This window comes from Populus alba, chromosome 13 (genome assembly GCF_005239225.2).
Source record: "Populus alba chromosome 13, ASM523922v2, whole genome shotgun sequence".
Classification (NCBI taxonomy): Eukaryota; Viridiplantae; Streptophyta; class Magnoliopsida; order Malpighiales; family Salicaceae; genus Populus; species Populus alba.
The window spans coordinates 11388586-11453591 of NC_133296.1; the positions used below are offsets into that span (position 1 = coordinate 11388586).

Genomic DNA, 65006 nt, shown 5'->3' on the forward strand with positions numbered 1-65006 from the left:
CTTTCCCCTTTGTTTTCGGAAAGGAAAAAAAAAGCATGTATCCCTTAGCACTTCTTAGCCGTGATTCTTTGTTAAACTTCAAGTTTTATTCAGAAAACAACTACAAAAATAATGGCCTACCTTCCATTAGATAAACAAGAAGAGAAAAGGAAACCAAAAAAAAATTGCTACATGAAACAAGGGAGTGTAGCAATTAGAGGGAACGAAAAAAAACATAAGAATATAACTCTTCCCTACTAAACATTATCTATATTAAGCTCTAAAGAGCTAAAATCAAGCCTCGATCACAAAGCAATACTTTGGCACACCTTGGAGAAATAAATTTGGAGGTTAGGAGCAATGTCATTAAAAATGACATCATTTCGATGAAGTCAAGAATTTCATACAATGTATGAGAAAAGAAACTATCAAGAGAGATTCTGCTACTTACCTTTAACTATGGAAAACCACTGGTAGCATATTTTGTCATTAAATTTTGAAAAAATATTGTAAAAGCCTTAATTAGAAAACAGTTTCATTCATATATTTCAATTGAAATGGTAGTGAATAAAAAGGTAGCTTGAAGATTTCAACTTTTTTTTCGTAGAAAATGCATTTTGATTCCTAAAAGATGAGGTAGCCATGTTAAAATAAAATATCTGTTATGATTACTTTTTCTTGATCAAGGAGTGAAAGAAAAAGTTGCAACTTTTACCTTTTCGATGATATTGAAAAACCATTATATTGTAGAAACCCATTGATTATTAAGTGAATACATTAAAGCATAAGTTGCAAATTTCTTCCTTTTTTCTCTTTTCCTTTTTCTTACTTCGGTAATTAATAGAGAACCACTCATCCAGGACTTGAGAAGGTAGCTCAAGATCATATAGTAGAAAAAAGAAAAAAGAAAAAAGAAAAAAGAAACCTAGTGATCACGAATGAGTGAAAAAGAATGAAAATGCAGATTCTCGATACATACAACAATCCACCAGCATCCATGTGGAGAGCCTCTAGTAAAACAAGAAAATTATTTTCTTTTCCTTTTGGCTTCCACTATCGACAATGCAACCTCTTTGCTTTTTGAGCACCAATTTCGGAGCACCGATCAGCCATCAAAGAGCCGGCGGCTTCTTTGCAGGAGAGGCTCACAACTTCGAGCCTTCTTGCTATTTGGTATTATAATAATATTTGTTTAGTAAAGTATTTTTTATTTTAAAATATATTAAAATAATAATTTTTATTTTTTAAAAAAATTATTTTTAATATTAATACATTAAACAATCTAAAAGATCAAAAATATTAATTTAAAGTAAAGAAAAAAAAATATGTTTTTTTTTTTCAAAATCACTTTTAAAATGCAAAAACAAATAAGTTCTAAAGAATAAATCATCTGATTTTATTAAATATTAAATGATATTTATTAGATATTTTTAAATAAGAATAGATTGAAATTTAATTTTTTTTAAAAAAGCCTCAACCTGCAGCTATTTTTTTTTTGTTGAAAACTTAATAAAAAATTAACACATGATTTTATTTTTTTAAAAAAATAATAGATAAATAATCAAGCAAAAAAAAACAATGAAAAGGCCAAGTGTGTAGGCCTCCAAGTGGTTTTTTTATGGGTCACCAAGGCGTAGATGCATGGCTTATTTTTGGCTTTTAATATTTTCTCTTTTAATTTAAATTTAAATTCATTAAAATAAATAAATTAAAAGTATATTTAGGATATTATTTTTCATAACTCATTTTTTACCCCCAATTGTTTCATGTATTTTCAACAATAAAATTCTTGAAAAAATATGTTTTCAATAAAGTTCAATCAGTTTTTTGTTAGTTTATGAATTGTTATTTATTTTGTCAATAGAAAATTTAATTAATTAGTAATCCTATATATATATATATATATATATATATATATATATATATATATATATATATATATATATATATATAAAGAGAAACCCTTGCAAGGAGAGAATTCATCCAACTAAAACAAAAGTAAAAGGCAAGCAAAAGAAGCCGAAAAATAAAAAAAAAAGACAAAAAAACCGTAGCCCCAAAAATGTAATTCTCCATAATAGTCCAGCTACAGCCCACTAGAATCAGATTTCGACCATTATCACCAGCACCGCAGCGCTGGCCATCCACTGCCCTGCTCTTCCCCACACAACGTTGCTTGATCATTAGCAGGAATGCCAACAGTAGCGACAACACAACCCAGAAAAAATCAGCAGGGTATCATTAGCAGTGAAGAAAACAACAATAGAAATTTCTTCACCAGCGATCACTCTTGATCGAAGGAGATGGATTGCACCGACCATATAGTGTGGAAAGAGAAGACGAGAAGTAGATGATCAGTAGGTCCACACGCCACCCAGACGCGTTAGCGCAAGAAATGAAGCATCGCTACCCAACTCGTCCTTTCGCGTGTAAACACCATTTGGTCCAGTTCCAACCAACCCCAATAACTCGCAGAAGTCAATTTTGAATCCTAATGTGTGATTTCCTTGTTGTCAGAACTATTCGCAATATATATTGGATTTTGATTCTCGAATACATGTTTGATTGTTGGCCATTCTTTATCTTGTTTTGAGTAATTTGTGGTTTATGTTTTATATTTATGTATATGGGCGCTTGTGGGGTTGCTGTGTAACTTGTGTTTATATGGACTTTGTTGTGAGATGTTGAATTTTGTCGTCCAAAGGATGTGATTTCATTTTCCTAAATGATGCGAGAATAATTTGTTTTTCTCCATTGAATCAGCTTCTGAATGGTATAATACCTAAAAGGTTTTGTCAACAAGTTGATTTTTTGTCATTAAAAAACATAATCTTGTTTTCCCCTGAAAAAAACTGTAATTTTCTCTAAAAATAGTTTTTTTAATATTTGAATTTTTTTTCTTCGAAATTGATTTTTTTTTTTCTGAAGATTATTTATTTAATAAGTATTATTTAAATTATTTTTAAATTTTCAATCCATTATCATGCATGCGTTTGATTGTAAATGTAATGCAAAATATATATGAAATATTTACACATTTCCTCGCATAACTTGCAGAAAAAATGATTTCTCTTTAGCCAGTTGGCCTGAAAGCAGTACTGCCTCCTGAAATGCGTTGAACTCTGTCTGCTTAAAGTTATAAGAAGAGACTCCAAATTATGCATATTCATTTAATAAGTATGACAAATGTCCTTAGAATTCACCAAGGAGCTTAAATACAATGCAAATATCAAATTTTGTAATGACTGAGCAATTTAAGATCCAATTTTAATCTGCGAGAGAACTAAGCAGTGGATTCAAGAAAGGGATAATCAGTATAACCAATGACAGGATCTGTTGTATAGAATGTGCTGCGATCGTACTGGTTTAGCGGTGCATCAAGCTCAAATCTTCTCGGTAAATCTGGATTGGCCAAGAACACACGGCCATAAGCAACAAGATCTGAATAGTTCTCTGCAACAGCTTTGTTTCCTTCTTCCCTATCATAGCCTCCAGCAACAATGAAAGTGCCATTGAAAGCCTTTCTCATGGGTAGAAGACTGTGCGGGGATTCTACTCTTTCCCCCACCGTCTTCATTCTTGGCTCAACCATATGGCAGAAGAGAATCCCATATTTATTCAAGGATTCAACCATGTACAGACCCAAAGCTCCTGGATTCGAGTCTCCTGCTTGTCCGTAATTTGCATAGGGAGAGAGTCTTATTCCAACTCTATCAGCTCCTATCTCATCGACTACAGCTCCAACCACTTCTAAGGCAAATCGGCAGCGGTTCTCTAGGGATCCACCATATTGGTCAGTTCGATCGTTTACTTGATCCTTCATGAACTGGTCAATTAAGTAACCATGAGCCCCATGGATCTCAACTCCATCAAAACCTAAAAAGCCAGTTCGTTTATCATGTTACCAAAGAATTTAAATAACCACTTCGAATACAAACGTTTAAAATCCTGAAACTTGAATAGAAGAAGAAAGATTGATTTGAACCAGTATCAAATTTATATGACCAGGAGATGGATGATTCATGATCAATTCCAGATTTCTAAGAAGCAGTAAAGTGGTGGTTTTCAAATGAAGCAGCTTGGCTAGAAACAGGGCAATTGCTTACACCTGTTACTTTCCCCAAACAAAGAATATTGGCAAACATTCATTTTTAAATGGTTCTCAAACACAGCGAGATGTATTATGATGAAATAGCAATCCTTAATTGCACAAAAATATGAACTGCAGTATTCTTTTATTTTCATCTTCTTGTTTTTTATTCTGTTGTTCATAGAACTACTTCTGCAAGTTTTCTAACTGAATTTCTCGAGTGAAAAGCCTAGAGAGTTAAGTATTCTTATATGATTTATCTTGTTGAAAGTAAAGATAAATTTCACATTCTGACTTCCACTTTGGAAAATAAAGCTTACCAGCTTCCATAGCATTCCTTGCAGCAATTCTATAGTCATTGACAACATGAGGAATTTCGTCTGTTCTTAGTCGCCTTGGAGTGGTGAACTCTACAGCATCAATTCCATTAGCTCGAAGTTGAGGGGCTAGTGGCTTGTCTGTGCATGAGATTGGAGCTTGCCCATTTGGCTGGAAATCTGAATAGGCAAATAAGAGACAAAAAAAAAAGTTATATTTATTAATATAAGACTACACTTTTGAGGAAAATCTCCTGCATCATATACGCTTAATGCTTTTGACTAACACACAGTTATAACGTGCTGCTTTTAGTGAATTCAACAGCAGTAGAACTAGAATTTAACTCTGTATTCCAATTTAACTCTCTTCAAACAAAGCAATTTCTGTCAACTCATCTAAGAAAAAAGTTAGACGCGTCACTATTACAAAAGAACCAGACACACTGGCTTAGGCTGAAGCAATGGTAGAAACCTTCTCATATCAAGTTCATCCAAAGGCAACAAAACCATAACTATAACTCAAATATCTCAGCAGCATCTATAACAGTAATTAACAAGAATGACATCCATGGTTTCATTTACCCTTTATCTACACAAGTGGTCTATCTAAATAGTAAGCCTTAACAGCCTGGTCCATTTCAACATGCACAGGTTGGATCATGGCATCCACTTTGAACCAAACTCATGAGCCCTTTATTCGAGCCAGAGAGGGGGATTTACTTAGGAGCATTGCATCAATCATGAAAAGTTTTGAAAAGGGAAAATAACTGCTCTGCTTGAGAGACATATCATATTCTTTTCAACTCAATGCAAGTTCAGGTTATTCTGGATAGAAGATAATCCATATGGGAGATTCAATTCAACTCACCTCGATTTGAAACCCTTCCAACATGCCAAATTTGACAAAAGAATATGCCACCTTTGGCATGAACAGCATCTACAATGGGTTTCCATGCCTCCACTTGCTCTTTAGTCCAAATACCAGGAGTATGTGGATACCTGTAATTTAACAAGAAATCATAATTTCAAATCAAAATATCATTGAAATTATGAAACATAAAAATAGATAGATAGATAGATAGATAGATAGGCTACTGACGATAAAAAAAAAAAAAAAAAAAATACCCTTGAGCTGTGTCGGAAATTCCGGTAGCTTCAGCTATGAGAAGACCTCCTTCGGTGGTTCTCTGAGAATAATACAAGATTGCATGCGGCTGGGGAACATTGTTATATGATCTCTGCCTAGTCAATGGTGCCAGTACTATCCTGCAAATGGACAGCAGATCATAATTTAATTTTACCAAGCTTCACTGGTAAATTCATTCATCTATTTACACATTTGAAAACATACCAAAACTTAATTTTTATTTCTCAATAACACATTTTTAAATTGAAAAAAGAAAAAAGCAACAACGTTGAAAATAGACATTTCTTGAATTTGACGATTTATTGCTCAAAAGAAGTGTTCAGACTGGAAAAGAAAAAATGCCAACTGGGTTTTTCTACAAACACCTGTCCCTTCTAGATTTTTTGTCCATTCAAGCTAAAAAGGAAAAGAAAAATGCAAAGAGTGTGGTATATACACACGTACCTATTGAGAAAGATTGAACTTTCCCATTTTGTAAGGGGTGAGAAGAGGAGCAGCCAGTGCATGATTGTTGGACTTCTCTTCTTCTTGATGCATTTTGGTTTCCATATCCGGTGTCAGCTACGCATTAGACTACTGTTTAGACAAGAATCAGAAGATTGAAGAACTAATTGATTTGTTGATGAACACCTCTATTTATAGACTGGATATTTGTACTCCCTGAAGTCTCAAAATATGACAAGAAGGTGGTTCGATATGGGAAAATTCTGATATCATTCATGACGTCTATAAAAGGATGTGTTTCAGGTGTTTGGTGTAGTAATTTAGGTTATTTTTTAAAATATTCTTATTTAAAAATATATTAAAATAATGTATTTTTATTTTAAAAAAATTACTTTAATTTTAATATATTAAAATAATTTAAAAATACTAAAAAATATTAATTAAAAATTAAAAATAATAATTTTTTAAAACATAAAAACATGCCGGTCGAATAAATAAAGGGAAACACTGCTTTGATCTTTATAAAGCTGCAATATTTCCTAAGACAATGATTTTAGCTCGGTTTGTTTTTGTGATATATAAGTATTTTAAATTCAAATTATTTTTTTTATATTTTAAATTATTTTATTGTAATGATATTAAAAATAAATAAATATTTTAATATATTTTAAAATTAAAAATATTCTTAAAAACAACTATTATTATATTTCAAATAACTTGAGTTTATTTGGAAGTATGGTTGCGGTTTCTTTTCAAATAATTTTTCATATCAAAATGCATGTCAATGATGTTTTTTATTTTTAAAAAATTATTTTTGATATTCGCACATTAAAATGATTTGAAAACATTAAAAAATATTAATTTAAAGTTAATAAAAAAATAAAAAAAATTATTTTTTTCAAAAAACACAAAAATAAATAGATCTAGCTAGTATAATATATGGAATATTATTCAAAATTCCAAGTTTTTTAAGAGGCTGCAGGAGAGAATTTTCTGGAAAAATACAAAAGCTACAAATTAGTTTCCTACTTTGACATTAAGGAACATGGTTTCCAATTTTGCATCTACGAGATACGTCATTGACCAGGGATCTTTATAAAGCAGCAATATTTCCTAAGACAATAATTAGCTCGGTTTGTTTTTGTGATATATAAGTATTTTAAATTCAAATTATTTTTTTTATATTTTAAACTATTTTTTTGTAATGATATTAAAAATAAATAAATAAATATTTTAATACATTTTAAAATTAAAAATATTTGTAAAAACAACCACTATTATAATTTAAAATAACTTAAGCTTATTTGACAGTGTGGTTGCGGTTGTTTTTCAAATAACTTTTCATGTCAAAATAAATTCCAATGATTTTTTTTTATTTTTAAAAAATTATTTTTGACATCAACACATCAAAATAATTTGAAAACACTAAAAATATATTAATTTGAAGTTAATAAAAAAAATTTAAATTTTTTTTTAAAAATATTTTTAAAATATAAAAATAAACACACAGCTAGTATAATACATGGAATATTATTCAAAATTCCTAGTTTTTGAAGAGCCTGCAGGAGAGAATTTTCTGGAAAAATACAAAAGCTACAAATTAGTCTCCTACTTTGACATCAAGGAACATGGTTTCCAATTTTGCATCTACGAGTTATGTTATTAGTCGGTTGCATTTTGAAGTGAGGTTTTTTAAAAATATATTTTATTAGAAAATATATTAAAATAATATATATATATATATATATATTTAAATTTATTTTGATATTAACATTTTAAAACGGTATGAAAACATTAAAAAAATTAATTTAAATAAAAAAATAATATTTTTAAAAAATATTTTTAAAATAAAAAAAATGTATTGTACTTTAATTATGAGATAAATATCTTGGGTGCAGTCGTTATCATTTAGAGCCCGTTTGGCTCTGTGGCTGCGGCTGCGTTTCATGGAAAACACAGCGCGCAGCCGTTTGGTTAAAGAAAAAAACATTTTACTGTTCACTGGGCCCCACTTAAATTTTGCGTTTTTAACGCAGTTCATGCTTTTTTTACTGTTCAATAAACAGTGCAATTAACATGAACAGTATATAGTGTATACTGTTCATGTGAACAGTGTAGGAGAACTGCACTGTTCACTCAAAAACCAGTGAACACTGCACTTCTCTTGCACTGTTCACTTGCCTGCGTTTTTTTTTTTTTTTTTTTTAGTGTGTGTTATTTTTTTTAGTGTGTTATTTTTTTAACATTTTAAAAAAATAAATTAGTTTAAAGTGAAATTTATACCTGATAATATTTTATCTAATTTTATTACATGCTAAAATATTTATAAAAAATATAGTTTTTTTTATGTATTTCGTATATAATAAAATTATAAATGGTTTTATGGAATAATAAAAAAATTTTTATATAAAGTATGATTTATTTCATGATAAAATAGCAATAGTTAAATCTACAATATTTAAATTAAAAATCATAAGTACTAATATATATTTTTAAAATTATTTTATAACCTCAATTTTAAAATCATTTTTAACCAAACACATTAAACTATTTTTTCTTCAACTTCAATTTCAACCACAGTTTTAACCAAACACCTATTTTTTCAAACCAAACTCAACTAAAAGTACTTTTTATAAAACAACTTTTTTTAAACCACAACCACAACAGCTACCGCAATGCCAAACACACTCTTAGTTTGAAATTATTGCTTCCGACTCTTGTACTTTAGTTCAACTTGTGGTTTCAAATTTGGCACATTTTTAGCGTTTTGATAATTTTTTTTAATGATTTTTATAAGTCAAAATTTTCATTTTTTATTTAAATCCATATCCTTTGTATCCTTAACCATTACCAAAATTATTAAATAAATGTTAAACGAAGATTTGAATATTTATTTACATATTGAATATATTTGGATGAATGTGAGAGTAGTGGTAGTTTTTTTTTTTTTTTTTTTCAGTTCTTAAAGAAATAGATATCATAATTTTAAAACCCGATCTGACCTGACGGGTCGACCCGAGAGCCGACTAGCCCGAAACTAAAACCTGACTGAGTTAAAGAATAAATAAATAAATAAAACATGGAATTTAACACAAGCATGAGGATAAATATAAGAATTTTATGAATAAAGAAATTTTTTGAGTTCTAAGAAACAAAAAATAAAATCTAGTGCTAACAAATAAAAATCACAAAATTCTTAAATGAGAATGAAGAATAAAGAAGTTTATTATATATTAAAATTTTTAAAGATAAAAACATCATAACTTCATAGAGGGACAACTAAAACATTCAATATTCTTCATTTATGTAACAAATTAAAAAAAAAGTTATTATAACCTTTTATTTTTAAAAAATAAACTAGAAAACCATAACAATGCATAATAGAAAAAATAAATTAGGAGGAAACCTTTTATTATATATATCATTACATTTTATAAAATAAACTATATACATGAAATATTAATTTCTTCTCCTTCTCCTCCTCCCCTATCTTCACCTATCCTTCTTTCAATTTTAGTTATTAAATTCGGATAGGCCCGACAAGTCAACCTGGGACTCGATCAACTCGGTGGTTGGACCGGTCCGGATAAGGCAAAAGATCAGGATACGTAAAAAACCTGAAAAACCAAGTTAACCTGTGACCCGAGCGACCTGATAAAACTTAGTTGAGACCCGATTTGTTTTTTTTCAAATGTATTTTCTCTCTTAGATTGAGACTCCTTTTAATATATTGTAGTTGATATTAACCATTTTAAAAGTTCACTATATAAACACTAGAAAAATTTTTTATTTTTTAAATGTGGGATTTGAAACCCTTTAATAGATATATTTTATTTTCACAAGAAAAAACTATTTTTTCAATATGAAATTCGAAGCCTTTTAGTATATATACTCTATATTCATATGAAAAAAATTATGTTTTTTCAATGTAAGATAAAAAATCCTTTTGGTTTAAATATTTCAACTTAAAAGGATAACATGTTAACTTATTATTTTTTTTCAATGTGAGATATTTTTTTTTTTGAAATAATATCTTTAACTTCATTATTTTATAACATATATAATCTATATTCATATGGATTATTTCTTAATCTTTCATATAAAATATTAAAATTTTAATTATTTTTTTATTTTTCTGGATTGATTCAAGTTAATTTATATAATTTGAGACCTTTTCTTAACTGGTTAATCCGAGTCAAATCAATAACTATGCATTTAATTTCTCTATATGTTATCATAATATCTCTAAATCTTGACATCAAATCAATCACAATAATGTCAAAATCCCTAATAAATCCTAAAGAACAATATCTTTATATACCCACGTGAATCTATGTTTATTTACACAATAGGTAATCAAATCAAAATCTTCACATTAGTTAAATAAAAGTCCTGAGCTAATAGCTTTTATAGAAATTATAGAGGTAGAGATTGATTTTAAAACATACAAAATTTAATCATACATGAGTCACTTTCCCTTACGCTTTTCTACTAGAGCTATATACCTTAGATTTCTTCTCTTTTCCATCAACCTTCAAGCCTAACTTTTTCTTTTGGATTTTTTTTAAAAATTTCCTTTTCATACACCAATAATTAAATAGATGAATCTTGAACATCATTTTGATGTCACAAATGTTAAAATGGTTATATATAGTAGCTGCTAATTGAAAAAGAATACAAAATAAAATTCCATCTAAATTAAACATTATAAATAGGTGTGAAAAAAAAATCATCTCTTTTTATTAGATTCTAATTTAATCAAGTTTTAAAATGTATAGATTCGAACACAGAAACTCACAAGTTTTGTAACCTTTATTTCTTTTACTTTATCCTTCAAATTTTATGTATTAACTTGAAATAACCAAATTTATTTCCTAATGATTTGTCATGAAATTTAGGATAGAGATTAAAATAAATTAACATCATTACATTATTTTTTTATCTAATAAAAAGGTTATGGGAAAGTAACTTTATCATGGAAAGTTAAAAATTTTACTTCTTATTTATAATTTATCTTTTTTGAATTTAGACATGTTATTTTTGGATTTTTGTTATTATTGAATCCACTTAACTCCATTTCATCACAAGGTAGTTATCATCTACAAATAGGTTTTACCTTAAGTATAACTTCATATAAAATATTTTATCAACAACAAAAAGATAGCTTCTTTTTTTCACACCTATTTATAATGTTGCTCTTTAAATCTTGAAACCCTAGCATTAAATTCCCTTATTATTATTATTTTTTCAATTTTGAAACTTTTTTTTTATTTTGAAACTTAAATTTCAAATCTTTTTAATTTTGGAACTTAAATTTTAAAGCTTTTTTATTTTAAAATTTAAATCTTTAAAACATCTAATTCACCTCGTAGATATTATTGTTATCTTAATCTTATAAAAACAAGTTAAATATTTAATAAAAATATTAAAGTTCTTGTATTGGTTTCTTTATTGTATTTTGAAGTTATAAGTTATAATCAAATGTTATACAACATTTATTATGATGATAGACAATGGAAAACAACTCTAAACGTCAACTATTTTTTTTTATAAGCACAATGTGTGTGTATCCAATAATTATAATTGTTTTTGGGCTGAAATTTATGATCAACATTTATAATAATTGGAATGAATATATTCTTATTAGTGTTGATATGTATTTTTAGTGTTATTTTATTGTAATTCTAGTTTTTATCTTTTAGTTATATATATATTAATTAATTAGTATGTTAGTTGTTTTGACATTTTTAAATAATGTTAACTTTTTTTAGACGATTCTATGCTTTTAAACACAAAATTTCAACAATAACTAAATAGTTTATTTTATTTTAAAATTACTTTTTTAAATTTATATGCCTCTCGCCCTTCTCTCTATCTCTTTGGAAAAAAAAAATTAAAACCTAGTTTTTTCTAAAGCAGTTATTTAGTAAATCACTAGCGATAACATCATTTTTCCCCCCTTATTCATGGTTTTAAATTATATGGTTTTTTATTATTATTTCATGTTTATAGATCTAGACTTTGTATTTAGATCTAATTTTAAATTGAAGTACAACGGTTGTTTCTAGCTTGATAAAGAAGATTCATAATATTTAATGAGCGGCCCATTTCCCCCTTTAATTTACAAAGACTTGGACTTATCTATATGTTTGAGATGTAATCAACTCCTATAAAGACAACTGAAATTAAAAAAAAAAAAATTAGAGGGTTTTATTTGTCTTCCAAATTATTGAAAAGTGTAACTTTTCATTATTATTATTATCATCATCATTCTCATCATCAAAACAAGTTATAATTCTTTGAATACGCTATTATAAAATTAGCAAATATATACAGACATGGCGACAAATATTTTTGTCGGTTTACCATGACAAATTTTTCAAATTGAATATGCCCTCGTTGTATTCATCGGTAAATATCAACATAAATATTTTATTTGCATATACCAAGAGAATTACAATGAAAAACAATACTAACAAGTACGATGACATGTTTTTCTTTAGATAAAATTACCAACGAATTTAAGTTTGTCGATAAATGAGGGTTTGAGCTAATAAAAAAGAATTTAATCTAAGCCAAATGATATTAAAGGAAAAATAAGAAGAAGAAAATAGAGAGAAGAGAAACCTTAAACTTGAAGAGAGAGAGAGAAGGAGAAAGAGTTTTGGGTTGAAAATAAAGATAAACAAAAAAAAAAAGGCAAAACCTAAGAGAAATAGAAACCCGAAGTAGAAAGAGAAAACCACTCGAGAACCATACCATTGCTGACACACCTCTATTATTGTCACCAAAGAAACTCCTTCCTCATTTAGAACGAGCCTCAATGTAAGTCAAATCAACAGATACAAATAATATACATGTTATTTTATTTTATCTTGCCAACCATTTAACGGTAGTGCTAATTGCAGAAGGTCAGCCTCTCTTGACCTTTACTTTCTAAATGAGGCCAAACAAGTATGAAATAAAATTACTGCTTTCTACTTCTTGAAAAGCTACCCTACCCTGATTATCGCCTTCCTATGTGGGAGGAGATGAGCAATATTACTATTGATGCTGAGACCCATAAGGAGACATATGGATTTATTCTTTTTTAGATATAACAATTTTTATTGGTTGGATCTTTACCAACATAGGTAGAAATAAGAAAGGAGATGTAGTGGTCAAGGGACGAAACGAGATAGACCACACCGATTGACAAGCCCTATGGACTAATGAATTCGGTTAGCCGAGAATATTAGGTAGCGGAGGGTTAGATCCCCGGAGGAAACTTTCAAAAAGAGAGGACGAAGCGGATTAGCTTTCTTGTCTTTTTTTATTATTTTTTTTTCACGTTAATGTTATTTAATTTTATAAAATTGCTTTTTTTTCTACGTATATATGAGCATATAAATATTTGTTAAAAAAATAAAAATAATTTTGATGAGTAAAGTCATTATTAAATTTGACTCCTAAAAGCCAAATCGATAACGTGTCTTCTAGTTTTTAGAGACTAACATAGACCTAACACGATATTTTTAACCTTAAAACGAGTCTAATAATGGGTTGATGAGTTTTGGTCAAGTTAGCGTCAAGTTTTTATTAAGCTTAAATTTGAATTTTAATGGTTATGTTGACATGTCTTCAAGTTTTAGGGTCGAGGTGGGCCTATCATAATGTTTTAAACGTAAGTCCACAAGTATCCTTTGAGTAAGGTCTAACGCATAATAAACATAGTATTCTTTTCAACTTCGTTTTGTAATAAAATAAATAATAAATAATGATGATAACAAAAGTAAAGAAATATATATAAATAAAAAGAACTAAAAAAATCATGAAGTTGCAAAGACTTATGATTTATGGTCTAACATTAACTTGATGAGCATCTATAAAAACTAAATGATTTATGAATAAGCTGAGAATATAATTCAGACAGTAAATGACATGTAAAATTAATATAGAAAAAAACACATAATTAAGGTAACATCTCATCAGAAATGATGCGATAAGGGTGATTTTTATCTTTCCTTAAATATAATCAATCTCTTTCTTACATCTTTGGAACCAATCTATATTTTAATATTCTTAGTTTTCTTAAAGAACTAGATTGTAATCCATGTTTTATAATTTTCATTAATTTTCAAAGATCTCATTTTTTATCAGATGAAACAAAATTGTTCAACTATTATATAACTAAGTCAATTGTAATGTGGATTTCTCTATTCAATCCAAGTTGCGATTTTTAATCGAGCATCGCTAAATTTTTTTTCTCCATTTATCTAGTTCATGTAGTTTCGAGAGTTTGCATCTTGGTCTTGAAACATTATTTTCCTTATATTTTTAATTACTAAATGTTAAGAAATGAGAGAGAAATTCACTTAACAAAAAGGAGAAGAGAGACACTTTTCACTTACCCACATTCTAGTTACTAATAAGACTTATCTTTAATGTCAATAGATTCACTTTGGAGAGAAAAATTTGATGAAAGTTGTTTTTTTCTTTAAATAAATTATAAAAAGTTTATTGATGATCATAAAAGTTTTTTATTTGCATTGATTTTTTATTCTAAATTGATTAAAGGGTATTTTGTGGTTGAATATGGGTTTACTAAAAATCTTTTAATGTTTTTGGGGTGTTTTGAGATTAAAATAAATTTAAAATTGAATTTTTAAAATTTAAAATTTTAAACCTTAATTTTCTGATTATAGGAAACATAAAAGTAAATAGTTGACAACACATTGTTTGCTCAATTGTATGATGTGCTTTTCATTCTATTAATATATATATATATATATATATTATATATATATATATATATATATATAATGACATGTTTTTTTTTTTCATTAAAAAACAAACAAAGAAAAAAATCCAAGCCCAGCTGGACTTTTTTCTTTTTCTTTTAGGCTAGTCAAGTGGATTTATCCTTTTAAGCTCAAGACCTTAGCCTCTTTTTAAATGGCTCTTTAACATTCTTTGTAATTATTTATTTTAATTTAGTATAAAGTTCACTACAAAAACATTTATTAAAATTGTATTTTTTTTTTTTACGTGGGTGTTCGGGCCAGCTTGCGCGCACCACGACTAATCCCACGGCTCACTGAACATCCTGCAAACCCAGTGAGCATGTAAGGCACCACGAGGGTGACAGGCGTACACGGTGAGATTTGAACCCAGGATGCAGAGAAAGGGAACAAGTCCCTTCAACCACTGGGCAAAGACCTCAAATACAAAATTGTATTTAAAAAAGCTATACAACTGTCATATTTTTCAAATAAAATTAGATCTTTTAGGGTAATATAAAATTATTATATATGAAGCAAATTGTTTTTAATATACTCAGGGATATTTAAAAGGGATAAAATATTTATTTTTTATTGTAAATATTTATATAATTTCATCACATTAATTACTCTATTAGTTTTATGCATGTATAAAAATTATTGAGTCATCATTGTTTTTTTGTTTTTTTAATGAAATATGATTTTTAAATCATGACGATTTTAATTTTTTTAAAAAAGCTATACCTCTAATAAAAAAACACATTTTTGTAAAAAAACAAATACATTTTTTCCAAAATAGTAAGAGTTTTGATTGAAATGATACCCTTTTTTTTTTTCTCAATTTAAATTATTAAGATTTTTTATACATTTTTATTTTAATTGCCTTTAATCTTTATTTATAAAAACATAGTACTAATAAAAAAAGATTTATTTTTTTTTCAAAATAAAAAAAACACATGAATCAAAAAGGAAAATTTGGATAAAAAATACAATTTTTTTCTTTGTAACTTAAATTTTTATCTTTCTTACAAATATCTATTGTAATTGAAAACTGAATTACTTCATAGTATCTACTTCAATCTGAAATGTGTATTGCTGACCAGATGCTGGTCTACAATCTACTTTTATTATTGAATTACTTCATAGTATCTACTTTATTATTTTAATGGTTTGCAAAACATTTAAACTCATAGAAACAATAATTGCAAGCAATTAGACGGCAACAACAAAAATACTAAGAGAATACAAGTTTCGACTACGGTGACTGAAAACCCTACGCAGAGTCTTCAAGGAAAGGATAATCAGTGTAACCAACAACAGGATCATGTGTGTAAAATGTTTCTCTGTTGTACTTGTTGAGAGGAGCATCAAGTTCAAATCTCCTCGGCAAATCTGGATTTGCCAAGAACAAGCGACCATAAGCGACAAGGTCTGCACGGTTCTCTTCAAGAGCTTGGTTTCCATCTTCCCTGTCATAACCACCAGCAACAATGAATGTATTGTTGAAAGCCTTCCTCATAGGCAGCAGACTTTCAGAGAATTTTGTATTCCCTGCGCCTATCTTCATTCTTGGCTCAACCATGTGGCAGTAAGCAACACCGTATTTATTCAAGGATTTAACCATGTAGAGCCCTAGTGCTTCAGGATCTGAGTCTTCTGATTCCATATAGTTTACATGAGGAGACAGTCTTATTCCAACTTTATCTGATCCTATCTCATTCGCTATAGCCTCAACTATCTCCAAAGGGAATCGGCAGCGGTTCTCCAGTGATCCACCATATTGGTCTGTTCTGTTGTTTACTTGATCTTTCATAAACTGGTCAATTAGATATCCGTGAGCCCCATGGATCTCAACTCCATCAAAACCTATAAAAAGCGCAGAACAAGCTTGTTAAAATGCTGTGCAATCGTGTGTTGTTCAGCTTGTTAAAATCCTGTAAGAAAATTCAGAGTTTCCAGAATATCTGAGATAGAAAGTTTACCAGCTTCTATTGCGTTCCTCGCAGCAATTCTGAAATCATTGACTATTTGAGGGATTTCATCTGTCCTTAGACGCCTCGGAGGTGTGAACTCCATGCCTTCAACTTGAGAAGATATTGGCTTGTCTGTAGAAGAGACCGGAGCTTGCCCATCTGGCTGGAAACCTGCAAATGCCATTAATATAGAAAAATTATTTAGTAACCATTTTAATCTTTTCATTTTTTGAAAATGACTTTGCTAATCATGTTAGCTAACAAGAAAGTATAGCCCATGAACACAAAGCAGCATTAATCATTGTTACAGATACTGGAAACAGAACTTTAACATACCAAATTAAAATTTATGCATCAAAGAGATTGAAGGCAATAACTCACCGCTATTTGACACCCTCCCAACATGCCAAATTTGACAGAAGAAAATACGTCCTTTGGCATGGACAGCATCCACAATGGGTTTCCATGCTTCGACTTGCTCTCTGGTCCAAATACCTGGAGCATGTAGGTACCTATATATATCCATATGTAAGATTATGAGCACACTGAAGTGTCAGTGTAACAAGATCAAATTAATATTGAATTTGATTGAGTATGGCATCAGGCATGGCTGTTGGAATTACCCTTGTGCTGTGTCAGAAACTCCAGTGGCTTCAGATATCAGAAGACCCCCCTTCGTGGCTCTCTGGGAGTAGTATAGAACGGCATGCGGCTGAGGAACATTATCGTAAGATCTCTGTCTAGTCAATGGTGCCAGGACAATTCTGAAAAAAACATGAAATCACCGAAGTAGTTATAATTAAAATGATTTTCAAAGAAAGCAGTATATCCACTGCATTAACTATTTATTTAGCCTGGGAATTTACATGATTATATTTCCCGGCCATGAGTTGGTGATGAAAAGGGTAAATTACCTAAAGCTTGACCCAATCGCCAAAAAGTTTTGGATGATCTTATAACTAATTCATTACCCAACATATCAAATGAAACAGAAAATCAAGAAGAAAGAAAAAGGAAAGGTCATATACTAATTTCTTCGTGTCATACATATCGATATTTAATGATCAACAAGACTTCACAGAAGAATTCTGAATACAAAAGCAGCATTTTGCTGCTGAAAACAGAAAAGCAAACTGAGATCACAGCGTGTCATCAACATCAAACCATGCAAACTCAAGGAAATGGATATACACGAAATCATACTGTACATTAAAGAAATGAGTAATCAAGTACCTGTGAGAAAGATTAAACCTGCCCATCTTGTATGGGGTGAGAAGAGGCATCGTGGGAGTCCCAGCAACCATTCTTTCTTGCAGTTGATTAATTGTTATTGTGGTGATTCACTAAGAAATTGTAGGAGTAGGTATGAGAGAACCAGGTAAGCGTAGGGGGCTATTTATAGCTTTAAATGCTTCTTTTGACTTGGGAAAAACAAAAGTGATGACGTTTGAAGGTATGTAATATTACAGAGGAGGGAACAAATTTGAAAGGTAGAATCCATCTTTATTATAATTATTTTGAACCTGGACGCCGAAATAGAAGAATTCAGATTGTCGTCATTCAGCCCACGGATGAGTTGCTACTGTTCTAATACAAATCACATGTGGTCCTTGTACTGTTTCAGTTTGATTAATTGAGTCCCCCAGCTGATAATTTCATGCATTGTCTGTCCCTCTACTATCTATTCCAATTCCAATTTGGGTCTTCCGTTTGAGATACCATTAGCTAGTTGAGAATGGTACAAATGAAAATTGAAATGATTACGAGGTAAAAATATTTTCATTTGTACGTATCTTCTATTTTTTATTGAAAAGAACTAGTTTTAGTTTTTAATTAACATTTTTAATTTTTTTATTTATCAATTAATATATTTTTAATTTATTATATTAAAAGCAGACATCAGCTTTTCATTTCTCTGTTAAAAAATATTTATTATATAAAAAAAAAAGTTATAATATTAATTTTTTTTAACATTCAAGATTAATTTGAGATCTTTCTCGCTACACAACTTTGATACATTTACTAATATATGAGATGACTGCACTTTTTTTTTTCATCTATTGTATAGTTTTTATTTTTATTTTTTATAAAACATTAAATTTATTTGAGTTTGTCACATGAAATTATAGCAATAATTACTATATCAAAATATAATTTCAAATCCTCTAAATCATTTGTAATTTTTTTAATTCATGCCTTTTCTTCAATCCTTTAGAAAATAATAGATATTTTGGGGTTGGATTAAAAAAAAACAAAAATTGTAACGTAAAAAATTTTAATGTTTTTTTAGTTGAAAAAAAAAATTAAACGTGTGAGGATTGACATGATGTGTGATTCAATTAACTCGGTGGATTTAAAGGCAAACTAAATGGCTAGTAAAAAATATAGTTTGACTAAAAACAAATATTCAATATAAGATTTTGTTTTTAAATATTGAGATTAAAACATTTAGGATCGATTCGAATCAACTTGGGTTAACCTATTAATCCGCATGTAGGGTCAAGAGACCATAATAATCTTATAAAAAAAAATCAAAACAAATTATGAAGCTCAATTCTTAATAAATTCAATGTTGAAAGATGAAATTGAAAAAACAAATCAATTAAAAAAAAATAACTCAAGTCAACTCAAGCTAACCAACCAATTTTATTTTATAATATTTGGTTGGTTGATAATTAAATTTAATAATTTGCTTTTTATTAGGTTATTTGGTCTCATAACCTAGGTTATGAGTTTACTTAACATTTATCATGAAAAGTTAAAAAATTTACTTATTATTCATAATTTTATCTTTTTTGAATTTCAAAATACTACTAATATTCTATTTGGATTCTAGTAATTATTGAATCTACTTAACTCTATTTCATCACAAGATAGTTATCATCTACACATAGGTTTTACCTTAAGTATAACTTCATATAAAATATTTTATCAACAACAAAAAGATAGCTTCTTTTTTTAACACCTATTTATAATGTTGCTCCTTAAATCTTGAAACCCTAAGCATTAAATTCCCATTTATTATTTTTTTTATTTAAATTTTTGAAACTTTTTTATTTTATTTTGATACTCAAATTTCAAATCTTTTTAATTTTGCAAATTAAATTTTAAAGCTTTTTTATTTTAAAATTTAAAATTTAAATTTTAGAACACCTAATTCACCTTCTAAGTGTTATTGTTGCTTTAATTTTAAAAACAACAAGTTAAATATTTAATCAAAATATTAAAGTTTTTGTATTGATTTATTTATTGTATTTTGAAGTTATAAGGTATAATCAAATGTTATATAACACTTGTTGTTATGACTATAGACAATGGAAAACAACTCTAAACCTCAAAAAAAAAAAAAATATAAAAACAATGTATATATATCCCACTATAATTGTTTTTGGGCTAATGTTTTGATATTTTTAAATAATTTCAACTCTTTTAGACGATTCTATACTATATATATAAAAAAAAAACTTTCAACAATAACTAAATATTTTATTTTATTTTTAAAATACTTTTTAAATTTATATGCCTCTCGCCCTTGTCTCTATCTCTTGAAAAAACAAATCTTAAAACCTGGTTTTTTCTAAAGCTGTCATTTAGTAAATCACTAGCAATAACATCATTTTTTTTTTATTTATTCATGGTTTTAAATTATGTGGTTTTTTTTTATTATTATTTTGTGTTTATAGATCTAGACTTTGTATTTAGATCTAATTTTAAATTAAAGTCCAATGATTGTTTCTAGCTTGATAGAGAAGATTCATAATATTTAATGATTTTGTATTTTTCATCAACGATTCTGGTAGTGCGGCTCATTTCCCCTTTAATTTACAAAGACTTGGACTTATCTATATGTTTGAGATGTAATCAACTTCTATATAGACAACTCAAATTAAAAAAAAATATATGAGGGTTTTATTTTGAATCATGGAAAGGTGTAGTTTTTCATTATCATCATCAAAACAAGTTATATAATTCTTTGAATACACTATTAGAAAATTATCAAATACATACGGACACATTAATGAAATATTTGTGTCGGTATACCGCAAATTTTTTTACAATTGAATATGCCCTCGTTGTATCCATTAGTAAACATCGACATAAATATTTCCTTGGTATATATAGAGAGAATTACAATGAAAACAAAAACTAACAAGTAATATGACATGTCATTTTTATAGATAGAATTACCGACAAATTTAAGTCCATTGATAAATGAGAGTTTGAGCTAACAAAAAAGAATTTAATATAAGCCAAATGGTATTAGAGGAAAAAGAAAAAGAAGAAAATAGAGAGAATAGAAAGCTTAAACCTAAAGAGAGGGAGAGGGAGAGGGAGAGAGAGAGTTTTAGGTCAAAAATAAAGGTATATAAAGGTGCTCTGAATCGGCTAATAGTAAAGGAAAAAGAATGAGAAAGAGAAAAAAAAAACAAAGAAAAAAAGCAAAAACCTAAAAGAAATAGAAACCTGAAGTAAAGAGAGAAGACCACTCGAGAACGAGAACCACACCATTGCTGATACACACCATTATTGTCACCAAAGAAACTCCTTCCTCATTTAGAACTAGCCTAAAGGTAAGTCAAGTCCTTAATGCAAAGCAACTTCTTCTTTCTCATTTCTTCCTTCTTATTTACTATTCACAAATGCAAAGAATACACATGTTATTTTATTTTATTTTGCCGACCATTTGGCGGCATTGCCGATCAATGAAGGCTAGCCTCTCCTGACCTTTACTTTTTTTTAATGAGGCCAAACAAAGTATGAAATAAAATTACCGTTTTCTACTTCTTTAAAAGTCGCCCTACCCAGATTATCGCCTTCTTATATGGGAGGAGATGAGCAGCACTACTGTTGATGTTGAGACCCATTAGGAGACAGATGGATTTATTCTCTTTTAGAGATAACAATTCTTATTACTTGGATCTTTACCAACATAGGAAGAAATAAGAAAGAAGGTGTAGTGGTCAAAGGACGAGATGAGAGAGACCATAGTGACTAACAAGCCTTATAGACTGATGAATTCGGTTAGTTGGGAATATTAGGTAGCGGAGGGTTAGACCCCCGGAGGGAACTTTCAGAAAGAGAGGACAAAGCAGATTAGCTTTCTTGTCTTTTTAATTTTTTTTCACATTGATGTTATTTAATTTTATAAAATTGCATCTTTTTTTATTTTTACATATATATGAGCATATAAATATTTGTTAAAAAAATAAAAAATAATGTCGATGAATAGAGTAATGTTTTTTTATATTAAATTTGACTCCTAACATCTAGATCGATGATGTATCTTCTAGTTTTTAAAGACCGATATAGACCTAACATGATATTTTTAACATTAAAATGAGTTTAATAATGGGTTGATGAGTTTTGGTCAAGTTAGCGTCAAGTTTTTATTAAGCTTAAATTTGGATTTTAATGGTTCAGTTGACGTGTCTTCAAGTTTTAGGGTTGATGTTGGCCTATTATGATATTTTAAACTAATAACAAGGTCAATAGTAAGTCCGCAAGTATCCTTTAAGTAGGGTCCAACACGGAACAAGCGTAGTATTCTTTTCAACTTTGTTTTTTAATAAAATAAATAATAAATAGTGATGATAAAAAGTCAAGAAAATATATATAAAAAAAACTAAACAAAATCATCAAGTTGCGAGACTCATGATTTATGGTCTGACATTAACTTTATGAGCATCTATAAAAATTAAATGATTTCTGAATAAGCTGGGAATATAATTTAGACAATATATGACATATAAAATTAATATGGAGAAACACATAGTTAAGGTAATATTTTTTTAGAAAAGATGCGGTTAGAGTGATTTTTATCTTCCCTTAAGTATAACCAATCTCTTTCTAAGATCTTTGGAACCAATCTATATTTTACGATTCTTAGTTTTTTAAAAAAACTAGGTTGTAACTCCATGTTTTATATTTTCTATTAATTTTCAAAGGTCTTATTTTTATTAGATGAAACAAAATTGTTTAACTATTATAATTGACACGACCAAAAAATTGATGTCTTCTCTCAAGTGCAGGAGTGTCGAAATAACAAATAATCCAGCAAGACCGGAGTCGAACCATAGAGAGGTTAATTGTATAAATTATAATTAACAATAATACAACAACAACAATAATAACAACAATAATAACATTAAAAGTAGTAGTAGTAGTAGTAGTAGTAGTAGTAGTAGTAATAAAGGACAAGAACAAGAAAAAGAAGAAGAAGTTGATGAGAATTTTGAGATGGAAGATCAATGTAAGGATTAAACAATGATAAAAACAAACGTCAAGATTAGAGGATCCACTAATGATATTTCAAACAAGTATAGTATAAACTCTTATTATTCAACTGGAAACCATACACCAAGGAGGTTCCAATCAGATGATTTGTCATTAATAACTCATTAAAAATTGTTAACATGATCATATTAATTATCTTATTTAAGTAACACCAAACTCTTAAATATTGTCAAAAATTCATGATACTAACTTATGTTAACAACAAATCAAGTTCCTTTGATAGCACAGGTGCAGGTAATACCATACGGTTGAGCTATGAGAGTGTCAAGCATTTGTTGTACCAAGTGTTATATAGCACAAATATATATTAACCATTTAACAAGTAAGGTATTAAGAATTAGTAAGATAAAAAGATAAGACATGCTAATATTAAACATTAAGGTCCATGTTGAGTTTACATTATACTTATCCTTACACCATTAGTGCAACTTTCACCTTGACATAATAAACTTAGCTAAACATAATGAAAGAGAGAAACATAAATAAACAAAATAAGAACATAAATAAGATACAAGTTAACTAAGTAAAGAAAATGAAATGAAAAGTATAAACAAGATATTAATAAAAGCAAAACTTAAGAATTACAAAAAAATATAAAGAGAGAGAGCAAGAGCAAGTTCTTGATCTGAACTACCAAGCTCTTAAATGGATGGCAAATGCCTCCTTTTATAGGCTAAAATTTAGAACTATTGATTTGATGACTAATTGTTGAGTGGGTAGCCAACTCTTGACTTGGTGAAAATCCTTATCTTTTTATCTGAACAAAACGTCATTGCTAACATTAGAACTGGAACCAACTGTACGCATGAAAGTTATAGAAAATTGTCTTATCTTTCCAGGAAAAAAAATTAAGGTCATTTGGACTTCTAGAACTCGAGATATGGGCTGCAAGACAAATTCGGACTTCTCTATTGTTGCTATAATTTGGACTTGAAAAAGACCTTTTTAAATCTTGGACTCCCATGAAAGTTATAGGCCTATGTCTTACCTTTCCATCCATATAAAATAGACCTAAATCCGAGTTCTACAGCTTTAGATATGACCTAATTACCGAACAGTGTTCTAGTTTGGACTGCACTAACATCTATTTACTATGTTTGGCCCTCTCTTTGTCCTTTCAATTTCAGTACTTAAACTCATCAATCAATCCTTTTATTTATGTGATAGGCCTGCATTTAAGATGAACATTTACCATAAATTAAAGGTATCTTATATTATTAGATATGTTATTATAAAACATGCTTTAGTTAAGGACTTATTGATACTTCAAGTGCAAAATGATGATATAAAACCTTAATAAAAATATACTTTTAAGTACTAATCAATAACCTAAGACTGAAAATTTTTGCAATTGTTAATCGAGTATTGCTGATTTTGTTTTTCCATTTATTTAGTTCATGTAGTTTCAAGAGTTTGCATCTTGGTTTTGAAACTTTATTTTCCTTTTAATTTAATCACTATATGTTAAGAAATAAGAGAGAAAGTCACTTAATAAAAAATAAGAGGAGAGAAACTTTTCAGCTATCTACATTCTAGTTACTAATAAGACTATCTTTAATGTCAATGGATTCACTTTGAAGAGAAAAATTTGACGAAAATTGTTTTCTCCCTTAAATAATTATAAAAAGTATATCGATGATCATGAAAGTTTTTTATTTGTATTTATTTTTTATTCTAAATTGGTTAAAGGCCATTTTATGGTCAAAGATGGTTTACTAAGAATCTTTTAATGTTTTTGAGGTGATTTCAGGTTAAAATAAATTTAAAATTGAATTTTTAAAATCTAAAAACTTAAACCTTAATTTTTTATCATTGGAGGTAACATAAAATTAAATAGTTGATGATACATTATTTGCCCAAATTTTATTTAAAATAGCTCTCAATAACATGTTGTTTTCCTATTAAAAAACAAATAAAGAAATTCAAGTCCACCTATAATTGTTTTTTTAGGCTAGTAGTGTGGATTTGTCCTTCTAAACCCAAAAACCCTAGCCCCTATTTAAAGGACTATTTAACTTTTCTTTGTTATTATTTATTTTAATTTAGCATAAAAATCAATATAAAAACAATTATTAAATTGTACTTAAAACATTATCTAACTATTAGATCTTTTATGGTAATATAAATTAAATTATTGTTTTTAATATAATCATGAATATTTAAAGAAAATAAAATATTTATTTTTTATTTTAAATATTTTATATAATTTCATCACATTAATTACTCTATTTGTTTTATACAAGTATAAAAAATTATTGAGTCATGATTGTTTATTGTTTTTTTTTTTTAATGAAATATGATAATTTGTTTTTTTAAAAAAACCTATACCTCTAATAAAAAACACATTTTTGTCAAAAAACAAAATACATGAATATAGAAAGAGTTTTGATTGAAAAATATACATTGTTTTTCGTAATTTAAATTATTAAGATTTTTTATACATTTTTATTTTAAATGCCTTTAATTTTTATTTATAAAAACATATTACTAATAAAAAAATATTTATTTTTGTCAAAATAAAAAAAAATACATGAATCAAAAAGGAAAATTTGGATAAAAAATACTATTTTTTTCTTTATAACTTAAATTTTTATCTTTCTTACAAATATCTTTTGTAATTGAAAACTGTATTACTTCATAGTATCCAGTTCAATCTGAAATGTGTATTGCTGACCAGATGCTGGTCTTCAATCTACTTTTATTATTGAATTATAACATTTAAACTTATAGAAACAATAATTGAATGAATTAGAGAATACAAGTTTCGACTACGGTGACTGAAAACCCTACGCAGAGTCTTCAAGGAAAGGATAATCAGTGTAACCAACAACAGGATCATGTGTGTAAAATGTTTCTCTGTTGTACTTGTTGAGAGGAGCATCAAGTTCAAATCTCCTCGGCAAATCTGGATTTGCCAAGAAACAAGCGACCATATGCGACAAGGTCTCCACGGTTCTCTTCAAGAGCTTTGTTTCCATCTTCCCTGTCATAACCACTAGCAACAATGAATGTATTGTTGAAAGCCTTCCTCATAGGCAGCAGACTTTCAGAGAATTTTGTATTCCCTGCGCCTATCTTCATTCTTGGCTCAACCATGTGGCAGTAAGCAATACCGTATTTATTCAAGGATTTAACCATGTAGAGCCCTAGTGCTTCAGGATCTGAGTCTCCTGATTCCATGAAGTTTACATGAGGAGATAGCCTTATTCCAACTTTATCTGATCCTATCTCATTCGCTATAGCCTCAACTATTTCCAAAGGGAATCGGCAGCGGTTCTCCAGTGATCCACCATATTTGTCTGTTCTGTTGTTTTACTTGATCTTTCATAAACTGGTCAATTAGATGTCCGTGAGCCCCATGGATCTCAACTCCATCAAAACCTATAAAAATCGCAGAACAAGCTTTAAGTGATGGTGTATATTATTTATGAAACCCATTTTGCAGATGTTCTAACTTCATTCCAACACAAAAACTTTACATTTTTGTTTCGGGTGGGATGAAGCTAAAGTTTCTAAAATGCTGTGCAATCACGTATTGTTCAGCTTGTTAAAATCCTGTAAGAAAACTCAAGAGTTTCCAAAATATCTGAGAAAGAAAGTTTACCAGCTTCTATTGCGTTCCTCGCAGCAATTCTGAAATCATTGACTATTTGAGGGATTTCATCTGTCCTTAGACGCCTCGGAGGTGTGAACTCCATGCCTTCAACTTGAGAAGATATTGGCTTGTCGGTAGAAGAGACCGGAGCTTGCCCATCTGGCTGGAAACCTGCAAATGCCAATAATATAGAAAAATTAATTAGTAACCATATTAATCTTTTCATTTTTTGAAAATGACTTTGCTAATCGTATTAACTAACAAGAAAGTATAACCCATGAACGCAAAGCAGCATTAATCATTGTTACAGATACTGGAAACAGAACTTTAACATGCTAGGAACAAAGAGATTAAAGGCAATAACTCACCGCTATTTGACACCCTCCCAACATGCCAAATTTGACAGAAGAAAATACCTCCTTTGGCATGGACAGCATCCACAATAGGTTTCCATGCTTCGACTTGCTCTCTGGTCCAAATACCTGGAGCATGTAGGAACCTATATATATTCATATGTGAGATTATGAACACACTGAAGTGTCAGTGTAACAAGATCAAATATTGAATTTACGTTGCTCTGTTCCAGTAATCGCAACAAAAAGTCGCCAGCTAGATTGAGTATAGCATCAGGCATGGCTGATGGAATTACCCTTGTGCTGTGTCAGAAACTCCAGTGGCTTCAGATATGAGAAGACCCCCCTTTGTGGCTCTCTGGGAGTAGTATAGAACGGCATGCGGCTGGGGAACATTATCGTAAGACCTCTGTCTAGTCAAAGGTGCCAGGACAATTCTGAAAAAAACATGTAATTAATCTCTGAAGTAGTTGTAATTAAAATGATAGTAGCAGTATATCCATTGCATTAACTATTTATTTAACCTGGGAATTTACATGATTATATTTCCCGGCCATGAGTTGGTGATGAAAACCAGGAAATCAAAGAACAAACAACTATGATGAGGGTAAATTACCAAAAGCTTGTCCCAATAGTAACTAACACAAAAGGTTTTGGATGATCTTATAACAAATTCATTACCCAACATATCAAATGAAACAAGGAAATCGATTTTTAATGATCAACAAGACTTCACAGAAGAATTCTGAATACAAAAGCAGCATTTTGCTGCTGAAAACAGAAAAGCAAACTGAGATCACAGCGTGTCATCTACATCAAACCGTGCAAATTCAAGGAAATGGATAATAGATGAAACCATACTGTACATTAAAGAAAAGGAAGATAACGTGAGTAATCAAGTACCTGTGAGAAAGATTAAACCTGCCCATCTTGTATGGGGTGAGAAGAGGAATCGGGGGAGTCTCAGCAACCATTCTTTCTTGCAGTTGATTACTTGTTATTGTGGTGGTTCACTAAGAACTTGTAGGAGTAGGTATGAGAGAACAGGTAAGCGTAGTGGGCTATTTATAGGTTTAAAAGTTATGACGTTTGAAGGTACGTATTACAGAGGAGGGAACAAATTTGAAAGGTAGAATCCATCTTTATTATAATTATTTTGAACCTGGACGCCGAAATAGAAGAATTCAGATTGTCGTCATTCAGCCCACGGATGAGTTGCTACTGTTCTAATACAAATCACATGTGGTCCTTGTACTATTTCAGTTTGATTAATTGAGTCCCCCAGCTGTTAATTTCATGCATTGTCTGTCCCTCTACTATCTATTCCAGTTCCAATTTGGGTCCTCCGTTTGAGATACCATTAGCTAGCTGAGAATGGTACAAATGAAAATTGAAAATGATTACGAGGTAAAATATTTTCATTTGTATGTATCTTCTATTTTTTATTGAAAAGAACTAGTTTTAGTTTTTAATTAATATTTTTAATTTTTTAATTTATCAATTAATATATTTTTAATTTATTATATTAAAAGCAGACATCAGCTTTTCATTTCCCAGTTAAAAAAAATTTATGATATCGAAAAATAAAATTATAATATTGATTTCTTTTTGTTATATATATATATATATATATATATATATATATATATATATATCTTCACTTTGCTTGAGATGATTACATTTTTTTTTTCATTTATTGTATAGTTTTTTTTTTCATTTTTTGTAAAACATTAAATTTATTTGAGTTTGTCACATGAAATTATAGCAATTATTACTTTATCTAAATATAGTTTCAAATCCTCTAAATCATTTGTAATTTTTTTTACTTCATGCCTTTTCTGCAATCCTTTAGAAAATAATAGATATTTTGGGGTTGGATAAAAAAAAAAATTGTAATGCAAAATTTTTTAATGGTTTTTTAGTTGAAAAAGTTTAAACATGTGAGGATTGACATGATGTGTGACCCAATTAACGTGGTAAATTTAAAGACAAATTGAATGGCTGGTAAAAATATAGTTTGACTAAAAAATAACTATTCAATATGAGATTTTGTTTTTAAATATTGAGATTAAAACATTTAGGATTGATTTGAATCAACTCGGGTTAACCTATTAATCTGTATGTCGGGTCAAGAGACTATAATAACCTCATAAAAAAAATCAAAACAAATTATAAAACTCAATTCTTAATAAATTCAATGCTGAAAGATGAAATTGAAAAACAAATCAATTAAAAAAAGATAAAAAAAAATAAAATTGACTCGAGTCAACTCAAGCTAACCAGCCAAACTCATAGCCTAGATCATGAGACCAGATAGCCCAATAGAAAGCAAATTAAAACAAATTATTAAATTTAATTATCAATCAACCAAATATTGCAAAATAAAATTGAAGAAAGATTCGATTAAAAATGGATATAAAAAATGAATTGAGTCAACTTGAGTTAATATGCCAAACTTGTAACCCGAGTCATGAGACGGAGATAACCTCATAAAAAAAAATTAAAACAAATAATAAAACCTAATTATCAATTAACTCGTTGCATAAGGATGGAATTGAAAAACAAAGTCAATTAGAAAAAGGGTAAAAAAAACTTGAATTAACTCATTAAACTCGTTGTACGGGTCATGAAACTAGGATAACCTTAAAAAAAATTAAATTTCAAAAACAATATGAAGTCCAACCCCTTATATTTTGAAGGATGGAATCTAAATTGAAAAATCAATTAAAAAAAAGAACACAAAAAACGATTTAAGTTAAACCAGAATTACTCGCCAAACCTGTGACCCAATTTATGAAATGATGATAACCTCATAGAAAAAAAATCAAAATAAATCAAGAAAACTAATTTGCAATCTACTTAATATTGAAGGATGAATTTATAGAAAAAGATTTTTAAGGAAAAGGGGGGGGAACTCAAGTTAACTTATCAAACCTACGTCATTCAGGTCATGAGACTAAGATAATCTTATAAAAATAAAATTATAAAAATTATAAATTTTAATCCCTAATAAATATAATATTAAATGATATAACTAAAAAAAAAAAAAACATAAATTGAAAAAAAATTCCAAAAAAAAATAAATTATTCTAGTAAATAGTATTTTGTGATGAGAAAGTACTATAGTACAATCCCCTTTCTTTTATTTTTTTTTATGTTAATTAATACATGCTTTTTTAATAAATTGTAAAAATGTAAAACCGTATGAAACATTACTAAATACATTCAACATGTGAATCTAATAAATGAATTTGATTAAAATTTGTCAAAACCGTTGATTTGATCTTACACTTGTCAAAACCCTCAACAAATACCGTCCTTTTCAATTGTCTTCATCAGCAATCTCCTCCATGGGCATTATCGTCTTTCCCGACCATCTCCTTCATGACTTATGAGACATATTTTGCACTCTTTTATATACAATGCCTTAGGGCTTCTTCAAGGGATTTGCTAAATCAAAAACCCAAATTTGATTAAACCCTACTAGTTAGTGCAGACAACTAGTCTAGTTACATCTATTCCCTTAACACTTTATCATTTGATCAAGTTTTTTTACTATTCATTTGATATATTAAGTGCTTCTCATATCTGTTTTGTTTATAATTAAAAACCTCAGTTTGAGACATACATGATATGTTAGATGAGTTACACATATCTTAATTTATCCATTTTAACATGATTTTTATTTTCTTTTAAAAAAATGAATTTGTAACAAGTAAATAACAAAAATAAAATTTTAAGAAAATTATATATTATTAAAAAAATTTAAAAAATGATTTAAAACTAATAACTAATTCATTTTAAAAATCAAAAGAAATTTGAGAAATTACGAAAGAAAGAAATAAATTAAAACTTCATAAGTCACGTTGAGAAGGAAGTAAAAATGAGGAAAAAAATTTAAAAATCATAATGAGAAATATATGAAAGAACTTAATAAAAACAAAAAGTAATTGATTTATAAAATTAAAAAAGATTGTTTTAATGGTTTTGATTAATTGATTTTATGTTTTTGGAATTCTCAATTATTTTTAACTCCTTTGAATTTTTCTTAATTGTGAAATTATTTAAATCTGATTTTTATTTTCATGTTACAAATTCTTTTTTGAAAACGAAGATCAGTTAATTGAGACAATCATCAAATACGTCCACCATTCTCAGCTGATGGGATCTCAAACGGAGGACCAAATTGTAATTGAAATAAATAGTAGTAGAGGGACAGACAATGCATGAAAAATAATAGTTGGGGGACTCAATTAATCAAACTGGAATAGTACAAGGACCACATGTGCAACTAACCAATGACCTTTGTATTAACCATTTGTTTACGAGGTGGCGTTTACATTTGAAGCAAAACGCAGGAGTAACATGTTTGGGAAGAAAAAAATGGCATTTATTGTTCATAGCCCATTATTTACTATTACGTTTGCAACGTAGAGTGAGAAGAAGCAGCCCAAAGCTGTTTTTTGTGGAGAGTGAATCACCCTCCACTGTTGGGGTCAGCTTCTACTATTGTCGGTTCAAAGCTAATACTTTAAATCGGTTCGATCTAGTAAATAAAATAAAAAATTTTATTTTTTATAATAGTGTTTTATTTAAAAAATAAATTAGTATTTAATATTATTCAATGACACCATATAAATTAAACGGAGATCAGAATTCTAATTTTATTTCTGATGATATTTTTCTTGATGTTGTTGCGTGCTTAAGAAACCAAGGAAACTGTAATCCTTATTGGATGTATTTCATATGTAATGAAATTATAGATAGTTTAATTAACAATAAAAATATTTTATATAAAACATTATTTATTTCATAATATAATAACAATAATTAAATCTATAATATTTAAATTAAAAACCATCAATATTAATATATATATTTTTGAAATTATTTTACAACCTCAATTTGAAAAGCATTCTTAACTAAACACATTAAACTATTTTTTTATTTAATCTCAATTTCAACCACAATTTTAATCAAATATATATATATAAATAGCAAACCAATCTTAACTAAAAAATATTTTTTATAAAATAATTTTTTTTAAATCACAACCATAAAACTACTACAATATTAAATATTAAAGCTGAATGACCACAATCGCAATTCTTCTATTTCTGCGTCCAGGTTCAAATTCATTACCCTTCGAAATAATTATAATAACAATTAATCCAAGGAATATTTTTTTAAAAATATTAAATTTAAAAAAAGACAATTTTTTTTTAATTTTTAAAGACCATGAATTCAACATCATTACCAATGACTGCAGCGTTCAAATTTGTTCCCTACGCTGTAATACGTACCTTCAAACGTCATCACTTTTTTCTTTCCAAGTCAAAATAAGCATATAAATAAAACTATAAATAGCCCGCTACGCTAACCTGGTTCTCTCCATAACTACTACTGCAAGTTCTTAGTGAACCACCACAAGAACAATTAATCAGCTGCAAGAAAAGAATGGATGCTGTGACTCCCACGATGCCTCTTCTCACCCCATACAAGATGGGCAAGTTTAATCTTTCTCACAGGTACTTGATTACTCACATTATCTCCCTTTTCTTTAATGTACACGGTGACGGAGCCAGAGTTTTTTCAATGAGGAGGCAAATTATTAGCAAATACTATATTATATATATATGCATTAGAAATCAATTCAAAACATATATATTAATTCATATCAAGTAAACTTAATTTAAAAATACTTTTAAACTAAAAAAATGTGCATTATAATTGTCGAGGTTGATTTCAATATGACTTTTTCTTTGAACTTGATAGAGTTACATGACTTGAAGCTTTGATTGACTCTTCATCCTCAAAGAACTTACACTTTAAATACTTGTTTAGTGGCATGTTAGTTTAATATGAACCTGCTAGATTTTTTTTTTTTTTATCATCATTAGTGTCTATATAATAATTAATACAACTACACAATAATTTACTGTTAAATAAAAGTAAGTTGAGTTACACAATAATTCTAAATCTTTCATATGAAATTCATACCAAAATACACATCAATTCATTAAAATCAAAACCTATTTCAATATATATCTATATGCATATAATAAATATGTTGATTAAATTATACTTAATCATTTCTAGATATTTAATTAAGGAGCAATACCTGGTGTATGTGTAAGAGGAACAGTTCTTGAAAAACATGATTTCTACTTGATATTTTGCTTACAAACAAATTATATAAAAATATTAAATTTCAATAAACTATTATGTCAATGCAAGAGATGTCAAGAATAATGGTTTTGCATAAATATTAATTTATTCCTTTATAATAAAAAAAATATTTAATTGATTAAATTAGCAGATTTAAACATTTATTTTCAATATATTTGAACATATTCATATCAAAACCCCTAAATTATCATAAACCCTAATATTTTTAATAACTAATTATAAAAGAATAAAATTAAAATTAAAATTAAACAATGAAATAAATAAATAAAATAAAGAAAATTTACCTAAAATATAAAGAAAAAAAAATAGAGTAATTGCTTATTTGATGAGAAATTTATTTACAAGAGAGGCAGAAACAAGAACTCATATAAAAAAAAAAAAAAAAAAAAAAAAAAGTGGAACAGTAGCTCATGAAAATAATAAAATAGCAAAGATAGGAACGCCAAATACTCTTTGTTAGTCAAGAGACTCTATATTTTTAAGCTGGTCCGTTGATTTGATATAAAAACAAAAAAGAAATTGAGAAAAATTTAGGGAATGGGCTGTGTGTATATATATTATATTATAATAACAACTTTCCTTTTTCCGTGCACTAAGAATTCACTAACTTAATATATTAATATTTAAAAAAAAAAAAAGTTAAGAACTTAAGGGGGGCAATTGCCCCCTTTTGTCCCTATGTGGCTCAGTATGGTTTCATATATTATCCATTTCCTTGAATTTGCATGGTTTGATGCAGATGACACGCTGTTATCTCAGTTTGCTTTTCTGTTTTCAGCAGCAAAATGCTGCTTTTGTGTTCAGAATTCTTCTGTGAAGTTTTGTTGATCGTTAAAAATCGATATGTATGACACGAAGAAATTAGTATATGACCTTTCCTTTTTCTTTCTTCTTGATTATTCTGTTTCATTTGATATGTTGGGTAATGAATTTGTTATAAGATCATCCAAAATTTTGGCTATTGGGTCAAGCTTTAGGTAATTTACCCCTATCATAGTTGTTTGTTCTTTGATTCCTGGTTTTCATCACCAACTCATGGCCGGGAAATATAATCATGTAAATTCCCAGGTTTAATAAATAGTTAATGCAGTGGATATACTGCTTTCTTTGAATATCATTTTAATTATAACTACTTTGGTGATTTCATGTTTTTTTCAGAATTGTCCTGGCACCATTGACGAGACAGAGATCTTACGATAATGTTCCCCAGCCGCATGTCGTCCTATACTACTCCCAGAGAGCCACAAAGGGGGGTCTTCTCATATCTGAAGCCACTGGAGTTTCTGACACAGCACAAGGGTAATTCCATCAGCCATGCCTGATGCCATACTCAATCTAGCTGGCGACTTTTTGTTGCGATTACTGGAACAGAGCAACGTAAATTCAATATTTGATTTTGTTACACTGACACTTCAGTGTGTTCATAATCTTACATATGAATATATATAGGTTCCTACATTCTCCCGGTATTTGGACCAGAGAGCAAGTCGAAGCATGGAAACCCATTGTGGATGCTGTACATGCCAAAGGAGGTATTTTCTTCTGTCAAATTGGGCATGTTGGGAGGGTGTCAAATAGCGGTGAGTTATTGCCTTTAATCTCATTGATGCATAAATTTTAATTCTGTTCCTAGTATGTTAAAGTTCTGTTTCCAGTATCTTTAACAATGATTAATGCTGCTTTGTGTTCATGGGCTATACTTTCTTGTTAGTTAATATGATTAGCAAAGTCATTTTCAAAAAATGAAAACATTAAAATGGTTACTAATTAATTTTTCTATATTATTGGCATTTGCAGGTTTCCAGCCAGATGGGCAAGCTCCGGTCTCTTCTACAGACAAGCCAATAACTTCTCAAGTTGAAGGCATGGAGTGCACACCACCGAGGCTTCTAAGGACAGATGAAATCCCTAAAATAGTCAATGATTTCAGAATTGCTGCGAGGAACGCAATGGAAGCTGGTAAACTTTCTTTCTCAGATATTTTGGAAACTCTGAATTTTCTTACAGGATTTTAACAAGCTGAACAATACGTGATTGCACAGCATTTTAGAAACTTTAGCTTCATCCCACCCTAAACAAAAATGTAAAGTTTTTGTGTTGGAAATGAAGTTAGAACATCTGCAAATTGGGTTTCATAAATTCTATACACAATCACTTAAAGCTTGTTCTGCGCTTTTTATAGGTTTTGATGGAGTTGAGATCCATGGGGCTCACGGATTTCTAATTGACCAGTTTATGAAAGATCAAGTAAACAACAGAACAGACCAATATGGTGGATCACTACAAAACCGCTGCCGATTCCCTTTGGAGATAGTTGAGGCTATAGCGAATGAGATAGGATCAGATAAAGTTGGAATAAGACTGTCTCCTCATATAAACTATATGGAATCAGAAGACTCAGATCCTGAAGCACTAGGGCTCCACATGGTTAAATCCTTGAATAAATACGGTATTGCTTACTGCCACATGGTTGAGCCAAGAATGAAGATAGGCGCAGAGAATTCAAAATTCTCTGAAAGTCTGCTGCCTATGAGGAAGGCTTTCAACAATACATTCATTGTTGCTGGTGGTTATGACAGGGAAGATGGAAACAAAGCTCTTGAAGAGAACCGTGCAGACCTTGTCGCTTATGGTCGCTTGTTCTTGGCAAATCCAGATTTGCCGAGGAGATTTGAACTTGATGCTCCTCTCAACAAGTACAACAGAGAAACATTTTATACACATGATCCTGTTGTTGGTTACACTGATTATCCTTTCCTTGAAGACACGGCGTAGGGTTTTCAGTCACCATAGTTGAAACTTGTATTCTCCAAGTATTTTTGTTGTTGTCGTCTAATTGCTTTCAATTGTTGTTTCTATTAGTTTAAATGTTTTGTAAACAATTAAAATAGTTATAATTCAATAATAAAAGTAGATTGTAGACCAGCATCTGGTCAGCAATACACATTTCAGATTGAAGTGGATTCTATGAAGTAATTCAGTTTTCAATTACAATAGATATTTGTAAGAAAGATAAAAATTACCTTAACTATTACGTCCACCATTCAGATTGAAGTAGATATTTTTGTTTCATCTAATAAAAAGGAGACCTTTAAAAAATTAATGAAAAATATAAAACATGGAGTTCCAACCTCGTTTTTTTAAGAAAATCTAAAAAAGATATTGGTTATTCTTAAAGAAAGATAAAAATCACCCTTAAGACATCCTTTTTGAGAAAAATATTACCTTAACTATTTTTTTCTTCTATATTAATTTTACATGTCATTTACTGTCTAAATTATATTCTCAGCTTTTTCACAAATTATTTAGTTTTATTGATGCTCATCAAGTTAATAACGGACTAGAAATCATAAATCTCGCAACTTGATGATTGATTTTAGTTATATATATATACACTTTTTATCATCATTATTTATTATTTATTTTATTACAAAACAAAGTAGAAAAGAATACCATGCTTGTTCCGCATCGGACCCTACTCAAATGATACTTGTGGACTTACTATTGACCTTGTTATTGGTTTAAAACATCATGATAGGCCTATCTTGACCCTTAAAACTTGAAGACATGTCAACCTAACCATTAAAATCCAAATTTAAGCTTAATAAAAACTTAATGCTAACTTGACCAAAACTCATCAACCCATTATTAAACTTGTTTTTAAGGTTCAAAATATCATGTTATGTCTATGTTGGTCTCTAAAAACTAGAAGACATATCGATCTGGTTGTTAGGACCTAAATTTCATATAAAAAAACATGACTTTACTCATCAACATTGTTTTTTAATTTTTTAACAAATATTTATATGCGCATATGTATGTAAAAAGAAAACGATGCAATTTTATAAAATTAAATAACATCAATGTGAAAAAAAAATCAAAATAAAATAAAAATGCATGAATAGCAACCATGCATGAATAGCAACATGTGTATTATTTGCATTTGTAAATAGTAAATAAGGAGGAAGAAATGAGAAAGAAAAAGAACCTGACTTACCTTGAGGCTTGTTCTAAAAGTGGAAGGACTTGCTTTGGTGACAATGACTATGGTGTGTCGACAATGGTATCGTTCTCGAGTGGTTTTCTCTTTCTACTTCGGGTTTCTATTTCTTTTAGGTTTTTGCCTTTTTCTTTGTTTTTATTGTTTTCTTTCTTTCTTCTCATTCTTTCCCTTTTGCTATTAGTCGGTTCAGAGCACCTCTATTTATCTATATTCCTAACCTAAAACTCTTTTTTTTTTTCTTCAGATTTAAGATTTCTTTTCTCTTTATTTTCTACTTCTTCTTTTTTCCTTTAATACCATTTGGCTTAGATGAAATTCATTTTTATTAGCTCAAATTCTCATTTTCTTCTCTCTCTCTAACTTGACATTTTCTTTCTCTACCTTTGCTCTTTTTGTTTCTTGCTTTTCCCCTTTATTTATAGGTAAGAATGAAGATCCTAGAACTTTTCTTTGTAGCTTAACCATGGCTATTAGTTTCCTTAGGTTAATCTCAACACTTTTATATAATTGTCACTTTGGTAAAGCATGCTCAATTGAAGGTTAAACCATGTATTTTGGTTGAAAATGTAGTACACATGCATATGAGGGTAATGTAGTACACATGGAGAGAGAAAACAATTGGCCAAACTTGTGCCAAAACTAAAAAATAACAATTGCAAGCTGCTATAAGAAAAAAAAAAAAAAGGGTATTATTAACCTATACACCAAAATAATGTTATTTCGATGCATTTTTTTTCTTTTTGTTATATGTTATGAAATGATATTGGTTTGATAAAAATGCATAATTTATTTTAATATAATTTTTATTTTTAAAAAATAGGCCTCTCAATTTTCCAACCTTTCTGAATTTGGTTCTTGGATTTTTAATTTTTAATTTTTTGTAAAACTCCAACCCTTTTCTCAATATTTCTTCTCAATTTCATCCCTGATTATATTAAAATAATCCCTCAATATAAGCATCCTTTCTAATTCAGTCAAAAGCTTTTTATTTTTAGCCATTTTAAACCTTTTTCTTGATGTGATCCGACCTATATCAAAGGATGTAATTGAAGTTCTAGATGGGCCAAAGATGCAATGATCGTGAGGGTTATTCTCTTTGGTTTTGTGATTACAAGTACAATGATGAGAATACAGTATCATTTGGTACACTGAACAAGGTAGGTGGTTTCCTTCAGTGAATTAATGGACTTGGCTCGTAAGTATGCTTTTAGGAAGATGCTGGCGATTGGCTCAGGACCACCCTTCAGGGTGAAGGGGTTGTGGCATTTCCATGGACAAGAGATTCCCCAATTTGGGATAGATGAGTGTTATGACATGGAGCTATATGAGTGGAAGAAGGTTGACATCACAAACAAGGAATAGAAGAAGCAAGTGAATCAAATGATCAAAGACCACGAGCCTTTTGAGGAGGAGCCTGTTACAAGCTGAAGAAGGAATAGAAGATAATGGCAGGCTTTAATTCAAAAGAAAGCTATTGGTCAAATTATCTTTAAACGCACCATATTGTGTTATTAAACTCATCGTTTGGATGAGTCAATACTCATTGTTTTAGTAAGGCTCTTTTTTCTATTACAAGTATGTTACAAGAGGAAGTATATATAACATGCATTTATTGCATGTAAAGGGCATAATATACAATGAGAAATGAATGATTTCCTGGAATTAAGGAACACCCTTATTACACCTTCTTCTGCTCTTTATCACTCCCTACCACGATGGCCAAGCAGTAACACAGAATCCAACCATCCTTTAATTCATCCTTGCACTTCTATATTCCCGATGCAGAATTCCATAGTAATAGGATCATTAAGTGTTTCACACGTAACAACTGGTATTAGAGCCAACAATCCTCGGACTTCCACCATGCCACCAGAGACGAGAACAACATATCTCAAACGCATTGAGGACTGCATGGCAACTGTATCTGAGGACCACAACCAAAAGTATGAGCTGTTAGTCGACATGTTTAAGGGACAAACTTTGAAGCTGGATCAAACCATCGAGAATCAAGGTGACCAGATTAAAGACATAAGGAATATGATGGGCACTATGGCACAACAACTAGAGTTAACCTTGCAAAAGATCTCCCAAGCCCCAAGCAGCTCAAGTCTTAGCAGAGACAAGCAGCAAAAGGCAAACATTCTTCCTAACTTTTCAAATTCTTTTGAATTACAACACGTAAAAGTTAGGATAATGTTCTATTCACTACCTCAGTTTGTCCATCTGTTTAAGGATGGCATGTTGTCGAAAATAAGAGTTTAGTTCCCAACTTTCCCCATAAGGTCTTCCAAAAGTAACTGAGGAACTTAACATCACAATCTGACACTATACTCTTAGGAATGCCATGAAAACGTACAATCTTCCTAAAGAACAAGTCTGTGATATGAGATGTATCATCTGTTTTATGGCATGCAATGAAATGCGCCATTTTAGAAAACCTATCCACCACAACAAAAATAGAGTCTACCTTTCTTTGACCTAGGTAAACCTAAAACAAAGTCCATAGAGATATCTACCCAAGGTTCAGTAGGCATAGGTAATGGTGTATATAGTCCATGCGGTTGTACTCTAGATTTTGCCTTTCTACAAGCAATGCACTGTTCATAAATTCGTTGCACATCTCTTTTTATCTTTAGCTAATAGAAATGCTCATGCAATACATCCAAGGTTTTTGCGACCCTAAAGTGACCCATTAAACCACCCCCATGTGCTTCACGAACAAGTAATTAACGCAAAGAACTAGTAGGAACACACAATCTATTCTCTTTGAACAAATAACCATCCATCAAATAAAACTTACCAAAAGCCGAATGTCCACATGCATTATAAATCTCAGCAAAGTCAGAATCATTATCATACAATTCCTTCACATATTCAAAACCTAACAATCTAGTATTCATGGTGTGTAAAAGAACATACCTGCGCGAGAGTGCATCAGCTACGATGTTCTCTTTCCCTTGCTTATACTTGATTACGTAAGGAAAGGTTTCAATGAATTTAACCTATTTTGCATGCCTCCTATTCAACTTACCTTGTCCTTTTAAATGTTTCAAGGACTCATGATCTGAATGGACTACAAACTCTTTTGGCCATAAGTAATGTTGCCATGTCTCAAGTGCTCTTACCAAAGCATAGAGTTCTTTGTCGTAAGTGGGATAGTTCAAGGTCGCTCCACTTAACTTCTCATTGAAATACGCAATAGTTCTCCGATCCTGCATCAAAATAACACCTATTTCTATTCCAGATGCATCACATTCTATTTCAAATGCTTTCGTAAAGTCAGGTAAAGCCAAAACAGGTGCAGAACATAATTTGTCTTTCAAAAAAACAAAAGCCAACTCTTGTTCCTCCCCCCCATCTAAACCCAACTGACTTTTTAACAACTTCATTTAAGGGCGCAACTATTGTGCTAAAATCTTTCACAAAACGCCTGTAAAAACTAGCTAACCCATGAAAACTCCTTACCTTACTTACCGATTTGGGTATAGGCCAATCCCGGATGGCCTTAACTTTCTCCTCATTCATCTCAATACCCTGTGCAGTTACAACATAGCCAAGAAACACAATTTTCTCCATGCAAAAGGCACACTTTTTAAGATTAGAATACAATTTCTCACTAAGCAACACACTAAGTACATTACGCAAATGATCAAGATGCTCAGTTAAGTTCTTGCTATATATCAAAATGTCATCAAAATACACAACCACAAACTTACCTATGAATGCACGCAACACATGATTCATTAAAAGCATAAACGTATTAGGTGCATTTGTAAGTCCAAACGACATTACTAACCATTCATACAAACCATGCTTAGTCTTAAATGTTGTTTTCCACTCATCACCTTATTTCATCCTAATTTGATGGTACCCGCTTTTCAAGTCAATTTTAGAGAAAATACAGGATCCATGTAACTCATCTAACATGTCATCAAGCCTAGGAATGGGATGTCTATACTTTACCGTTATGTTGTTGATGGCTCGACAATCAACACACATCCTCCATGTTCCATCCTTCTTTGGCACAAGTAGCACGGGTACAACACACGGGCTCATACTCTCATAAATGTAGCCCTTTTCCATCAGCTCATCAACTTACCTTTGAAGCTCCTTCATCTTCTCGGGATTGCTTCTATAAGCTGATCGGTTAGGAATTAAAGCTCCGGGTACGAAATCAATCTGATGCTCTATCCCCCTCAATGGTGGTAATCCACTAGAATTATTATCGGAAAACACATCATCAAACTCCTGCAACAAAGAAATAGCAACACTAGGCACAATATGATCAAGATAATTAGTATTAAAGTAAGCCTCTTTATACATAAGTAAAATCATTGGCTTGTTTGTAAAAAATACAAATCTGACCTCATCCTCTCTAGCATAAAAATTGGGTTGTTTCTTTAGTTTTTCCACACAATCCTCATCACACTTACTGACTTTCTTCACTCCTCTTGTCTTACCTCCACTCTCGACCAGATTTTGGTGTTTTTGAGGTGTGGTCGAATGGTTTGATTTGTTTAGAGTGTTGGCCGAATATTTGCTTATGTTTGGATGGGTGGCCGAATGGGTTATGGTGGTTTGGGTTCTAGCCGAATCTGATGTTCTTCTCTCCCCTTGTTCCTCACTTTGATTTTCTCTCCCCATCGCCTCATGCTCACTTTTTAGCTTTATTTGATCATCATACACCTGTTTGGGTGTAAGAGGTATAAGAGTGATGGTTTTACCATCTTTTACAATGGTATACCTATTTTTAACCCCATCATGAATTGCTTTCCTATCATATTACCATGGTCTCCCCAACAAGATGTGACTTGCTTGCATTGGTACCACTATCATTCAGCCATTGCAATCTATATGGTTTAGCATGCTTAGCAGTACACAAATTTAGTTTACTAACAAGGGTGGCACTACAAACATTAACACAGCTTCCACTATCTATAATTAAAGCACACACCTTGCTTTGTACATAACAACGCGTATGGAAGATGTTCTCCCTTTGTTCATTAGTATCATCTTCTTTGACTTGAACCTGAAGTGTTCGCCTTATAACTAAGGACTCCTCAACTGGTAATGCTAACTCATCCCCATCATTATCCTCCAATGGTAGCATGCCTTCACAATCAGAATTGTCACTTTCAGATTCCACATCACCATTATCTCTAATCATCATGATTCTCTTGTTTGGACACTCTGAAGCATAATGTTCATGTCCCTGACACCTGAAACATTTAACATCACGAGTACGTTTAGGTTGAGTTTCAGATTTACCTTTGGCATCAGTAGGGACATCAACTTTAGCCTTTGGTGGTTCAGTTCTAGAAGGACCAAAGGATCTTGACCGGACAATACCCTCTCTTTTTAGATTCGGCTTCCAAAATAATGATGAACCTGAATTAAACGCTGGCCGAGCATGCCCCTTTCTAAGTTGTCTTTCCACCTTCATTGTCATGTGAACCATGTCCTTTAGCTCCATATAGTGTTGTAGCTCAACCACATTAGCAATGTCTCGATTCAACCCATTAAGAAATCTAGCCATGGTGGCTTCTCTATCCTCAACAACATTAGCCCGAATCATTGTTATCTCCATCTCTTTGTGATTCAGACCTTAGAGCTTCAGATATAAGTCTCTGTAATAGTGGTTTGGCACAAATCATCTCCTCATTAAGACTTTCATCTCCCCCCAAGTCTGAACGGGTCGCTCCCCATTCCTCCTCCTACTGATCACAATCTGATCCCACCAAATCAACGCATACTCCGTAAACTCAATTATCACCAATTTCACCTTTTTCTGTTCAGAATAGCTATGGCAATCAAAAATCCAATCTACCTTTTTTTCCCACTCCAAATAAGCCTTGGGATCGTTTTTACCTTGAAAGGTAGGAATTTTCAGTTTAATGGTGTTCAAGTCCCCATCCATATCTTCATAAGTGCTAATGCCACGGAAATTCACATTCCTCATAGCCCTGTTCGGTCCAGACTTGATTTCTTTGCCAGCTGATGCAAAATCATAGTCATCTTCACCCCTATCTGCGTTTTCATCAACAAACTCTTCAAAATTAGATTTGACATTCTGTGCCGCCATACGGACCGTATTTCCCCAGTGATCAGCCCCACTATTTTGTTGCTTTATCGAATTCACCTCATCTTTTAGATCCTTGTACGTCCTAAACAACAGCTCAAATTGCTGGCTTATGGATTGCAATTGGAAAGCTGCGTCAACGTTTTGTGTCGCTAATTCGTTGTTTTCAAACATTCTTTAAATCTGCAAAATTTGGTCAGTAGCACAAATATATTCTCACACCTCTTGTGTATCACACAAAACAAAAATCAAGGCTTTTCACTCTATTAAGCTCTCTACGCCTTTTACCTCACAACTTGTTTTCTTTTGGTTCTTTAGGAACTGAAATCAACAAATCAAAGTCAGTAGCTTTTGCGGCACACTCTAATTATAAATTTCAGACTCAAGAATAAAAAAATATATATACTAAAAACAAAGCAAAACAAAACTACGATTATGATTTTGCGAGTAGCAATGTAAATTCGTGCGAATTATGGACGAAATGAAGACAAGAAATAAAACAAAAGTGAATATTAGCGAAAACAATTACTTGACTCCTAGATAACCCAAATATAAGAGAAATTAAAAGATTCAGACAAATCTAAACAGTATAGATCATGTTCTCAAACTTGACGCAAATCTATCCTATTACGCAATTTTTACGTAACAGAATTGAAACCCAGACCAAACGATCTCCAAATGACCTCAAATTCAATATTTAGTAATAAAATACTATGAAAACACCAAAATCAATTTATAGGTCGTTCTCTTATGTCTAGGTACCCAAACCCCTTGTATGATCAGTTTGCGGCAGAATTGAACCTCCAATTAAAACCTCCAGAAACGGATATCAAAATAATCCTAAATTTAATATATGATGCGATCGTATACCCAGTACTTGGAATATGAAATTTCAATAGATTCCAAGGTGTTTTTACTAGGGTTCACTAAGAGTAGTGTTTCTACGGTAGAATTGAAACTCGAATTCAAACCTCAAGCAAATAATATCAAAATAAGCCCAACTTTGATATATCATGCGATCCCACCCCCAATAGACTGAATATAAAGTTTAAATTGATTCCGAGGTGGTTTTCTTATGGTTCACCAAGATTTGTGTTTCTGCAGTAAAAATTGAATGATCCTTCAAATTTCAACTAATAACTCTTTTCTCTATTTCTTTCTGTTTTTTTTTTCTTTTTAATAAACTGATATGATTAGAGACAGTAACCAAATGAAATATAATTTTTTTTTTTTTGCTTAGATGACACAGACTCGAAGAACAAAAAGATGGACACAAACACTGAAAAACTTAAGGGAATACTAAAGAAAAAAAAACGAAAATAACAGAGTGATATGACCTTGTTTCAGAGCCTAGCTCTGATACCAACTGATGTGAACCTCATGATCACGTGGTCACGAAGCCAATTAATCTTCGATAAGTCAGATTCAGTTCGTTCAAGAACTGAAGAATGCAAGAATCACTCTTACACGTTAAAACTGAAAAATTCAGAATAATAATCATCAAAGCTGTTGAAATTTTGGCCTACATGAGTTTAAATAGTTTTAGAAAAGTTAACCCTAATGGACCCCTTATGTGGACTTATATGAGGTCCATTCAAAACTGGCCCAAAACTCTAAACTGAAAAGCCCATAACTTCATCCAAACAAGCCTTGGATCCTAGCTTAAAATAAAGTATTAATTAAGCCCAAACAAGCCTTGGGCTGTAGCTAACAAAATAAAATAAAGCCCCTAATATTAAATCCATGTTCTGCCATGAGAAGAAGAGAATGAACTAAAATAGTACAGAATTGATTGAAGCCCCTTAATCCTAGAAACAAAAGGAAAAGGTAGCCACCATGTTGTTTCCAAGTTGTAATAGGATTCTTTTGTTTCCTTTGATGTCCTCATCTCATGACCCAAATAAGGTTGTATTGGACCCCTCTTACACACGGATAAGATGTACTAGGATCTCCTCTTGATACTCCAATGGACCTTCCAATTCTAACTTGGTGGAAACCTTCAAAACCAATGCATTCAATGCGTCTTTCAATGTCTTTGTCTTGGACCGAGTCATTGGTCCATTTGGAACTTGTAATGGGTCCTTGCTGGTGTTTCTGGGCTGGTCCGCATCACAAGCAGCCTCTGTATTTTGACAGAGCAGATCTCAGGAACAAGAAGTTGAGGGAGGATAGATTTGCAACCTATAAGGTACACAAACCAAAACACTTCTTTCCCACTTTCAATAGGGAGATGTACACAAGTGGTTGTTTAAATGTACACAGTATTTTGAAATCGAAGAGGTAGCAAATTCTTAAAATTACAAATAGCTTCATATTATTTGGATGGAGTTGCGTTATACTGACATCAGAATTTCCTGTAGAGTTTGGAAGGATAGAATACATCCTAGGAAGAGTATGTCGAAGCCATTTGTTACAGATTTGGTGGTAGACAGGATCCTCTAGAGGAGTTGATGGAGTTGAGGCAACATGGAGATCTAGAATAATATATCCAAGATTTCGATATATTGTGGAACAAGGCTGAGATCAGTGAGAAACAGGCTTTGGTGATTTTCTTGGGGTGCATGGAACTTGAAATAAAGAACACTGTTAAAATGTTTGAACCTAAAACCCTTAAACACGCTTTCAACTTAGCCAGACTACAAGCTAACACCCTCTCTTATCGAAAATCCCCTGGATATGTTCGAAAACCTTCTACCTTATGCACTAACCCTACTGCCACTACTCCTCTCACCTTTCCACAACAAACATCCAGGAACCCTGCAAACTCCCATACCAATTCTTATAAACCACACTCAGCTCAATGGACACCCAACCCCACCAACAATATATATCCAAATCCCAGTAAACCTACCAAGTTCATCAGGAATTAGGAGTTTGAGGAAAGAAGGTTGAAGGGACTATGTTTCTGGTGCGATGAAAAGTTTGTGCCAGGTCATAGATGTCGCAACAAAACGGTGTATTCCCTCAGTGTAGTGAAAGACAAAGAGGTCTTCCAAGAAGAGGAGGTGGAAGCAGAGGAAGCCTTCAGTCGAGAGGTCACACCTCATATTTCCTTGGATGCGTTAGAAGGAACGGTGGGTCTTAATACAATGAAAGTTAATGGAAAAATGGACAGAATTACAGTGTGCATCTTGATTGATTCGGGTAACACTCATAATTTCTTAAACATAGCAGTGGTAAGGAAGCTACAGTATTAATTAACTCATATCAAACCGATGAATGTGCAGGCGGCTAATGGAGATAAAATGATCTGCAATTCCATGTGTAAGGGCTTCAGATGGAAGATGCAGGGCATAACCCCACGAACAACTAAACCATCCGATTCGGAAGCTCCAAGGAGGAGGCAAATGTTTTCATCATTGACCTCAGCAACTGTGAAATGGTCTTAGGAATCCAATGGCTCTCTTTATTAGGAGACATACTTTGCAATTACAAGCATCTTTGGATGTCCTTGACTGGCAAGGGCAAAAGGTATTATTGAAGGGCGAGAACCCACCCAAGTTCCAAAGTATCGAATTAAAACAATTAAGTGCTTTGGTCAAGAGTTGCAAACCAGTAGGAGATTACTTAATCTATAGTCTACAACTCATGGAAGTAGAAGAAGTTTCCAAGGGCCATAACCCATGGTTTCAGGATATTACAGACACCTCCCTGCTGACCTTGCTAGAATCCTACCAGGATGTGTTTTAGGAACCTAAAGGATTGCCACCCTTAAGAGATCATGATCACAAGATTCCGCTGAAGACAGGGAGTGAAGCAATGAATCTCAAACCCTACCAATATTCAAGATTACAAAAAGATTTTTTAGAGAGGATGGTGACAGAAATGTTGGATACTGGGATCATCAGGACTAGCAACAGTCTGTTTGCGTCTCCAATTATTTTGGTGAAGAAAAAGGATTCAACTTGGCAATTATGTATGGATTATCGTGCTTTGAATCACCTCACGATCAAAGATAAATATCACATTCTCATGATTGAAGAACTGCTAAAAGAGTTGGTCGGGGCTACTATATTTTCCAAGATAGACCTTAAATCTGAATATCATCAGATTCGTATGGTAGCAGGAGAAGAATTCAAGACTGCATTTCGCACCCACAGTGGCCACTATGAATTTTTGGTTATGCCCTTTGGGTTAACCAATGCTCCAGCCACCTTCCAAAGCCTCATGAATGAAGTTTTCAGAAAACACTTGCGAAAATTCATTCTAGTGTTCTTCGATGACATCCTAGTGTACAGTTAGACTATGATTGATCACAATGAACACCTCGAGATGGTTTTGAAATTATTAAAAGCACATCAGCTGGTGGCCAGAGCTACCAAATGCTTTTTTGGTCATGCACAGGTGGAATATCTGGGACACGTCATTACTCAACATGGTGTGGCTACCGATCCTCTCAAGATATAAGCCATTGTTGATTGGCCCATTCCACAAACTCTGAAACAGTTGAGGGGATTTTTGGGATTAACTGGTTATTATTGCAGGTTTGTTAAGAGCTACGATAACATCAATAAACCATTAACACTACTACTTAGGAAGGACACTAAGGGGTGGAATGAGGAAGCTACTCATGCATTCAATCAATTGAAGGTCTTGATGACAAGTGCTCCTGTACTAGCTCTGCCTAACCTCACCAAGGCTTTTGCTGTTGAAACAAACGCTTCATTGACAGGTATAGGGGCCATTTTGTTACAAGAAGGTCATCCAATTGCTTTCATAAGCAAGGCCTTAGGGCCAAAACAACAAACACTCTCGATTTATGAGAGGGAAATGATGGCTATCTTACATGCGGTTATCAAATGGAAGCATTATTTGTAGGGAAGGCACTTTCATATCCGCACTAATTACATTAGCCTCAAATATTAGTTACACCAAAAGTTGACTACACCAGCTCAGCATATATGGGTGGTTAAGCTCCTGGGATACAACTATGACATTAAATACAAACAAGGAATGGAAAACATGCCAACTGATGCATTATCCAGAATTCCCAACCAGGAACTCTATGATTTGACTACTTCCACGATTTCTACTAGCTTGATGAAGGAGATTAGAAATTCTTATCAAAATGATCCTATGATTCAGACTATTATCAAAGACTTATTAGGTTCTACAGTCTCCCACCACCACTAAACTTGGGTTCATGACCATTTAAAAAGGAAAGGAAAGGTGGTTGTAGGTAATAATAGGGCATTATGAAGTTAGATCATTGTCTTATTTCACAATTCAACCGTGGGAGGCCATTCTGGAATGATAGTGACATCTAAGACCTTGAGCAGCTTATTTTATTGGAAGGGGCAACAGAAACACATCAGGGAGCATGTGCGTGAGTGTACCATTTTCCAGAGAAACAAACATGAGAATGTGGCAAATCCTGGCCTCTTACAACCCCTACCAATTCCTTTTTCCCTATTTATTGATATTAGCATGGACTTCGTGGAAGGCTTACCTAAATCAGAGGGAAAGGATGTCATAATGGTCATAGTGGATCGTTTCAGTAAATATGCTCATGGTGTGGCACTCAGTCACCCCTATGCAGCACCTACCATTGCAATAGCATTTATGGACAACATCTACAAACTCCATGGCACACTGGCTTCAATTACCAGTGATAGAGACCCAGTATTTCTTAGCTAGTTTTGGAAAGAACTATTCAGCAATTGATGAGTCAACTTACATCATTCAACAACACATCGCCCACAAACAGATGGCTAGACCGAAGTAGTGAACAAATTCATTGACCATTATCTAAGGTGCATGGTTGGGGATTGTCCCAATCAGTGGGCAAAATGATTGCCTTTAGCCGAATGGTGGTATAACACCAACTACCATTCAGCCACCAAGATGACTCCCTACGAGGTACTATATGGTTTTCCCCTTCCCATTCATATTCCCTATTTTCCCAAGGACTCGGTAGTGGCTTCGATGGATGAGTATTTAAACACTAAAGAGGAAGTAATTAAACAAGTCAAGGCATATTTACAACTCGCACAGAATATAATGACTATGATAGTAAATAGGAAAAGAAGTGACCGCAGTTTTGAAATTCACGATTATGTATACCTCAAATTACAACCATACAAGCAACAATCCACATCATACAGATCATCTTAGAAACTAGCAACTAAATATTATGGACCATACCAGGTGATTACGAAAATGGGCGCAGTGGCGTATAAGCTTGAGCTTCCATCATCATCCATGATTCATCCTGTGTTCCACGTCTCTCAACTCAAGAAGCATGTGGGTAATCGGGTGGTGCAACAATCTCCTCCGATTACATCCCTAGGTCCTACCCTGCAGCCTCTTGCCATTTTGGACAGATGAATGACTAGGCACAACAATCAGGCAACTACACAAGTTCTTATTCATTGGGCAGGTCTGCCACCTGCAGATGCTACTTGGGAGTTCACCACTGAATTGAAGCTCTGATTTCCAACGTTTAACCTTGAGGACAAGGTTGGTTTCGTGGGGGAGCAATTGTTACAAGCTGAAAAAGAAACAGAAGATAATGGCGGGCTTTAATTCAAAAGAAAGCTACTGGTCAAATTACTCTAAATGCACCATTTTAATTTGTCTTTAAACGCAACGTATTGTGTTATTAAACTCATCGTTTGGATGAGTCAGTACTCACCATTTTAGTAAGGCTCCTCTTTCTGTTACAAGTCTGTTACAAGAGGAAGTATGTAACATGCATGTATTGCATGTAAAGGGCAGAATATACAATGAGAAATGAATGATTTCCTGGAATTAAGGAACACCCCTATTGCACCTTCTCCTATTCTTTATCACTCCCCACCACAATGGCTAAGCAGTAACACTGAATCCGGCCATCCTTCAATTCATCCTTGCACTTCTATATCCCCGCTGCAGAATTCCATAGTTATAGGATCATTAAGTGTTTCACACGTAACAGAGCCTCTATTGGATGCCGAATGCTTTAAGTGATTAGGTTCTACCTGTACTATTAGTTTCAAAGCATAGTTTTCTCCATAATTGCTATTTAAATTCTCTAAATGTTGTCTGTGATTGGTCTTCCCTTTTCTTTCTTTTTGGTTGTGGTCTTTTTGTGATACCAACACCAATATTAGCATGTGATGTAACGCTTTGGGATTGTTTGGATCTTTCACTTGAATTAAGTTATATTCACTTGATTTAAGTTATATTTTATAAATATGTGATATGGGGAGTCATGTGCTACAATGTAGTGAAAAGAACCTTCATTATCCTCTCTTTTTAGAGGGTTTTAGTTCATCATCTTTACATTTTTTGTTTACGTCTTTATGATTGTTGCTTGCTTGCATAGCTACTTCCAACATAGTGGGAGACAATCGAAGAAGTTTTGTTAGGATCAAAATCGCCCATAGCTCTTCTTTTAAGAAAATTATTATGCAATTGATCTCAAGGGTTGGAATTTAATGAATTTAAACTATTGTTCTGACCATAATTCTTTCGAGTACATTTTAAATTGACTATAAAGAATGATATAAGGTCTATGGAGATTGCAGAACTGGCTGCAAATCAACCACCGGTCACATGGCACTGGCTCTTTCTAGTAGATTCCCATTTGCGATCAGAGATTCCAGAATCCATATTTGTAACTGGAGAATTTGCAGACATTGGATATTTCTCGGAACAAGATCTCTGAGCAATATCCAAGTAGCAAAAGCTTATTAAAATTGAGCTCTTTGCAAATAATTTGACTGGGGAAATCCCATCGAAGCTAGCCAACCTCACACTTATGCAGGAATTTGATGTTTCATCAGTTATATATATATAATATATATATATATATATATATATATATATATATATAACTTTTAAGAAGAAATCCCTGAGAAACAATTTTTCAGGGGAGTTTCTGTTGGGAATATTTTCTTATTCACTACATAGTTGTCCAGGTCAATAGGAGTTTGTTAGTTAGTGGATGAATAAATGGTATACGTGTCCAGCTCTCAGTACTTAGTGGCTAGTCTGTTGGGTTAAGTTGGGTTAGTGCCTAGTCTTTAGTTAATTCTGTTTTCGATTATTTGAGTCATTGTAATGCCTATTTAAAGGCACTGTTCTTTATTCAATAATATAGCAATTCATTCTCATTCTCTACGATCTGTGCAACAGTGGTATCAGAGCCAGGTTAGAGTGAAATTAAAAGAATTGAAATTGAGAGTTTTGTGAGGGAGAGACAGCAGCAGCTTCACCCACTAAATTGAGAGAGAACGAAGCTTTGTGAGAGTTCACCCACTAAATTGAGACCTTTGTGAGAGAGAACGGAGCTTTGTGAGAGAGAACCCACCAAATTGAAAGCTTTGTGAGAGAAACAGCAGTAGCTTCATCAAGCATCGATGGCGTCAGAAAACAGTTTCGTTCAACCTTCAATTCCACGGTTTGATGGTCACTACGACCACTGGAGCATGCTAATGGAGAATTTCTTGAAATCGAAAGAGTATTGGAGCATTGTTGATTCTGGAATACCAGAATTAACCGAAGGGGTCGTGCTGACAAATGCCCAGAAAAGTGAACGAGAAGGGTTACAATTGAAGGATCTTAAGGCCAAAAATTTTCTATTTCAGGCCATAGATCGCTCAATTCTGGAAACCATTTTGTGCAAAGACACATCAAAGCACATTTGGGACTCCATGAAAAAGAAGTATCAAGGGTCAACAGGAGCAAAAAGGCAGCAGCTTCAAGCACTTCGTTCTGAGTTTGAAATACTCCGAATGAAGTCAGGGGAATCAGTCACAAATTACTTCTCACGGACAATGGTAATTGTCAACAAGATGCGAACCCATGGAGACAAAACTGAAGATGTCATCATCGTGGAAAAGATTCTTAGATCCATGACACCGAAGTTCAATTTTGTTGTCTGTTCCATCGAAGAGTCTAACAATATTGAAGAACTGTCAATCGATGAATTACAGAGTTCTTTGTTGGTTCATGAACAGAAGATCAGCCAACAGGATAAAGAAGAACAACTGTTGAAAGCCTCAATTGACTATCACCCTACTCCAATCAAGGCTTACAGAGGGCGAGGCAGGGGACGAAATGACTACAAAAGGAATGACAATCGTGGTCACATACAGCAGTTTCAGCATCATCGTGGACATCATCAGCAGAATCAACATCATGAAAATCATTTTCATGAAAGAGGAAGAAGAAGAGGAGGTCATCAGAATGGTGGCAGATCATAACATCACTCAATGTCAGCAGACAAATCTAATGTGGAATGCTACAGATGTCATAGGTATGGTCATTTTCAGTCAGATTGTAAAACTAATATGACTAGAGGCTATGGTGAGAAATTAAACTTTGCTGAAAAAGAAGAAGAGATTTCGTTGTTAATGGTTTGCCATGCAAAAGAAGAAACGAATAGGAATTTGTGGTATTTAGACACAGGGTGTAGTAATCACATGTGTGGAGATAAATCTGTGTTCTCTGTCTTGGATGAATCATTTCGTGATGATGTGAAATTTGGAGACAATTCTAAGGTCTCTGTGATGGGGAAAGGAAGGGTCTCAATTCAGACTAAGGAAGATTCCACACACAATATTTCTAATGTGCTTTATGTACCAGACTTGAAGACTAACTTGCTCATTGTAGGGCAGCTGCAAGAAAGGGGGTATGAAATTTCTATCAAGAATGGGGTATGTCAAATTCGGGATGATAATTTGAGCTTAATTGCTCAAATAAACATGACAACCAACCGAATGTTCCCTCTCTACCTGAACAGCACCATTCAATCTTGTTTCTTAGCAACAATGAATAATGATGCATGGCTATGACATCTTCGTTATGGTCATCTAAATTTTGGTGGACTGAAGACCCTACAAAAGAAGAGGATGGTGACTGGCTTACCAAAAATTGCAGCCCCTTCATCAGTTTGTGAAGAGTGTGTTGTCAGCAAACAACATCGAAAGCCATTTTCAAAGTTCAAGTCTTGGAGAGCAAAGATGCAGTTGGAACTGGTGCATTCTGATCTTTGCGGACCAATTAATCCAACCTCCAATGGTGGTAAAAGGTATATAATTACCTTTATTGACGACTTTAGTCAAAAAATTTGGGTCTATTTCTTGCAGGAAAAATCTGAGGCATTTGCCTCTTTCAAGCATTTCAAAGCATTGGCTGAAAAAGAGGTTGGATTACCAATCAAAATTCTTCGCACGGATCGTGGAGGAGAATACAACTCTCTTGAATTCACAGAATTTTGCAAAGATCATGGGATTAAAAGACAGCTTACCACAGCCTTTACTCCCCAGCAGAATGGGATTTCTGAGAGGAAAAACCGAACCATTCTAAACATGGTGCGAAGTCTGCTGAATATGAGTGGCATTCCAAGAGATTTCTGGCCTGAGGTGGTTACATGGAGCATTCATATCTTGAACAGAAGTCCAACATTTGCTGTTCAAAATATGACCCCAGAGGAGGCTTGGAGTGGCAGACGACCAGCAGTGGATTACTTCAAGATTTTTGGGTGCATTGCTTATGCCCATATTCCAGATGTGAAGAGGAAAAAGCTGGAGAACAAGGGAGAAAAATGTGTTTTTCTTGGTGTTAGTGATCATTCCAAAGCCTACAAGCTTTACAATCCTAACACTAAGAGAATTGTGATTAGCCGTGATGTAATCTTTGATGAAGACCAATTCTGGTCATGGCACAGCAGTGTTCCCAACAAGCCTTTGGTGCTAGATACTGATATTGATAATGATAATGAAGAAGGGCTGCAAGTACAACCGACAGTAGCGAGTTCACAACTAGTGGATGATCAAAGGCCTTTACGTGCAAGGACAAGGCCTGCATGGATGGCAGATTATGAAGTCGCTGGAATTGCCCAAGATGAAGACCCACTCATCTATTTTGCCCTATTTTCTGACTGTGATCCTACAACCTTTGAAGATGCAGTCAAAACATCCACATGGCGCCAGGCAATGAATGAAGAGATTGCGGAAATTGAAAGGAATAATACCTGGGAATTGACTCAGCTTCCAGAAGGGCACAAAACCATTGGTGTCAAATGGGTGTACAAAACCAAATTGAAGGAAAGTGGTGAAATCGACAAACATAAGGCCCGGTTAGTAGCCAAGGGCTACAAACAAGAATTCGGTGTGGACTATAAAGAGGTGTTCTCTCCTGTTGCACGCATGGACACAATCAGATTGGTGCTTGCAATGGCAGCTCAGAACTCATGGTCTATTTTCCAGCTAGATGTGAAATCAGCCTTCTTACATGGAGAGCTAGAGGAGCAGGTATATATCGATCAACCTCCTGGTTATGTTAAACTTGGTGCTGAAGATAAAGTATATAAGTTAAAAAAGGCGCTCTATGGACTTAAACAAGCTCCCAGAGCTTGGTATAGTCGCATAGAGGCTTATTTTTTAAGGGAGGGATTTCAGAAATGCCCACATGAGCATACACTTTTTGTCAAAACTGAAAATGGAAAAATGCTGATTGTGTGCCTATATGTGGATGATTTGATTTACACTGGAAATAATTATGCCATGTTTGAGAAGTTTAAAGAGTCTATGATGATTGAATTCGAGATGACTGATCTCGGGATGATGCATTACTATCTCGGCCTTGAGGTAGTACAATCAACAACTGGCATTTTCATTTCGCAAAAGAAGTATGTTCAAGAAATCTTAGAAAGATTTCAAATGAACAATTGTAACTCAGTTGGCACACCTACTGAAGTTGGTGTGAAACTTTTCAAGGATCCAGAAGGGAAGAGGGTTGACAGTACAAACTACAAACAAATTGTAGGGAGCCTAATGTATTTGACAGCGACGAGGCCTGACATAATGTATGTTGTCAGTCTCATTAGTAGATACATGGAAAATCCTAAAGAGATTCATCTTCTTGCTGCAAAAAGAATCTTTCGTTACCTACAAGGTACTGCTGATTTTGGATTACTCTACAAAAAAGGAGAACATTCAGATTTAATGGGTTTTACTGATAGTGACTATGCCGGGGATCAAGATGATCGGAAAAGCACTTCGGGGTATGCTTTTATGCTGGGTACAGGAGCCGTCTCATGGTCATCCAAGAAACAACCAATAGTTACCTTATCAACAACCGAAGCTGAATTTGTAGCTGCAGCTTCATGTGCATGTCAAGCAATTTGGCTAAGGAGGATTCTTGAAGAAATTCAGTTCAAACAACAAGGAGCAACTTCAATTTATTGTGACAACAGCTCAACAATAAAACTATCAAGAAATCCTGTGCTACATGGGAGAAGCAAGCACATTGATGTCAAATACCATTTCTTAAGGGATCTCGCAAAAGATGAAGTAATTAATCTTATTTTCTGCAGGAGTGAAGACCAAGTGGCTGACATATTCACTAAGCCGCTTAAAACACCATTGTTTCACAAGCTAAGGGAGTTGCTTGGAGTGTGTTCTTTGGGATGATTGTATTAAAAGCTATCTTATTATTCTTTAAACTGAATGTCTGAAATTGTTCAGTTTAGGGGAGGGATTGTTGGGAATATTTTCTTATTCACTGCATAGTTGTCCAGGTCAATAGGAGTTTGTTAGTTAGTGGATGAATAAATGGTATACGTGTCCAGCTCTCAGTACCTAGTGGCTAGTCTGTTGGGTTAAGTTGGGTTAGTGCCTAGTCTTTAGTTAATTCTGTTTTCGATTATTTGAGTCATTGTAATGCCTATTTAAAGGCACTGTTCTTTATTCAATAATATAGCAATTCATTCTCATTCTCTACGATCTGTGCAACAGTTTCCAGTTAATTTTTGCCGAATCAATATTTGCTCTGGGAAACCGTTTTTCTGGAGAGTAACTGGATTCTTATGCTGAGTGCAAATCTTCGTGAAGGTTCAAGGATCAATAAGAATCAGTTGTCAGGGAAGATTCCAGAGGGGTTTGGGCAATGCTACTTACCAGTATAATTGATTTCAGTACGTAAAAATGACTTCACTGGAAAGGTATCTCCTCATATTAGGTTGTCCAACAGCCAGCAGTTACCATCATTGCATTTGGAAGAGAATTCGTTGACAGGATCCATACCATCATAACTGGGGGGTTGTGCAAGGCTGGGGGACTTGAATCTTACTTCAAATTCTCTGAGTGGTTGTATCCCAATAACTTTATTATTATTATTATTAACGAGCTCTTTAAACTCTCTGAATATTTCACGAAACAAACTTACTGGTTTGATCCCGGAAAGTTTAGAAAAAGCCAAGTTCTATTGATTTGTCTGTAAACCAGTTGTCAGGAAGAGTTCAGTCTGTTCTTTTGACAATGGGCGGAGACAGAGCATTTATTGGGACCAAGGAATTCTGTGACGATGAAACTTCCAAAACCATTATATTCAGGGATAAAAGTTTGCTTGGGAAGACAAGGTCAAGAAAAGTTTGGAGATGAGCTGTTCTTGTTCTCAATAATAGCATCTGTGTTGGTTCTTGTTTCAATTGGTATGCTACTAGTCCGAAACTTCAAGTGTGCTCAAGATGAGATCAAAAATGACTTGAAAGTTAAGAAGGAGATCCGAAATGGAAAATTGCTTCATTCTACCAATTAAATATTGATGCAGATGAAATATGTAATCTGGAAGAAGACAGTTTGATTGGGAGTGGGGAGACGGGAAAAGTGAATCGCTTGGATTAGAATAGAAACTGTGGTACAGTAGCTGTAAAGCAACCATTGAAGGGAGATGGTCTGAAGTTTTTTGCGGCAGCAAAGGAGATTTTGAGGAAAATCAGGCGTAGGAATATCCTGGAGCTTTATGCTAGTTTACTCAAAGGAGGATCCAGTTTCTGGTGTTCGAGTACATGCCAAATGGTAACTTATTTCAAGCACTTCACAGACGGATCAAAGATTGGTATCAGAGGTACAAGATTGCTCTGGGAGACGCAAAAGGAATTGCATATCTGCACCATGATGGTTCCCCACCTATTATTCATAGAGATATAAAGACGAGCGACATTTTACTTGATGAGGATTATGAACCAAAAATTGCTGACGTTGGGATTGCGAAGCTTGCAGAAATGTCCCTTAAGGGGTGCGATTGTAGCTCATTTGCTGGCACTCATGGTTATATTGTTCCTGGTGAGTTTGAAAGTACTTTTTCTGCAAGACTGTTGCTTGGGATCATTAATATCTCATGGAAATATCATATTTTCTTACCCTATGCTTATAATTACGGCTAATTTCTTCTGTGAAATCTTATGATGCTGCTATTATTTGTTCCTTTAAGAGCTGCAAACTTATTTAACATATTATGATCCTCAATTCTGTTTTTGGCAATTGCATTCCTTTGAAATGAAGTGTTCTAATCCATGCACTGATACCTTAATGCAGAGATTGCATACACGCTTAATGTGACTGAAAACAGTGATGTATATAGTTTTGGTGTTGTACTACTAAAGCCCATCGACAAGGAATATGGAGAAGGGGGATACATTGTCTGCTGGGTTTAACTCATGTCAATGACCGTGAAAATGTCCTCAAGGTTCTCGGTGAGGAAATGGCTTCCGATTCTGTCCAAGAAGACATGATCAAAGTCTTGAAGATTGCTGACCTTTGCACGACCAAGCTGGTATAGAAGATGCTCGCTGATGCGGATTCTTGTGATTGCAGGTCTCCTAATAACAGTTTTGACAAAAATGACAAGCTTTTCTCCAGTAATTTCCCTTTTTTAGCAGCAGTACATCTCCAGGCCTCCATCAACTGTGGCCAAATTTGGAGAAAATATATTTGTAGTGCTAGATGATGCTGGTTTATGAAAAGCATTTTGATGTTGTCTAATTGAGCGCTTGGAGTTGTTATTTTGTGATCTAATCTATAGGTATATGGAGGCTTAAGTATTTTTTAATTATCATTTGCTCCAACTTTTGCTTGTTTTCGGTGTGAATTGCATCCATCTCTCTGCTCGACACAGTTATGTTACACATAAAAATGATTATTGCATTCACAAGATCTACTCTTGAATTGGAGAACACAATTTAGCTGTAAAAGGACCGTATGTTGTTAACCAGCCCAGCAAGCAACTCCAACAACATAAACAAGCTTTGGTTCTGCACTTCTGCTGCCATTTTTTGTTGTTTTTGTTTTCGGTTCTATGGACAGAGGATTGCTCGCGACATCACAAGAAGATTATCCAATTATATACTACACAGTGGAATCTAGGATTTGAATCTCTTCCAGCATCGGGCAAGCTGGCCCCTCACGTTACTGTGTCCCAGCCTCTCAAACACATGAATTTTGACTACGCGGAGCTGTCATGTGGAATGAAGTGGGGATAACACTGACTATTCTTGGGGGCTAATTGCCCAATTACGGGCCTAATGCTTGACTGGACTGCATTGGATACGCAAGAACGTTCCTTGTTACTCTTGTGAGAGTAGGTTCATCTCCGATGAGCACGGTTGGCTTCCTTGATTTAGGTTTTTTGAGAGATTCCATGCGTGGGGTCCGGAGGACTTTTGGCACTATGGGAAATTTCCCCCGTAAATACGCCTATGACTGAGTCATCCTTGGAGATGGGCAAGCTTGATGGATGAGGATCGAGGTTTAAGAAGCTTGTTCGCAGTTCACAGGGGATGCTTGAGATTGAAATGAGTTTGAGCTTAAAGATTCTCGGTGAAGAGCTTCTGGGTGTTTGAGAATGAACTGAGTTTGTTTAGCTGCAAAGAAAAATGTCTGAAATCCCAATCGTCTCGTGTCTCTCTTATTGTATAATGCCGCAATATTCAATCAAAATTTATAACCCTTTACATGCTCAACATTTCCATTATATCAACAACATGCTCAATCTCCTTAACAATGAAACCAATTTTAAGGTTAAAAGAAGATTTGGAAGTATACAAAAACGAACTTTTATCTAAAATATAAGAATATCAACTTTGACCCTATCAATTTTAAAATTCTCCTAAAACACATGTGAGGCAATTCCTTCGCAATGTGCTTCGTTAAAAATAATCTCTAGAACCACATCTAATTTGGTTATCTTCTCATGGACATTACAAACCAATAATGTTATATCTAAATGTTCTAATTTAGCATTATCTTCATCATCCTCATAAAATTTGATGGTTAATTCAAATCCACAAAGGAAATAGAATTATAAAAACTTTTAGTTTCAACACCATTTTTATCTTGATCAAGAAGTTGCTTCCTCTACTCATGCTTCTGAAATGGGTTCTCGACATTAGTAATCGATCTATGATCACCCTTTTTATGATCCCTAAGCTCTTCACCTCCATCAACTACTGATAGATTAATTTTGCAATATATACATGAATGTCTTTTATCACCAATTCTTGAACATCTCTTTTCAATTATGTAATTTGTCTATATGTCTTCTATTACTAGTTTTTGAATGTCTCTTTCTTGAGAGGGAACCTCTTCATCCTCACCTACATGAGTGCATCATGTTTTAATACCTCTTATTCCAACACACAACAAGCAAATAACAAATGGGATATTAAGACTTTGATACTAACTAATGTAAATAGAAACACAAACAAGAAGACAACAAGTTTGAATTGAAGCCTATCAGGGTTGTCACACAAAAGCCTAATTTAGAATTTTATTTTTAGAAATGAAATTTTGTTATATTCTACTGAAATACAAGCTAAACAAACCTATTTATACTAGTCATGGGTTTACCTAGAAGAGAAAACAAATCTCAATCAATAATTATTAAGTTGTTTTAAGGTTCCTAAACTAGAAAGAAAAAAAACAAATAGCAATCCCAATATTTGATTTTATAAACTAAGTAGAATAAAAAATAATAAAACATCATAAAGAAAAATATTTTCCTAAACTATATAGATAATAATAATAACTAAGAAAAATATTTTTTTTTAAATAATAATCTGGCATAACACACACACACACACGATTACATAAATCTTTTAGGTTTAAGCATATTCTATAATTATTAGTTGTATTATGATCTTAATCTCATATATATCATCTTAGATGATACTAGTTTATATGCTCGTGATAAAAATTTTTAATCATAATTTGTTTTTAGGTCTTAGAAATTTTTTTGGCATTGTTATAAAACCCAAAAATATAATCGTTTTGAATTCTTTTCATAAAGATAATTTTTTTTTATTATTAACATATATCTTGTTTATGTTATCCAACACAATGTTTTTAACTAGAAGCATTATTTCTATTTAAAAATATATTTTATGATTATTAAAGCAAGTTAACATAAATTTTGAAAATAGTATGTGTCCATATTTTGTATGATTGAAAGCTATTTAAACATTTTAATAATAAAAAACGATTTCAATGAAATTATCAAAAAGAATTTATTATTAGTATTATTATTTTTAGATTAGATACATAATAATAAAAACAAATATTAAAATTCAAATAAAAAATTAAAATAATATTTAAAACCATGTCAAAATTAAATATTAAGTGAATCTAGTAAATTTTTTTTGGAGTGTCAAAAAAATTACAGAAAAAAAGGAAAATAAATAAGATAACAAACGGCCAAGCCTAGAGCTTGGTCCACACGTGCATAACAAGCCAGACTTATATGTTTGGCCTTGCTTGAATTTCTTTTTATCAAGAGTGTTGCTACCCAATTTTTGACCTATATTTTTGATAAATTTTTCAAAAAAAATAAAAAAATAATAATAAGGGTTTACATGTGGCGATAACCTAGAGCATCATGGCTAATATTAAGGAAGCAATATGTTAAGGAGGTAATTACTAAATCATAAATAATTTGGTTTGATTTGTGCTGATTATGAAAAATAATCACTATAATATAAAATATCATAGATATATGATTTGATTTGTACTGGTTATGGAAAATAATTATTGCAATATAAAATACCATAGATATATGATTTGATTCGTGCTGGTTATAGAAAATAATCAATGCAATATAAAATACCATATATATGGGATTTGTTAGTGCTGGTTATAGAAGACAATCTCTGCAATAATTATTGCAATATTTCCTTGAATAGCACACATAGAGATTTTCTATATAAGTGAACCTCCAGTCATAATAAAGAAAGAATAAGAGAGAATTTGGAGGAGAGCAATTTGAAGACAAAAAAATTAGGGCATCCACAAAACCCTAAACCCATCTCTTTTAAGCCAGCTAACTACACACCCTCTTTGGAAAAAAAAAAAAAAAAAGCCACCGCCCAAGGAAGCCCTCTTCCTTCTCCTTTCAGTCGACAAAGCTCCCATGCATTCTTTTTTCCCTGCCACCAACCAAACAAACCAAGAGCTAACCTCCAAACCACAACAACCACGTATTGTCCCCACACACTTCGCCTCCAGCCGCTGCCTCGCAGGTAAGTCTTTCAAACTTTGAGAATATATTCACATGGTTTCTTGTCTTTAATTGCGATTAACTGTAATGCTTGTGTTTTTTTTTTTTTACAAAAAAAATATAAAAAAAATGTTTTTGTGTGTTGCATACGGCCAATACCCTAACATGTTTTTTTTAATGTCTTAACAAATATTTGAACTTTCAAAAATGTGTTTTCGCATGGGTTTCTTAAACACAACAAAAAAATTATTTTCTTGCATTTCTGGATTTTACAACATCTTTGTAAAACTCCAAAGGGTATTGGCCAATATTTCAAAAAATACAAAAATCTTATTTTGGGGGAAATTCATTTATTATTCACCGTTAATGTTTGGATAAAGAAATCTCAAAGGGATGAATATCCAGAATATTATTGGGAATAACTTGTTATTATTCACTGTTAATATTTGGATAAAGAAACCCTAAGTGGTAAATATCCAAAATAATTTTCTAGAAATAATAAGTCATCAAACATCATTGAAAGAAGCCTTGATTATAATCGAGGGCATTTCAATTTTACTCCACAGTTTACGAGCCGTGAGAGTATGAAACACTAAGACAAAAATAGGCTTTAAAGCGCCTTGAATTTCCTTAGATTTCTAAATTTTTTTGTCCCTCCTCATTGTGATTTACGAGTCGCAAAACTCTTGAAATACTAAGGGAAAAATGAGCTTTCGAAGCACATGGAATCTCCTTGGATTTATATCCTAATAAATTTAGTTTGAATCAAACTTAGGAAAATTAATGGGATTACAAAACATTAACACCGTAGTAATTATAAAGAAAACCAAACACTAAGCAACTTACCTTAGGTAGGGTGTACTAGGGGTGCTAAAACCTTCCCTTTATGCAACCAGTCCCTTGCCTTAAAATCTCTGAAAGACCAGTTAGGGTTTCTAGTGATCATAATACTAGGTGGCGACTCCAAAGAAATAATACAAAGCAAAAACAAACAAAAAATCGCCATCAGACGCCGCGCAGATTTTGACGTGCGACAAAGGGGATGGACAACATGTCACCTGCCCTTTATTTAAAAAAAAAATGTTTATCACAATTAAGAAAATAGATGCACTATCCTATTTTAGATACTGCAACTTGCACCCACCCACACACACCTCAATCAAGTGAGCCTCGATGCAGATTTTTTATTAAACAATTATATATATATATAAAAAGGTTTTTCACTATTTATATAAGCAATTAAGCATCATAAGAAACCCTAGTTCTTTTAGAGAGTTTAGGTAATTAGCATTTCTTTCTTGTATTATTAATTCAAGTAAAATTTTTTTAAAATAAACTTTGCATAAAAATATAAATATGGTAATAAAAAATATTAGGTAATAAAATTTTAAATTAAGGTTTCTGTATGACCCTTTTTTGGTAGAATTATGTGTTTTTGTACTTGTTGTCTTTCTTATGTTGCTTCATTTGCATCAATTGGTGTCGGAGCCTAACGATCCCAAATTATTTCATTTGCATCAGTTAAATAAACTTGTTGTCTTCTTTTAGAGAGTGTGTTGCAATCTCATGTTAATTTATTTGTTTTGTGTTATAAAATAACCATGGATGGAAGAAGTCACAAATTAGAACATGTTAAGGTAAAAAGGGATGAGGAGGTTCCCTCTTGGAAAAGTTTAATCCAAGAGCTGGTGATAGAAGACATGTGAAGATAAATATGATTATAGATAGATATGGTGATATAAGATATACAAAGATAAATTGCAAAATTAATCTATTAGTCGATGGAGATGAAGAGCTTAAGGGATCATGAAAAGATTGATCATAGATCTATAACTGGTTTTGAAAACCCGTTTCAAAAGCATAAGCAGAAGAGGTTGCTTCTTTATCAATATGAGTATCATGTATAAATTTGGTAATCTCATTTATAATGAAATAGATGTGGATTGATATTCTCCATCAATTTATGATGTTTATTTTAATGATAGTTAGATTGGTGATAATATTATAAAATAATGACAATAATAGTAGTGATAATATCATTGATGGTGTTTTTATTAATAAGATATAGGTGAGTGCAAAGAAAATATGGAAAGTGCTCAACAAAATAAATTTGTTGATTTAAACTATGTTGATCTTTTGTATTCTTACAATGTTATGTTATCACAAATGTAGATGTGTTAAAGGGTTATATGAACACAACATATATTGATGAAGCAATTTTGAGGTTTGCAATTTATTACTTTATAAGCCAATGAAAAAGAAATAATATATCAATTGTTGTTTTTTACATGAATTTTAAGATGAAGGGACTGGAGTTCATATCTAACATTATTATATACTTGAAGAGAAGAAAGAAAAGGAGTTGAAGAGTTTTTATTGGACATCCATGAGATCTAGGCAATTTGAACTTGATGATGACTTCTCTTTTACCTGGAAAGACTGAAGCATGAGATTCTTTTTTTCTAATTTTTAGGCTCATATGATTGCACATAATTTTTCATCCGATTATTAAATCGAGCTAAAATTTAACTAGGAAAATCTAGAGGTCTTGTTTTTTATATGGTTAAAATTTCATAATAATAGGAGTTTGTTAAGGCCTTCCAATATTACCTATAAATTACTAGTCAATAATTTTTTTTTTCCTAGTTGATTTAGGATTCTTTTTTTATTTGGATCAGAACTCTATTATTATTTCTTTTATCTTGATTTAATATTTTCTAGCCTAGTTTGTTACGAATTTTATTACTTTTGGTTTTATTTTTAGGTTTTTCTTATTGGTTTAGGTAAGTTTGTAGGTTTATTTAAAGAGTTATAAATCTTCTAAAGAGATAGATTATCTAAATAGAAAAATATTAAGTAATAATTTTTTTTATTAAGGTTTCTATGTGATTCCTTTTACATCTAAATTTTGTGTTATTGTGCTTGTTGTCTTTCTTATATTGCTTTTGTTTGCATCAATTAGTGTCAAAGCTTAACCGTCCCAGGTTATTACTTGTTGTGTGCTGCAATCCCATATTTATTTTGTTTGCTTTGTGCAACTAAATAACTAAACTGGAAGAGATCACGAAGCCCAAATGTGTTCATGTAGAAAGGGATGAGGAGGTTCCACCTTATTAGAAAACATTCAAGAGCTGGTGAAAGACATGCAGAGAAAAATAGCAAAATTAACCCCATTAGTTGGCGGAGATGAGGAGCTCGTGGAATTATGAGAAAAGTGATCATGAATCCATAACTACTTTTGAAAACACATTTTAAAATCATGAGTAAAGAATGCAGCTTCTTAATCAAGATGAATATGCGGCTTCTTAATCAAGATGAATATTGTGTTGATTTTAATGATCTCATTTATAGCGAGATGGATGTGGAATGGTATTCTCTATTAATTTATGATGTTCATTTTAATGATGATTATGTTGATAATGACATTATAAATAATGATATTGATGATAGTGATAATATCATTAAAGGTATCCTTATTAATAAGATGGAGGTTGAATGCCAAAAAAAAAAAAACATGGAAAGTACA

General features: G+C 32.1%; 3 protein-coding genes and 1 pseudogene across 3 annotated transcripts; 1 reads left to right on the forward strand and 3 right to left on the reverse strand.

The window, feature by feature from the left end:
• Positions 1-3109: 3109 nt before the first annotated feature.
• On the reverse strand, positions 3110-5693 carry LOC140954191 (putative 12-oxophytodienoate reductase 11; the record flags this gene model as incomplete). The annotated part of the gene is made up of 4 exons (XM_073403828.1): positions 3110-3855; positions 4390-4566; positions 5255-5385; positions 5512-5693. Coding segments are annotated over 4 exons (1083 nt in total), but the record flags the coding sequence as incomplete, so codon positions are not given.
• Positions 5694-15967: 10274 nt separating this feature from the next.
• Positions 15968-18102, reverse strand: LOC118040682 (12-oxophytodienoate reductase 2). The gene is made up of 5 exons (XM_035047684.2): positions 17943-18102; positions 17333-17473; positions 17091-17221; positions 16719-16880; positions 15968-16602 (listed from the first exon to the last, which is right to left on the reverse strand). Exons 1-5 carry the CDS (start codon positions 18011-18013, stop codon positions 16010-16012), a joined length of 1098 nt encoding a protein of 365 aa, XP_034903575.1. The 5' UTR covers positions 18014-18102; the 3' UTR covers positions 15968-16009.
• Positions 18103-25684: 7582 nt separating this feature from the next.
• Positions 25685-27985, reverse strand: LOC118040683 (12-oxophytodienoate reductase 2-like; annotated as a pseudogene).
• Positions 27986-32366: 4381 nt separating this feature from the next.
• Positions 32367-36100, forward strand: LOC118040684 (12-oxophytodienoate reductase 2). Its single transcript, XM_035047685.2, has 5 exons — positions 32367-32479; positions 34299-34439; positions 34590-34720; positions 34938-35099; positions 35323-36100. Exons 1-5 carry the CDS (start codon positions 32409-32411, stop codon positions 35913-35915), a joined length of 1098 nt encoding a protein of 365 aa, XP_034903576.1. The 5' UTR covers positions 32367-32408; the 3' UTR covers positions 35916-36100.
• Positions 36101-65006: the final 28906 nt, after the last annotated feature.

Bases quoted from the DNA above. Each gene is read 5' to 3' on its own strand.
- LOC118040682 (XM_035047684.2), bottom strand. From the start codon at position 18,013: ATGGTTGCTGGGACTCCCACGATGCCTCTTCTCACCCCATACAAGATG. The intron at 17,474-17,942 runs GTACTTGATTAC...TGTTTTTTTCAG, and splicing joins AGGTTTAATCTTTCTCACAG to AATTGTCCTGGCACCATTGA. The intron at 16,603-16,718 runs GTAAACTTTCTA...CGCTTTTTATAG, and splicing joins GAGGAACGCAATAGAAGCTG to GTTTTGATGGAGTTGAGATC.
- LOC118040684 (XM_035047685.2), top strand. From the start codon at position 32,409: ATGGATGCTGTGACTCCCACGATGCCTCTTCTCACCCCATACAAGATG. The intron at 32,480-34,298 runs GTACTTGATTAC...TGTTTTTTTCAG, and splicing joins AAGTTTAATCTTTCTCACAG to AATTGTCCTGGCACCATTGA. The intron at 34,721-34,937 runs GTGAGTTATTGC...TGGCATTTGCAG, and splicing joins TGGGAGGGTGTCAAATAGCG to GTTTCCAGCCAGATGGGCAA.